Here is a 60,948-nt window from a genome sequence, read left to right as displayed (position 1 = left end):
ACATTACTGCAAACCCTCGCGAGACTACAACTCGTCCACTAGGGGCAACCTAGGGGTTTAAAGGCTTGTTGCATACGCTAAATGCAATCGAGAGAACCTACGAAAGTGGTATAGGTAGGATTTTATTTTTATTATTTTATTTTACTTCTGTTGATTTTTCTTTTGTGCTGACCCGCTCTTACGTAGATATCTTTGGAAAGCCTCTTGATTCTTTTCGTCCAGGTACTATCTTTCCATCACTCCTCCTATATTTCCGTTGTCTCATGTGTATTGCATGTTTATTTCTTTTACATTGAGGACAATGTAGATTTTTGGTTGGGGGTGGGAGATTAGGTTTCCTAATCAGTGTTTTCTTGGTCTTGAGCAAAAGTTGTGAAATTTTTTTAATTTTTCAGGATTTCTGATGAATTCGAAGTGATTTTGACGGCCATCTAAGGGCACTTAGAATTTCAAGATGCGTGATGTTGGTACTTTATAACTCTTGGATTCAGTTATCTATTGAATTTCACAGCTAAGTTTGAATTGTTAATCCATTATTAAAAGTTGTAAACATTGATTGAGTCATGGATTCACAGGTCACATCTCGCTTGCACATTAAAGTTTCAGTTCGATATGGAATTATAACTTGGTGATCATTAAGCATAGAAGGAACCAACCTGGGGAATTGTCCATCTTGTTCAATACAAAGAATTTAAAAAAAAAAAAAAAAAAAAAACCGGATGCCTTTGGAAAGGGTTGGGCAAATAATCTTCACCATAGGTTTGCTCCCTTTAGGTGTAGATTTAATTCCCTATGAATGATATGTGAAAAAAATTTTGTATACAGTCTTCATCATAGGTTTGCTCCCTTTAGGTGAGGATTTGATTCCCCTTCTTGGCATTACTTTTAATGAAAAAATCAAAAGCTGAAGGAATGAAAAGGTGATCTGTGAGGCAAGTTTTGGTTATCATGAATCTTCTTATTGGTTACCAGTGATATCCTGAAATAGAGAAGTGAATTTTAATGATGCATGATAAGCTAAGATTACACTGTACGCTCATAGATCTCAATGATTAGAATTTTTCTAATTAATGGAATAATACTTTGAACTTGACTATGAAGTTTACCGTGCGCTTGAGTCTAGGAGGAAGTAATATCCAACATTCATGAATCTGGGAATTCTCACATCTGGATTATCCTACAAAAATCACGCGAGTTTATAGAAATTGTTCTGTAATTCTCAACTTACTTTTCGCATATTTTGCTCGGGACTAGCAAAATGCTGGTTGGGGGTTGTGTTGAGGGTCAAATATTGCATATCAGACCCCGATTACTGCCTGATTTTACGTACACGATAATGCCTAATATTATAATTTAATCGTGTTTTTGTTGCAGGATGTAATAAGGAGCTTTGATTGAAAAAGAGTATTAAAAGCATGGATTTAATGCTCCGAAGTCACCAGAGCAAGGGACGGACTCCAGGGGACCAAGATCAACGGAATTACACGCCAGGGATTCGCGAAAATTGAGAAACTGAAGCTCAAGCGGCCTGAAAGTCAGCCAGAATGCAAGATCACTGAGTTTCCATCATCTGTTTGGCTCGAAACTTTATACATGGTTCGAGGACCAAAAACTAACCGTACACGTCAAATTTCATCCATTGGATCCTCGTGAAAGTGGCCGAACTAATAGATCAGCCCATAAAATCCTGATTTGGGGCCCACCCGCTGTCCAGATACGCTTTAACTTCGGCCCCCACGGCTCAAATGAAATGGGGAACAAGATGGATGGTGTGGATTTCTCATAATCATCATACAGTGTATATAGTACACTTTTTGCACTAAACTTGCATGGCAAACCGTCCTCTGGACGTCTCCTCTTCAAAAACAAAAACAGAAGTTCTGTTTCTGTTATGAAACAGAGATTGCGGTCCGGTCTTGTGGGCCACCACGGTCGATGATCCAGATAATCGGGACCATCCATCAGGCCTAAAAGGGCCCCGTAAACATAGTCTAGGTGGCGAAATGGCGAGATACATCGGAGGTCAGTTTTTGATCGTCAAAACTGAAGGCAGACGGTGGAATGAGTTGATTTGATAGACCGCACTGAACCCGAGTAAAAGCACCCCTTCCTTGCTGAAATTCCGAGAGGAATTCAATGGGCGGGTCGGATTTATCAAGCGACAAGGTAAGTGGGCCCCACCGAGAGTCCAGCGCCGACAAGATCGGGGGCTGTTTACGCAGCCCGCGCACATCCGGAAAAGACGGCACTTGTGGGACGTAACGTGATCAAGATCACATTCTGATGCATGATCCAGACCATCCACATGCTTCAACAGATGGCCATAGCCCTAGCCAAGGTGTCAGAATCAACAAATGTGTTGATTTCATGCTGCAAAATCAAATCAAATAGAGGGTGTTTTGCTGCGAAAAACAGATTGCGCGTCCGGTTTCTGCTGCGAAAAATTTCCGCATGGAGTGCGGAAACTCCAGCCACCGCCTCTAACACTCCAGCAGGGTCTTTGCTGCCTATAAAGAGAGAGAAAAGCATTCGTTTAAAGGAGGAAAAGAAAAACGGAAGAAAGGAGAAGACAGGGAGCCTTGGCTTTCTGCTATCCACGGCTGGAGAGAGAGAGTACGGGAGCTCGTCTTCGGTTGCCGCTGCAGTTAAAGGAAGAGAAACGGAGAGGAAAAGGTGGGTTTCTGCTAGGAAAAGGAGGAGTTTTCTTGGGCAGGAAAATGTGGAGAAGAGAGGCTGTGCGGCTGCTTGGCTTTGAAGGAAGGAAGAAACGTGAAGCAGGGAGGGATTCGGCTGGACGTTCCGGGTTTTTCTTTGTTTCTTGTTTTCTTTTTCTTTTAATCCTTTGATTATTTTTTTTGTGGTGCTAGCATGATCATGCTAGGCTAAACCTCTCAGCTAGGGCTAAGAGAGTGAAGCCGTAGCGAGATGGGAGATTCTACTTTGTGCCTTTAAATTTCATAAACTGAATTTGATTTAGTGATTATTATAAAGAATATTTTTCTTAGTCTTTAATGGTCTGTTGTGACTGAAATTACAATGGGTTTGCAATGGCTTTGAATATTTTTTTCCCCTTTTTATGTTTATGAAGTCAGGAAGCCCTGTTGTTCATCATTGCTCCATGGGCATGATAGGATGACAGTACCCTTCCTGATCCTCATGCATTGTTGATTGGTTGGTAATTAGTTTAATCCTGTTGTTTGCTTTGTCTCCTGGGCATGGTTAGATGATGGAATCCATTCTAATTCATATACCCTTCACCTCTTGAAAACTATATCAAAGGAAGTCTAGTTAAATTCCATGATTTCTGAAGCAGGCATAATTTCTCCCTGATCTCTACAAGTGGATCCTCTGAATCCCTAGTTTCCTTCCTCTGAATTACTTAAAGTTTTAGATAATCATTCCACAATTATTCCTTAAACTCTATTTGGTTTAGATCACATCTTAGTCTAGTTCTAGTTCTACTTGGTTTCAGATAACGTACAGGTATCAGTCCCTGTGGATTCGACCTCGGTCTTACCGAGTTTATTACTACATCACAACCCTATACTTGGGGAGTGAACAACCATGAGATTTCTCCTCCATTGACTTGGTCAAATTGAAATCTCCTGCGAAACAAGAAGGCCCTGTAAATCAAGATCGAATCGCACTAAGCTCTGCTAAAAAATCTTTTCTTTTGGCATCGATGTTGGGGCCGTATACCGAAGCAACAAGAAACTGACGATCCGCAAAGACGTCTTGAAGAATGACCGCGACAGAGAAAGATCCCACCTAGCTATCAGATAGAGACCACTTATCGGAATTCTAAGCCACTAGAACTCCACCTGCACTTCCATTCGCTTCAAGCGCTACCCACTTCGCGTTTCTGACGTTCCATATAGAACCCATGAGGGAGTCAGAGAAGAGACCAACTTTTGTTTCCTGCAAGTAAAGGACATCAGGGTGTTTGTAACTGCATGTAAGTTTAATGAGCCTCCTCTTCTGCTTGGACCCCACTCCTCGCACATTCCAGGATATAATCTTCATCTGGAAACCGATCTGCCCCGTCGTCCCTGGAGACTATCCACGGAAGTGGGAGTCTTTCTCATGCAATAGTGCCACTGATTGCACTGGATTTCTCTATTGCTTTCTGATCTAACTAACCTCTTGGAGGGGGATTTCTGGACATCAAGGGGATGCCCACGGGCTTCAACACACTGAAATAGAGCAATGAAATCCTCCGGAGTGTCACCGAAGGATAGACCCACCTTTCTGCCGATGTGTCCGAGTGCATCTCGGATCCATTTTTTCTGTGAATGGATTTGATCAGATTCGAACGCGCTGGATCTTCTGTCAGCTCAGGGGTGACGCCTTCCTCCTGGGATATAGGATGGGCCATACACATCTGTAAGGGTTCTGCTTCGATGATCCCACCATCTAAACCTTCGTGAAATAAAGGCATCAAAGCCGAGTTAGTCCAGTCCTGGAAAGAGCGGGGGGAGGAGTGGGATGAAATAGGGGTAGGTGGATTTTCAGAGGCCCATGATTGCAGATCCATATCATCACTATCCACCAGCGGCACCGGGAGACTCGGCGTGCGAGTAGAAGCCTCCTGTTCTTGCTTGTTTCTGATGATGGGTGAGTGTTGTGGGTAGATGAAGGATCGAGGGATGGAGGTCGATACTGCTTTTCCTGTAGGCAGAGAGTTTGGGCTTGGGCCTTTGCATGGTTGCTTCGATCGATTTGCAGGAGGGTCGACGGGATGGATGGGTAGAGGGGAACAGTGTTGCTGACGTGGTTCAGGGTCGTCGGGATGGATGGAGAGAGGAAAACCGTGCTGCTGACGTGGTTCCATTTCCGCTGGCCACGACTCGAAGCCATGATCGTCTTTGTCATGAAAGTCGAAAAGGGCAGGCGAGGTAACGGGCAAGCCAACACGTGTTGGTCTGGGCGGCGTAGTTTCCTAACGTATCTCACTCCCAGCAGCGCACGACATATAGCCATTTAAGCTACTATCGCGGTATTCAATGTAACCTGACGGAATCGCTGGATGAGCGACACGTGACCCATGGGATGGTTTGGATCGAACCGATGACCTACTCTTCTCAGTAGCATCACTAGCGAGACTCCAAATTCTGGCGCAGTTGTCAAGCGAGTCAGGCCAGGCGCTGGGAATAACGACATGCGTCTCCTCAATAGGTAGATTGGCAACAGCTAGGTGACCGTACTCTGTGGACTGGCATTGGGCATTACTATGAGCTCCGCGGGAGCACCGGATCGGTGCTCCTTCCATGGATCGGCAAGAGGGCGGCTCCTGCATAGTAGCCAATTGGTCCTTTGCCCTCCAGTAGTCACCCCATCGGGGGTACGGTTCGCCATCTGGTTCCTGATACACTGGGAAGCAATGTATTCGATCGTCAACAAAGACGGAAATCTTGGGGGGGGGGGGGGGGAAACACCTTTGTTTCTTCTCACCCGCGCTCGAATCACACCCAGCTCTGTACCCGACTTTGTCTTGGAATCTACCTCTAGCAACGATCCGAGAGCAGATGCAGCGTCAATGAAGAATTCATCGAACCACAGGTCAAGTGGTATTCCCCAAATTTGGATCCAAATATTATGCTTGCCGAACATGGAATAGTCCTCCCATCTCTGGACTTGGAGAATAGGACCGTCTAAATGCAAAACTCCCGCAATAAGAAGTCTGTGAGAACCCCCGGGTCTAGCTTAATCCACAGATCATTGTACCCTATCGGGTTGATGACATATTTCCCAAGACTGATCCCACAACATTCCTGAATCCACTGTCGGACTTGTGCAATGGAGGATCCTTCCCTGGTTGACACCACCACCGAATCATGCAGGGCTTTCTGGGAACGGTCCAGGAGGTCGTTTCGCACTCTAACAATACCATCTTGTTTGCACTCCGTTGGGGTTATCATCCGTTCGGGCTCATGAGACGAGATTGTGGGTCTGTTGGGCGAGGAAGAAGGTTCCTACAGGGACTGATGCCTTTTCGATGTTACCTTTGGCTTTAAAAGGACTTCTTTGATCGACTAATCCTTATGATTTGCGGGCCGAGCTCCCGATGTTGGGACACTTCTCGTCGGAGGGTTGTTATGCTTTTGTGTCAACCCGAATCTTGCCCTTTGAACTAGCATCTTCATACCTCCAAAAGCTTTCACCGTGTAACATGTTGACCGCTCTAGCTAATTCCTCCTTAGAGCTCATCCGAACGAGTGCGAAACCCTTGTAGCAACCCGAGAGGCGGTCTCGTGGCATAATCACTTCCATGACTGCTCCCGCTCTGCTGAAGACTCTTTCCAGATTGATGGGATACCAGCCCAAGGGATATCCTCTAACGAACAGTGTCGGAAGAGACGCATAGACGTTTCTTTTTCTTTCACCACTAGCTTTTCCTTTCCGAGGACGAACAGGGATCCAGTTCCCCTCTCGAACCGAGTAGTCTGAAGCCTGTCTTCTCGACTCCTCCCCAGCTATATCGTCATCGCCGTCGCCTGTAGCTCCATCACCTTGATTTTCTCCATTCATATCTGCTGGCAGATTCTTCATGCCCTTCTCTCATAGGTATACATCATGTATCAGTAGTTGAGTTTTTGGCAGATTCTTCATGCCCTTCTCTCACAGGTATACCTCATATTTCCAATAGTGAATGAGCCATGGTTGAAAATCACAATGTTTGGAGGATCCTTAGCTGGCAAATGAACACTAGAAACAAAAATTAGCAAGAACTTTTATAAGAGAGAAGTTCCACTTTTAGATGGTTAACTGGTCCATCCAAAGCAAATTTAGGTAGGAGCCAGTCGATGGCAAAACATAGGCTGCTCAGTTTGGATTGTTATAGACAAGTGCCTTGTTTGTGGTACACAACCTAGAGGCAAGAAATAGCCATGTCTCTCTATCTCCCTATATCTTATATGGATGTATGTACACATACATGCTTTTGCGGATGATGATGGCTAGCATATGCTTGAGGCTATTATGTATTTCCTGAACTATGATTTGAGTTTGGGACACTGTAAGGGATTGTTAGTAGGGGATCCAAGTACACAATGCATGCATTTATGTCAATCCAGACAATCTTTCTTGAACACTTCTATCTTTTTGTTTTGTGTGCGGGCACTTGAACACCCGTGGACTTGATATCTTTTTGTTTTGTGTGCAGGCACTTGAACACTCGTGGACTTGACACTGCAAGATCCGCATGGAGAAAGTCTCCCAGCTATGCCATCAAAAAGTGCTAGGCACACTTTAAGGTGTCCAAACATATACTTTGTGTATGTTTCCTTTCATCTTTTGTTGTTGTTTCTATGTATATTTCTTTTGTCAAGTTGATGACATCTTGCTCCTTGCCCTCAAGCTTGCCTCCATGATCTTAGTGTCAGAGAAACTATTCATAAGTCTTCAATCACACTTTTGGTTTTAGTCCATTTTGTTATAACAACCATGATCCACGTAACAATAGATAGAAAAAATATATATATATTTGATCTGCTTGTTGACGCAAATGACAATTTAAAAAGGAGTTGATTATTACCTCAAGGAAGATGGGAGAAAACTAAAAGATTTGAGATGTTAACATTCATGTAGAACATTCGTGGAAATTGCATGATTCTAGAATTAATAGAAAAAACATTGGAGAAAGATATGCCAAGGAAAAAAGTATAGATGATTTGGAATCTCTCACAACTGTGATTGTGAGTAGGGTCTTACCACAATTTAGAAGAGTTGCACCTCTTGCAAAGGAGCATTGTACCCCTAGCAATTCATTAAATGTAGTCACATCTATTTTAATAAAATATTAGGCCATGTTTGGTTGCCGCCTGGAAATGATTTCATCTCATTTTAGCTAACTGTAATAGCACATTTGAGATTTTGGTAAGGATTATAAATAATCTTTCTAGGCGTAGTTTATGTAAACTCTCTAATGCATTATTACTGTTAATTAAAATTAGATGAACTTATTTTTAAGTGGCAACAAAGCAGGGCCTTAGAAAAGATTTAAAGATTACAAAGTCCCATTACAACCATATTTCCCTTTTAGAAATCACCTATAATTCACTCAAATGATATTAAAAGCGGACAATTTTAAGGTTCTATGATAGCTACATCACTAGGGTTACAAATGGGACTGATTTCAATTCATACATCATTTGGTACACAGAGAGGAAAATACTAATAGAAAAAAAATTCCCAACAAGTCACTAACTATGCTGCTGCAGTAAATATGGACTTGTGGACCCAGAGAGTGACCGGAGCACCCACAAGTGATCAAACTATCAAGAGTGCAAAAAACCATTTGGACAGATCACGGGGCCTACTTGGTTATATCAGCCACCTGAACTCGAATAGCGTTGTTTCTATTTGGCCAGTTTTGGTTCAATGTATTGGGTCCCGAAAGTATTAGTGGGATTGTGACCCTGTTTTACCAAGGTTTCTTAGAAGAAATGGCATTGTGGCTTTTGTTCCTTTCTTTCCTTTTTGCTTCGCCCCATCAAATAAGAGTGAAAAGATATTATTAAGGGAAAGCAAGTTCCCAAAGAGCATCGAAGGGCCCATAGACCTGGCTTCAGCAAGAGGGCCGACAGAGAGGGAGGATAGTGCATCTGCCAGGTAAAATGCAATATTTAACCTGACGGATATGATTCTGATCTTTTGACGATCTCTGCGAAGGTGAGAGGAGTGCTGGACTCTGCATTGACACAAGCCATTACAGAAAAATTGTCCCCAGCACCAGGACTGAGGCATCCAAGGAGCTTTCCACCACCACTGGGCCTGAGAAGGCAGCAACTATGGACCCCTTGAGAATTGACAAGCATATCCCCAATTACTGATTTAACCTTTTCACTGATCCACTCTCCATGGAATCTGAATACCCATTTTTTTAGGCCTGGAACAAGGCAGTGGAAAACCTGTCTACTAGGACAGGATGAGACCATAGCAGCTTATGCCATTGAAGATACAAGTCCTCCACAGAAACAAACTCTTCATATTACATGTTGACGAATGGCTATACCAGTCGAGAGAAACAAAAAATGTGTATTGTTAGCTCACCGGTTAATCCGTATTTCAGATACATTGGATCCTGTTGTCCTCTTCGATTGCCATTCGTGAGTACTAATGTGAGGAGAGACTGAAGAAGGTCCAACGTTGCACAGGTGTGATGATGGGGACATCACGCGCACACGCACGCCCCCCTACGCACGTACGCAAGGAGGAGGGCTCCACCATCGATCTGGATTGATGACGACGTCTAGGGAGAGCCTGCTAGTTAGAAGACTACGTTTTGGTTCGTTAGAGTGGACCCGATAATCATGTGAATCCCACCATGGGTTCTCATGATCGTGGCCCACTATTTTAATTAATCTAGTACTTTGGGTTTTGCTTATTATTGTTATTAGGAGTATCATGAACGGTTTAAATTGCTTTAATTAGTTGTTATTTTTTATTACTTCATCGCCAAGTAATAGGTTGCGCACATGGCGCGAGTTTTGGATATAGGGTTTTATTATAAATAGGCACCCCTCGTAGTCTTTTTTATTCAATGAAGATTAATAAAATTGCTGCGTTTCAATGGTGGTGATCTCCACCATAAAGCCAGGCGAAAGCTCATGGGGAGAAGATCAGCACGAAGAGGCAGCCCGAAGGCCCCAAGCCTGGCTTTATGGTAGAGGTCACCACCATTGAAATTGTCACTCCCATTCAGTACAATGTCATTAACGACCTTAAGGGCAGTTACTGATTCTCTCCTTGTTTTTTCCCTCTCATTCTTTTTCTTATTAGACACTTTATTTTGCTATAGAACATCTTTTTATGCACCATAAGCTTCTCTGTAGGATTTCTAGTGTTGTATTTGTGATACATTACATACACAGTCCTTGGATTGTTTTGGAAGGGTCAGCAAATCTTCTATTTTCGTAGATTTTATTGTGGATTTGTTTGCTATTTGAAAATCTGAAAGAAAAGCTATTTGGATTGTGGCCATCCTGCCAAATTAATCTCAGGTCTGAGCAGTGTCTTGTGCCAAAGCTGCCCATGTTTTGTTTATCCAGCCTGTTGATCTGAGGGGCCCTTTTGTGGATAGGGGACCTGTTGATTGTAACATCTCAGGATCTGATGTCTAGCTTTTCTCCCCTTACATGTGGGTATTTATTTATTTTTCTCTCTGGACACACCAATGTGATGTAGATTTTATGGGGCATCCATTATCCAGTGGAGATCAATGGCCTGGATTAAAATCACCTTAACCCTATGTTTTACAGTAAATCTCAGTTCATAGGGTCATCCACTATGCACTATGGCCCATTAAATTAATCTTGTGGATCAGAAAGCAGATGATGTATTTGAATTCTATTACAAATCAACTTGGATATACCCAACATAGGAGCCCAAGGTTCATCTGCATTTAAAAAATTTCCCCTGCTTGGATTCTCCATTGAGAGCACAAAATGAGGAAAAAAGCTTTGATACTCTGGCAGTGTGATGGATGATAAGCAGGCACTTAGAAATTACACGCCTGTCAGTGCAGATGTATCAAAAATTATATTGGATTATCTGACCATTGGTTTGGTAGATGTTTTTGTAAAGTGAAACTAATATATATATATTTATAGAAATCGGTAGACATTGGATGGCTAATAGTTGAAAATATCCACCGATCCTATTTTCAAAAGTGGCTGTGAATCGATGGTGAGGATTCTTCAACTCTTGGGATTCTATGTCAGGATGTGATGTGGTATCATTTTATGGCCTGGCGAGAGCTTTGTTAGAGAAAGGACCAACTTTCAAGAGTCGGGATCCTCTGTTATTCGGTAAACAGGGACTCCCTGATTGCCTAATCTTCATTGGTCCAGGTCACCAGTCACTTAAAAAAAAAATTGACTCCAAACTATCATGAAAAAAAAAAAAAACGAGAAGAAAAAACCCAAGGAAATGAAAGAAAATCCTCGGAGAGAGAAATCAAACGGCATCTGCTTCCTTCTCCCATTTCTCTACTTTCAGAGGTCCCGAAAAAATCCCCAAATCCAAAACTCTAATTTCCAGCTCCAGATCTCATTCATTCCAACTCTAATTTTCTTGATTGTTTTCGTCTTTTAATCTCTGCTTGTTTTTTGCATTGATTTTCTGCGTCGGATTCGATGTTTCTCTGTTTCGAATGATATTAGTTACCGCCATTTTCTCAGATTTCTCAATTGTAGAAGTTCTACCAAATTTCCCTTTTGTGCTTTTTCTTTTGTATTGATTCTGATGGTAGGATTGAGTATTCGGTTTATAGATCAGAACAAAAGAAAACTACAGTGTTTTTTATTTTATTTTTTTGAGAAAATGTAGTTTGTGCTGATATATAAATTGAAATGTATCTGTGAAAGTCGAGCTGAATAGATTGATGCATACAGTTAGATGCATGTATTATGAGCCCAAATTTCTGGTTCGAATTTATGGTGATAATGATACCTAATTCATAGTTGGAATTTTATGAAATTTTTATGTCAAGAATTAGGAGCAGAAATGTTTAGAAATTTTCTGATTGACGGACTGAATTTGGAAAAAGGCTCCAATTGGGAGCAAACACAAGCATTTTGATTGGGGCCCATTGCTTAGTGATCAACTGTGTTGATCTGATGGGACCCACCATAGATTGGCCATACCTAGATTTCTCCCTGATCTGATCCTAGCCATTTGATAGCCATGAGTAGGGACCCCAAATCCAGCCTTATTTACCTAAACCATATATCTCATTCCATTCCAGACTATAACAATAACCTTTCCACACTAATAACAACCCAACGGCAGTGGGTTGACCAAGATCTCTAAGCTTTGTGGCAAGTTTTCTTCAATTTCTTCAATATGAATTAAATATGTTTGTCAACCTAATTCATCACTAATTACTTTTTTTCCAGATAAAATTATTGCCTTAGATGTGCTAGTCTTTCATTGAGTTTGGATTGCCTAGCTTTAGTTCTAGGCCAGTCTTTCATTGAGTTTGGGTTGCCTAGCCTTAGTTCTTTAGTCATGAAACTATGTATGTTTCCTTTTCTGTTGCAGATCTATTGTAGAAAACCAACATGCCACTACAAGAAAGCAGGGCAAAGCCGATGGTCGGGTGAACCCTTTGCCGGCGCTAACTTAAACCAGGTGCCGGCAAAGGATCGCTATAAAAACGAAAAAAAAAACTATCTCATATCATTCGGACTTTTCCTCTCCCTGCCGCCAACTCTCTCTCTCTCTCTCTCTCTCTCTCTCTCTCTCTCTCTCTCTCTCTACGCCTCTCTCTCCCCTCTTTCTCTCTCATAGCTACTTTGGGATCTCTCTATCCGCAACAACCTGTTAACCCATCAGGTATCTCTGTTTTTCCTTTTCATCCCTCTTTTTTATTACTTTTTGTTTTACTTTGATTGTATTATTATTATTATTATTTTATTTTCTTTTATTTTATTTTATTTTGCATAAAAGAGCAATACTTGTTATAGTGCTATAATATTGAAATAAATTTACAAGAAAGTTATGATAAATTGAAGCAGGTTCGCCTTCGCCTTTGATCAACCAAATCTGCCCACACTGCAAACAGGGCTCATTTGTACAAATCCTCTGCAAGATCTTTCGCATGCACTATTCAACCAAACCCACTTCCCACCATAATGGACTTTTCACAATTATTGCCATCAGCCTCAGCATAAAGAGTGCATTCATAATGGACAATATTATAAATATTACTCAGAGAAATATTATTTAACTTCCACAAGCCATACATTCTTAATTTTCCAAGGAGCAAACCACCAGGGCCCTTTTGGCTTCAAGATCATCATCCATTGCCTTAGCCTTTTCCTTGAGAATAGAGGTATCCACATTGAATTTAATTGCATCTGCCGCAGCCCATGTTCACAGATAATACATCCCACTTTGTTAATGGTCTCACTTAACATCAATAAGATTTCATACTTATGGCCCGCCCATTGTTTTATCATCATACCTTACATAACAATGTGCATTTCCTACTATCACAACATTGTTTTAAGGAGATTAGATACTATGTGTTTGGCTCGTGGTCTGTTTAACCTACATTCTTTTTTGTTCTTCACAATATGAAATAGCCTAAATGGGTTAATTAGTTTTGCAAATTAAGCATTTCTTGGAAGATGTACAAATAGATGGTTAAGATTAAAAAAAATGCAAGGGTCCAAATTTTAACGTATTGTGATCTTCCACACTTTGTGAGCATTTTAAGCATCTCCTTTCCATTCTGGGTCCCACTATATGAGCTTTCATTGGTACATTTTGGGTAGTCTTTGCTATTTTTTCCATGTGAAATATTGGTTCATCTCTGTTTAATCCTATTGCATCAGTACATAATTGTTTTCCATGTGTGTGTGTGTGTGTGTGTGTGTGTGTGTGGCTTTGTTTTCATCCAAAGAAAGTAACCTGTCATGATAATTTCTAGTTGTTTTGGTTGTAAGATGGATAAATTTGCAAATGTCCCAGGAGTGCTTAAATTCTGTTAGTTAAGGCTGCATTTGGATACACCATTGAATTTATTGCAATAATTAGCCAAATAAAGGAGGCATGATCAGATTGCAATTGCTTCCCTCACTATTTACACAAAGTAACCATTGAGTATTAAATATTAATTGATGAGCTCTTCTCAAAAAAGTACTAGTTTATGAGTCTTAACAAATCTACAGTTTGCTGAGGCTCCCAACTTTATACATGTGGTGCCTGTGGTTTGGTGATCCAGACTGTTGATCTGATGTGGCCCCTGTGGATTGGATATGTCCAAAAACCCCATATGATTGGGTGCATAAAAATAGGCGGTTAAGATAAAATAGTGTCAACAGTCCAAATCCAACTGAAAGAAAACCAAATTAAATGACGAGGATCTTCCAATCTAGGAGAATTGGGGGTGTCATAAATGATGGGACCTGTCAAGTCAACAACTCGATCACCAAGCAATGGCTTCTGCTGCTGCTGCTTCTGAAGACGTGAGCGACATTGATAAGCTCTTCGAGTATGGACAACACCTTAGCTATGATTTGAAATTACACCAAATATTGTGAAGTTTCATGATATTTTGTGCAACCAAACACACCCTTATGGGCATGCCTTTGTCAGTATAATGTGCTGTTGTCTCCATATTCTTGAATGAGAAATTGGAAGGTCCATGCGATGCATTATGTGGATTCCTAGTGTGAGTTTGGATGCCCAAGAGAATTGAATAGTGGATCGGTTCAATCGACAGGAAATGATATTTAGGTACTGGTAAGTTGTGAAACTTGTGATGACCCATAAACTTCGATGTGGATGCTTATTTTGGTTCAAATGTCAAACTAGTTTGAGCAGTTGTTGATTTATTAATAGATAACTTATTTTGGTCCAAATGTCAAACTCCAATTTTGTTGATTTCTCCTTTTTATTTCTTCTATTCTCAGGTTTGTTGATTTGCTGCATTGGGAATTGTGGTTCATCGGATACAGTGGCGACAATTGACAGTACCACTTGATGGTAAGCATATACTCTTGCATGCTATTAACTTTTCGCGGGCATGGTCATGTAACTCTACATGTGATCGAAATGCCAAGGGCTCCAAAAGAGCTGTCATAAAAATGTTCATGGCACATGTGACAAACACAGCCATGGAGATCCACTTCTTTTGGGCTGGAAAAGGGACCTGCTGCATTCCATTTCAATCAACTTTCGGGCCGCTAGTGTCAGCCATACACGTTTCTCTAAGTTCTCAACCATCCTATTTCTATGTTTTCCTTGCATTTAGTTTTCATCATTCTTTGACTAATTCTTTGTTTTTATGTTGCAGAGTCCTCTAGTGGTGGTTCGCCCTCGAATAATTATAGAAGACGCACAGGAGAAGTTATCGGTATAGCTGTCGGATGTGCAAGTGGACTATTGATACCCGCATCCATTTTCTATCTATAGTGGATGAAGGATGCACCTGGCCATATGCGAGTGCGCACAGACTCACCAAGAAAATGATGATGACTTTTCTTTATATTTTCAGCATTATTGTAATTGTAATTGTAATTGATTGAATGAAGGATTGTAATTGATTCATTATTGAATGAATAATTGTAATTGATTCATTATTGAATGAATAATTGTAATTGAATAAATGAATAATTATGTAGGTGGTAATTAAATGAATGAATGATTGATTTTAGGTTCTTTTAAATGTAGGCAATAGCTACGGATATTGACCGTAGCTGATGATCTGAAAACCGTAGCTATTAATCATATTCAGCATATTGCTACGGATACAGCACTACTTATAGCCACAAACATTATTCGAAGCTTATAAATATATAGCTATGGTTTTTATCCATAGCACTTCCCCCTTTTTGGTAGTGTCATCACACGGTCCATGAAGTGTTTTATATTTTCAAGCAGAACGACATCACACTATCACACAACCATATCATATGCATCCTTAAGTGCAACTTCATCATATAGTCTATCAACTGTATCATATTCTCAAGTGGAATCACATCACACTATCGTTTCAACCATGTCATGCGCTCAAGTGCAACCTAATCACATAATCCATCAACCATATCATATTCTCAAGTGTAACCATATCACATTATCATACAATCATATCATATCCTCAGGTTCAAACTCATCACGTTGTCCATCAATTGTATCACATTCTCAAGTGGATATATACCTCATCACACTATCACACTATTATACCACATACTTAAGTACAACTTCATCACGTTGTCCATCAACTGTATTACATTCTCAAGTGGACACATCACACTCATACAACCACATGTCATATCCTTTAGTGTAACCTCATCACATGGTCCTTCAATTTATTTCATTCTCAAGTATAACCACATCACACTGTTGCACTACAATATCACATCCTTAAGTATAACCTCATCACATAGTTCATCAACTGTATCATATTTTCAAGTGCAACATGATCACACTGTCACACAACCTTGGATTATTTAACGTCATGACATAATCCATCAACCGTATCACATTTTCAAGGTTAGGAATGATCTTTTAATGGATATGGATGAAGTGATCAAAGATGAGGAAGAGGCATGTATATTGGATTGCTATCCTAGATGAAAACATGTTTATAAGGGAGTGCTTGATTATATGCACTCTGATGTATGGGGGACATCGCCAGAAGTTTCCATTGGGTGGTCATCATGGTTTGTTTCATTCATTAACGACTACTCCAGGAAAGTTTGGGTTTACTTCATGAAACGTAAATCCGAAGTTTTCACCATATTTAAACAATGGAAGGCAATGGTGGAAAAACAGTCATGGCGAAAAATAAAGGTTTTAAGGATTGACAATGGTGGAGAATTTACTTCCACTGATTTTAATGATTATTGCAAGGATAAAGGAATCATCGACACAACACAGTGCGCCACACGCCCGAGCAAAACAGTGTGGCTCAACGAATGAATCGGACTCTCCTAGAGAGAGCCAGATGCATGTTAAGAAATGCTACGTTGGGCAAGGACCTATAAATTGAGGTCATTAACACGGCTTGTTATTTGGTGAACCGGTCTTTTTCAACGACAATTGAATGTAAAATCCCAGAGGAAGTATGGAGTGGTTAGAAAATCGATTACTCAGATCTATGCATATTTGGTTATGAGGCTTACTTTCATATACCGTCAGTTGAGAGAGATAAGTTAGATCATAGAGCCAAAAAGTACACCTTTGTTGACTATGGCATTGGTGTGAAAGGTTACAAGTTATTCAACAAGGTCACACGCAAAGTCATCACTAGCCGTGACGTTAGATTCGATGAAAACTCTTTATTCCGTAAGAATGATCAAGAGGAGCAAGAGGGACAAGAAAGGTCGATCGTAGACGTTCAGATTGACTCAAATGATACTCAGACAGAGACAGATGCATAGACAGAGATACAGGATCAGGTGGAGCAGTCACCAGTGAGAAAGAACCCACCATGTGATCACAGGTTACCGACAAGATACAAAGAAGACTCTAATATTACATATGCCCTCATTACAGATGAGGGGGACCCGTCTACTATTTAGGAGGCTCTTGATGAGCCTGATGCAGAAAAGTGGAAGGCGGCTATGGACGATGAGATGGACTCGTTGCATAAAAATCACACATGGGAGCTTGTGGAGCTTCCAGTGGGCCGAAAAGTGATCGGATGTAAGTGGTTATTCAAAAGAAAACATGATGGATACAAAGCAAGGTTGGTAGCGAAGGGTTATGCTCAAAAAGAATGAATCAACTTCACAGAGATATTCACGCCGGTGGTTAAGCAGGTGTCTATCAGATTCGTGTTAGCGCCGATTGCCCAATACAATCTCGAGCTGGAACAGATGAATGTCAAGACTGCATTCCTGCACGGGAAGTTGGAAGAGCAGATCTACATGAAGCAACCAGAGGGCTAAAAAGTTAAAGAGGTAGAGAAAAAGGTTTGTTGGTTAATGAGGTTGTTGTACGACCTGAAACAGTCGCCTAGACAGTGGTATAAAAAATTTGATTCTTTCATAGTGAGTCAGAAATTTACTCGAAGTGAATACGATCATTGTGCCTATTACAAGACACTGAGTTATGGAAAATTTATCATTTTAGTATTGTATGTTGATGATATGTTGATCGCCCGCCATGATATGTTTGAAATCAACGTACTGGAGACTCAGTTATCAGGGACATTTGAGATGAAAGATTTGGGGGCTACAAAAAGAGTTCTCAGCATAGATATTTATAGAGACAGGAAGAAGAGCAGGCTTTGACTATCACAGGCATAATACCTTGAAAAGGTGTTGATCAAGTATGGGATGGACTAAGCAAAGCCCATAAGCGTTCCCCACGCGGCTTACTTTAAGCTTTCCTTAGAATAATGTCTTAAATCAGATGAGGAAAAGCAGGTTATGTCTCATGTGCCTTACTCGAATGCGGTTGGCAGTTTAATGTATGTCATGGTCTGTACAAGACCACATATTTCTTAGATGGTGTTGTGAGCAAATACATGTCAAACCCCAGCAAGCAACATTGGGAAGCAGTAAAATGGCTACTTCGATACATTCGAGGTACTAAAGACTACGTCTTAACTTTTGAGAAAACATGAACAAAATTGGTAGGGTATGTGGACTCCGACTACACAGGCAGTATATATTCCAGGAAGTCTACTTCAGGATACTCGTTTGTACTATCGAGTGGAGCAATCAGTTGGATGTCGAAGATTCAGTCCGTGGTGGCGCTTTCTACAACCGAAGCAGAATATATGGTAGTGGCGGAAGCATTTAAAAAAGGTACATGGCTTAGAGGCATGATAAATCAGTTGAGACTTCAACAGGATGCCGTGCCGGTTAACTGTGATAGCGAGAGCGCTATTAATTTGGCTAAAAATTCTGTTTATTACTCACGTACTAAACACATTGATGTTTGTTACCACTTTATCCGACAGGTGCTTGAAGAAGGAGACGTAACACTGGAAAAGATTCACACTAGCATGAATCCAGCAGACATGCTCACCAAGGTCATTCCTACAAAGAAGTTCAGGTTTTGTGCAACTTCTCTGAGCTTGGCAATGGCGTAAAAAAAGGACGGAGTGTGCACAAGAAGCGGTGATTGAAACTATGATGTGATGCAGAGATAACAAAAGAGGTCAAGCAGCTACACGGTTGAAGATTGAAGACATGGTAGAGATTGTTGTGAGACAGATGTCTTAAATCTGTCAACGTGCTGTTTGACCGGTCGAGCGGGCCGCTTGACCAGTCGAGGGTCCACTCAACCAATCGAGGTCCGCTCGACTCAAAGTCCAGTAAGCGGTATTTTTTGGTCTCGACCAGTCGAGGGTCAGGCTCGACCGGTCGAGGGGGTCCTTCGACCAGTCGAGGACCTGGCTCGACTAGTCGAGGGTTACGTAGACTGCGCACGGACTGCATAAATTTGAGGCAGTTTCTGAACTGTTCTAAGGTCGGTGCGAAATAGGTGTTTCCTAAACTATAAATAGGGGTCCCTAGAGCTTTTCTAAAGTATTTTAAAGCTTTTTAAAAGTTTTCCAAGAGTTCTTAAAAGGGTTCTAGGGTTATCAAAGGGTGTAGCAAGGGTGAGATTCAAGATTGTTCGAATCGGGTAAGTCCTCTCTCTTTGTAATTTCTTTTCATAGTGGATTTCTATCGTTTCGTGCCATAGTTTTTTCCCGTAAGGAATTTCCACATTAAATCTTTGTGTTCTCTTGTGATTGCTTGACGTTATTGAATTGCTATCCTAGATTTAGATTTGTGTGATTCTGCGGCACAAATCTCCAACAATCACCACTCTTTCCAGTGGCATGGTACACATGCAATATTGATGTGATTTATTTTTTTCCCTGTGTCGTAAAATGGAATGTTAAAACGGATGAATGTGCCGGTCGAGTTTGGTGGATCCTGGATACACGAGGTTGGATACTTGACCATGGAGCCGACTTTAATGTATGTTTTTTATATCCACGCCGTCCATCCATTTTTCCATCTCATTTTAGTGCACCAGCCAAAAAACGAAGCAGATGCAAATCTCAGGTGGATCACACCACATGAAACAGTGGTGACTGATTGTCCACCATTAAGAACCTCTAAGGGCTGACCGTGATGTTTATTTGCTATCCAGCCTGTTGGAAAGATCATACAAACTCTGGTGCAGTAAAAAATAAAAAAGTAAAAAATAAAAAATCAACTTGATTCAAAAATTGTGTGGCCGGAAGCTGTTAGTTGTCAATCACCACTGTCACCTGAGATTTGGATAAGTTTCATTTTTTGTCTCCTGCCTAAAATTAAATGAAAAAAATGGATGGACTGCGTAGATATACTACACATACATCAAGGTGGGCCCATGGTTAGGGCCCACTGTCTTTTGTGAAGACGGGCCCGCCTAATCCGTTCTGTGCACCGGTCACTGGATTAGGTATTAACCCGCTGTCTCCAGCTTGGCACAGGTTGCAGCTCTGAGAGCCCACCGTGATATATGGGTTTATCCACACCATCAATCCATGTTGACATGTCATTTTAGTATATAAGCCCAAAAACTGAGGTACATTAGGGAGGCGGATTGGCTGGTGTACCACACATCAGCTATATAGCAGGTACGTGTCGTGCGAAGACGAGCACTAACGCTCCTCGAGCTCCGAGTTGTACGAATGGTTCAAAGGAGATCAAGGTTACATGGGCCCCACAATGATGCATTTATCATATCTACACCGTTGATATATTTTTAGAGATCATTTTAGAGCATTATCCAAAAAATGAATCTTATCCAAAGATCATTTGGACCACACCACAAATAGCAGCAGACATAATGATTTTCACTGTTAAGCAATTCGTAGGGCCCACCGTGACGTTTATTTTCCATCCAATCTGTTCATAAGATCACAAAGACACGAAAGAAGCGGAAAAACGAATTTCATATTGATTCAAAACTTTTATGACCCTAAAAAGGGTTTCAATGATAGACGTTCAATCCCCTACCGCTTTTTGCAGTGTGGTCCACTTGATAGTTATATATGTCTTATTTTTCATCTCAAGCCTTAAGGGGAGCTCGCCAAATGAATGTACCGTTCGGGTATGTGCATACCTCATGATCAGACCAATAGAACTTACTGACATCAATACAGCAGCTATATAGCTGATGTGAGGTACACCAGCCAATCCGCTTTCGTACATTAGATGCTCAACTGGACCACACCACTGGAAGTGGCAGTGATAATGATACCTACCATTGAAACCTTCTTAGGGCTCACTGTGATGTTTATTTGCCATCCAACCCGTTCATAAGGTCACGTACACCTAGATGAAGGGAAAACAAGAATATCAGCTTGATCCAAAACTTCTGCATGCTGATCCCAAGAAGCTTTTAATGGTAGGAGTTCAATCCCCACTATGTGGTCACTTGAGCCTTGGACCTGCGTCAGTTTTTTGGGCTTGTATCCTAAATAACATGGAAAAATGGATGGACGGTGTGGATAAACCCATACATCACGGTCGGCCCCTCCGAGCCCAGCCTGCGCCAAGCTCAGGAAGGGTAGTACCGAATGCACTTCCCAGGTGCATTCCCTTGTTTGCCGTAGATTTTGAGTTCGAATCTTGGTGGTTTACTAGTTGTATATTTCTTTTAAGAAAAATCAAAAGTCATGCTCAGGAGCAAGCTTACCAGAGACTCAACTTGAAATCTGGTCAAGTTGATTCGGCCCAGTTTCGGGTCAACCAAGTTTTAGAACCATGGATGGTGATTCTTAGCAGTTGATGGGGGCTTCTTCAAAAGTCTTCAACACTGGAGGAACCTACTTTTCTCCCAGAAAAATAGTCAAGGAGAAGGTCCATTTTCAAAGATGGGAGGTTCTTTTTGAGTGCTATAGGGTCCATTGTGAGGTCCATCACATTAACAGTTCGGGTCATTGAAACATGTCCCTGAACATCATGAACTATGCACATTGGCGAACAGTACATTTGCATTGGTATTGTCATGGAGCAACTGATGTCTGGTTATACTTTCCTTGTTTTATACTTCAATATATTTTAAAAATGGCTTACCCAAACAAGTACTAAATAAATAATAAAAAGAGGATTAATTTATCCATTAATTACAATAGTAGAACTAGCATGTGCAATGCACGTAGAGAGAGTGAGGAAGCTGTTTGCAAAGCATAAGAGGGGAGCAGTCGTACAACATAGTTCTCTTTTAGCAGAGGGACCCTCTTTCTTTAGTATCTTTTATATTAGACAAATCAGTATCGTGTGTTTGGATGCTCGCTTGAACCATATGGCAATTCATCAATTCCCTGTATAGGAAGAGACCAAAGTGGGGGTGCTACCATCTTAATTCACATTGGAAACCAAAATCGATGTTATCTTTATAGAGACATAAAACAGTTCTTTTTTTCTTTCTTTTTTCTTTTTTTTCTTTTAAGAAAGTGGTTGTAAAGACAGTGTAGCTGCATGTAGGAGAAAAGATATGAAGTCACCGCAAAGAAATGAAGATATACGAGACTAGATCAGCTCAAGAATAGGTAATAAACAAACTAATCAGTACTATTCATTTGCCCAACAAAATAGCCTTGAACATCAGTACCATTCCATCCAAAAAGCATATGAAACCTATCTGTGTATGATTTTGCCAAAGGTCCAATGGAGAGAGGAAACGTCCTTGGTTTCTTTTGTGTGGGAGATGCATCATCTCATACACATGTTTTGAAAATTAGAACAAGATAGAACTTTTGAAAATCTTAACCATTTATCCTATGGTATGTTTTCACATGGTTTTGTTGTGTTGTGCCACCCATTTTCTCAAGAGGTACTGTGCAGTAATAGCGTTTTTACCTGTTCACAAAGGTCTGCTCACTTTAAACTCCAAATCTTTCAAGTCAGCCCGAACCTGGATGGACCAAGCCCAATAACTCTCCAATCCAACAAATCCCAACTGCCCAACTGTGGTCTTTAAATTGATGTCTAAATATGGTAACAATCCATGTCCAACAAGAAAAGTCCAAAGACTGGATGGTTCGGATTGCATGATTGAAGATTTGTTAGGCACAGCCTATCCATGGTGGGGCCTACCAGATGGCCACTCTGGATCAGTTTTCCATGGTGCACAGACCCCCTGCACTTTTATGATGGTTACAGGGATCAATCAAATTGAAGACGGTCCCAATAAGCTATACCATAGAACCCAATTAGACTCTAGTTAGCAACTGATTTCTCTATTGAATCATTCAACTAACCACAGGTCTATGTTCAACATCTACACGTCACAGCAACCTTTTCCTTGTAGCATCTGGTCCAAAGATACTCCAAATCCATGAAGAGAAGAACCAAAGAAAACCCAAAATCGTAGCTGAATAACAGAAGCTCTCTGCAGCATTGAAGTATGAATGGAACTTCTCAGAAGCTGCTACTTTGACCTTAAGATCAAGGTTCTCTTTCTTGAGCTGTAGCCACATTAATTAGAGAGAAAATAAGTCACAATCTTGAGCTTGCGCCATATACAACCACTTTCATATCGAATCAAACAAATACCGTTTCAATAGTTGTTAGAAGCTCTTCCACAGTTTGGTGTAATGCTGAAATTGTCCGACTAGTTACATCTTCATAAGCTGATTCAAAGTCTTCTACTGCCATGCAGGGATCGAAGATAATGCCTTCCACAACAAACAACTCCTCCAACAGCTTCACATCTTCAATGTTCAGGCTGGCTCTCAACTGTGGCAGGAAGAAGTTAAAGAAATGAGGACTTCAAAAGTAAACTTGCTCTCTCCAAGCATACACCACATTAGAGCCATTCATCAGGTAGGCCCCTCTGCATATGTTCTCATCAGGCAGGTTATCTGTGGACAAAGAATGGATGGCTAGAACAAAAAAAAATAAAAATGATCAACACTCCATCTAACATTACCATATGACCAACCTGATGACTGGACTGTGCCTGATTTTTAAGCCATGGCAATTACATAGTGGGGCCAACCTGGTGAACAGCATGAATCTCATGCACATAATTGCATGTGCAGGGAGTCACACCTCACAAGTAAAACGCTCTAAAGAAATATATATTCCTAACTGCATACGACAATGTGGGCAATATCATGCTATTTCTTTGCAGACCTGGTCCAACAGTCTGTCACGCGATTCACTTTTATTAGTTTGACAGTGGGTGACTAGCTTTACTTCCCCTTTATCCTCATTGCTACTAACTCGTGGTGACGTCCTTACATGCTTCGCTCTGCAAAATACATAAACAAAATGACAGTTAGTTTTATTTTTGTATTATAGAATTGCAATTTTTGACTGGTCTGTACACATGCCTAGCACCAAAACGAAGGGTAGACAGGCTTTCTGATGCATTTAAGGAGCTCGGAGAGCAGCAACACAGAACAGCAGTTCGAGAGTTCCCACCCTGTTACAGTAAAGGAGATAGTCCTCACATTGACTGATCATGCAGTGACAAATTAAGGGAGGACCTCACCAGAGCATCTTGTAGGATGCGCGTAAGCTTCGAATCACGATATGGAATGTGGTTCATTTTGCCTGCAGATACACCAATTCAATCTTTTCATTTGAAATAATCACAAGAATTGTACTGACTGTATCTGGAAAGAGACAGGGAATGCCAGTACCATTCGTCAGAGCATTAATTACGTTGCCAAGAGCTGAGAGGGACTTATTGATAGTCTTTGCTTCTTCCAGAACTCTTCCCTCAGCACAGGTTTTCTCGACTTTCTCAGAGCCAGCCAAGTCGACAAGAACAAGTTTTCCAGTTTTCACCCTGTCGACATCTCCAAAGGACTAGTGGCGTGACGGATTTTATTTTTTTTTCAAAAGCATAACAGTGATTATTGGGAACTCAAACAGGCATACATATTTTTTTTTAAAGATCATTTTAAGGTGAGCATTTTAGAGTTTATTTATTTATTTCACGTAACCTTCCCATCAGAAGCAATGTTGCACAAATATCAAATAAATAAGTTGCACGAGCAAGCTAAACTTGCAAGAAGACATCAGCAAACGAAGTTTATGCCTTTTCTTTCAATACTGCAATTGATAATTTACCAATTCATCCAACGGCCATGTAATCTATATGCTGTTTTCAAGAGTCTTTTACTGATAAGTTGCATCAACAATCTAACACATGATTGACATGTATACCAACAAGCCATTCCTTTGATGCTAAGAGATTGCTGATAGGCTATAATAGCTACAGAGGAAATGAAATTAGTAGATCAGATATATTACAAATGGCAACGCACAACATCCTAACAAAAATAGGGAAGTTACTAGGTATCTGACCAGTTGCTGACCAACCAAAGACAGTAAACACTATATAAAATACAAATATTCAAAAACAAGTTGGAAGAATACTGATCAGATTAATGAAGTGAGCTTCCAAAGAATAGTAAGTGACACTGCAAGATTTTACTAATAAAAGTATACCAGGGCCAAAAAAAAAGCGAAAGATCTAAGAAAAAATGTGATGAAGATTTTAAATGCCAAAACAGTCATTAAGGCAGCATTTGGATGTAAGTGTGAACTGAATGGTAGGCATTCAGTCTAATCAAAATGGAAATGAAAAAGAAGAAGAAGAAGAAGAAGAAGAATGTTACTTGTGCTTCCTTATATTTATAATGAGAAAGTAATCACATTAAGTCAAACTCAAAAGCAATATGATTGTGATTTGAAGCAAGTCCCTCAATACGTATGCGAGGGAAGAAAATTACAATTTGCTTCTTTCCACCATATTAGACTAGCAATTGCAATTTAGTTCGATAGTGAATACAGATGCACCCTAAGGGAAGTTGTCAGAACTAAGTCACAGGAAGAGCACCCACATTACCAGAAGAGCATGCAATAATAAGCTTACCTTCCATCGTTTGTAGATTCTTGAAGGACTGAAAATATATAAACACAGTGACTTCTGCTGCTGGCCATATTCATTTCTATCCATGTTAAGTCTCTGCAAAAGGGAAACAAAAAGAAAGACAAAACAGAAACCCTGCAGAAGAAAGGACTGCCAAACAAGGTTTTAAACCAAAGCATCGGGTTATCATATCATTCACCACGATACAGCACCATATCCCCCCATACCGCCTCTGGATTGGGCTGCTTCAGGCCAATACTGGCCGATACAGCCATATCGTTCATGGGCGAGTCATACTGGCAAATTGGGCGATATGCACTGGTTTCAGACGACTATCCCTGCTCCTAAATGACAGTAATCACAGTTACTAAGTTGCAAAAAAATAGCCAACAGAGCTAAAATTGAAGGATACGTGTCTCTCCAACTGCCCTATTAGCAACCCCAACCTGCATTTTCAAGTTTTAATTAGGGAAGCTGTAACCATCACCAAATTTTGCTGAATATTGAAACCCATTATATCTTACAAAAAGCTTTTGCAAAGCTTCTGCAGCATCCATGATACATATCTGAAAACCGAGAATCAATAGATGAGTAAAACTGAAATTTCAAATGATTAAATCAGTTGAAATCGAAAGAAGCACTATCTCGATTCTCGGAACATACAGTAACAGCCTCATTTATAGACTAACAATTAGAAGGATTCAAGTACACTAGATAATTTTCTTTGGTGGAAGAAGTGGCAAGCATCAAATTGCTTGCTTACCTCAGTTGCTCCCGAAAGGAATATTCCTCGTGTCTTGCCCTCCTTAATCTGTAGATTATCTTTTGATAAATCAAAAAGGTCTCTGAGAAAATAATGCAACAATAATTAGACCATTTTTATCCCTTCGAAAATGAGGATATGCAAAACTGTGGAAGAGAACACATTCTGTTTCAGGGTTGAAGAACTTCAAAGGTAATCCATCTGCTGGCTTCCAGTAAGTTACAAACCTTACTTTCTCCATATAGATCTCCACCTGTAAGTGCCACAAAAGAAAAGTTTTAGCAATGAAGTTGACAGTTCAAAGGGCAGGAAAATCATGGAATATCAGTACTTATAATACCATTGACAATTTGACTATGTACTTGGATCCATCATTGGCAGATGTTATGCAGTCAAAAAGCCCATTTACCACTCGCGGAAGTATTCCTTTTTTCTGTCCATCACACTCCGACATACTTGGGCCCTGCTTCAACATGAGGATGTTACTAGATATCATCTGAATTGAAAGCAAACCAGTTCAAAATACACCACTATTTTTTTTAGAATGACTCATTAAACATCCCATTCATGAATACAATTTAATCACTTCACCTCCATGCTGTATGTCTTCCCAGCTCCAGTCTGTTCCAAATGCAGTATTTGAAGGTTACAATTTGTTAGCATTATGACATGAAAGCTTTACATTACTTGCCGAAACAAACAAAACACAACATCTATCAGTTTCGCTTTTTTGTCAATATGATATGGAAGCTACATATTGCTCACTGGATGCATATTTTGTAGCCTGGCCTCAAACAGAACAGGCAATCCAAGGATACATCTTCGCAAGTGTACATGTGTACTACAGTGCATGCATTTTTGCATTCATGAATTCATGCATTTAACAATCTGAACAACTACAGTTAATGACAGAAACGTAAAAAGAAAATATTGACAACTAGAACAAGCATCATTTCAAGTAATTTTTGCCAAAGTGCAGCTTACCTGTCCATAAGTAATGATTGTTCCATTTATTGCATTAATGGCATCTGTTTAGAAATAAAAATTTCAAAATTACATACAAAGCAGCAGGGTCAGACTGCACAGAAATCAACTAACCAAATCGTTTACCAAGAATATAAAGCAGGAAAGTAATTACTGTAAGCACACACCCCGAACTATAGGCAGAGCTAGAAATTGATATACATCATCTTGAGAAGAGTGCTGATAGAATACCCTATCAAAGCAAAACGTCAAATCTCCTTCCTTCACATCCTACAAGACATTAATGCAAAAATCATATCAGACATTTTCCATAAACGGAGAAACTCTCTGAAAGTAAAAATTAGAAAGAAAAAAAAAAAAAAAAACCTTGAACACAAAAGACTCGGTATCTAGGCTCCGTATGCAAACACTGTCGCCATGATCTCTCTTTTCTCTTGAACTCAAAGGTCTGAAGCGAGCACAGACTGTTACACTTGCCATGTCTACTAACTTTGATACTTCGAACTCCCGAATTTCTTCAAGCCTGTCACCAAAATTAGCAGAAAAATCGTGACTTGATATGGAAGTTTCAGCTCTAAAGCATCAGTACTAGTTTAGAGCTAGAACTTTCTTTAGCACCTTTTCTTAATAATTTCAAGAAAAAGACATATAAAAATGGACCTCGATAAAATTCGTATAGAAAATCAGCTCTAATCAGATCTTGAAATCTGCAAGATTATTCAGATATTTCTAACGGATGTTCGCAAAATCAAACTGACATAAGGACAGCAACATTATATCGAAAGAAATTGCAACTAAAGATTGAATTCTTGGATTTCAAATGCCTTATAGAATTCCAGATCTAGATTTTTACACCGTAGTTTTCAAAATAAAATAACAGTAGAATTTGACAAACAGAGATGCTTCGGCTGAAATCGGGTGAAAACCACAACCTGATCCGAAATTTTAACTGTAAATTACCTCCAGCTAGCCTAGATCATAAATGTAGAAAACTTAATACTCTAATTTCGTGAAATTCCTAGTAATTTTCAAACAGAGCAGCAATAGCAGAATAATATCGAAAGGAAATGAGACGTTTGGATGTAAAGAAGCTATAACTGGTGAGGATCGGGGATTTAGAAATCTCCTGTAATTCAACGAGAAAAATCCTCGTTTTTTTTACGGTAGCAGAGAAACCGGAGGAGAAATCGAGATTTTACGGCAGAATTGCGAAATTCCGGCATGGAAGATATTTGATTTCGCAAGCTTCTTGAGAAATCTTTGAAGAAAAAGAAGAATCGAGCTCGGAAAGATGCATAGGATTGGGTTTAATGAGATAGTACCGAGGGAAGGATTTCTCGACCAGCTCCGGAATTTTGGATGTTGAAATGAGCAGAAATTGGAAATATATAGGGACTTATTTGCAGGCGGGAAGGCGCGAGTTATACGATACTCAGGCAGCGTATGACGCTTGATACGCAGGCACTCATTAATGAGTCCGGATCTTCTGTTATTTGGTAAACAGGGATTCCTAATTGCCTAATCCTCATTGGTCCACGTCACCACTCGCTAAAAAAAAAAAAACCAGAAAAAGAAACTCATCTCCTCTCTCTCTTTCTTCTGTTCAGTCGTTTTCCTTTTTCTTTCTTTTGTTGGGTAGTCTTCCTTTCTAAGCTAAAAGGTGAGAGTTATAGAAATTGTATATTTGAATTTTTATATATTTTAGTTGAGTTTCTTTTTAAATTTAGATTTCTGGGATCTTATTTCTGTGTTTTCATGAAATTACAAGATTCCCTTTTTTTTTTTTTTTTTTAATTTCCTTTTTGAATATTTGCCGAGGTTTTGTAATCTTTTACCTTTTTCCAATTGAATTTTTATACTAGGTTCTTTTAAATTTCTATTGTTTGTTGATTTTCTGTCTTTGCTTGAATTCTCCAAGAATTTATTACTTTGACCTGCCTCAAAGGTTACTGATTTTTTTTTTTTTTAAATGGGTCTTAATGAAATCGCGAGTTCCGTTCAATTCCAAGACATTTGCTATTCTTTCTCTTATTTTTCTCTTATCCATAAACCTTCTAAATTGCAGGTAATTGGTTTTTTCATAACTTTTGAGTTATTTTGGGAATTTCGATTTTTGGGAATTGAAGGGGATGTTAACATTGGACCAATACATATTAACATCTACATGCGGTTTAACAATAACATAAAATCCATAGGATCTTGACTTGATGCATTTGACAAAAATGAAAAACAAAGAGTTGTACAAATTAGAGAGTGTACCTTGCACCATTGAATTAGCCGATGAAGAAACTTGATGTTGATGAGCCATTGCTTTCAACGGTTTAAGTCTTCTCAACTTGGCACAATGACTAAGATCAACTAACTCTGATCTTCTCTCTCCACAACTCTCTTTGATGCGTGAAGGGAAATGGGAGATCAACTGCAAATGTTGAGTTGGAGAGAGGGACCAGGAGCCTTGAATTTATAGATGATTTGGTTCCAACCCATCAAAGGAACCAAGTAATTACATGACTCTTTATCTTCTCCAATTAATCAGAATATTCAATGCCATTACATAATTCCAAGAGATGGAATGGGAAAAGTCACTCCTTAGAATGTGAAAAGTCATTCTTGGAATGTGGAGAGACACCCCTAAAATATGAAAAGGTGTGGAATATGAAAAGTTATTTTTTAATACAAAGGTTGTGGTCATAAGTGGGCTACTCTCTTTATACATTCCAACATTCTCCCACTTGGCCTATACGACCACATCATGAGGACTTTTCCCTAAATTCAAATTTATATATATTGATTTTATAAAAATTGACTTCTCTTGAATTTAGACATTTGAAAAGATACTTCCAATAGCGCCATACTAGAAAAGACATAATACCTTGATTAAATGAAACTACTAATGTGAATCATGGCGGTTATACATCATTTAGCGACATACTCCCTTCCATGTATTACGCCACTAGCAATTCACATATAATCCGGTGCTAAATGAGAAGATTAACAGGCTAAGAATAAGGCCGGTTAAACGTAATGGTCCAGCGATTATATCTTACTTACATCCACCATCAATGTATATACGTAAGGATAAATAAGAATGCATAAAAATGTGATTTCATATAGATAGTGTCTATTACATCAAGTTAATGATCAAGGTACATGATATCCTAATTAGGCCCATTTCAGCTACATGACTCTTATAGGTATTTGGCGGTAATCTTTTAGTTATTGGATCCGCAATCATCTGGTTTGTCCTTACATGTTCAATAGACACTAAATGATTTTAAACATTTTCTTTGACAAAATTATATTTAATTACAATATGCTTTGCTCGACTAGAATGCTTATCATTTTTGGAGTAACATACTGCTGCGGTATTATCGCAATAAATTTTTAGTAGCTTCGAAATGGTGTCGACAACCCGAAGCCCTAAGATGAAGTTCCACAACCAAATTGCTTGGGTAGTGGCCTTAAAGCACGCCACAAACTCCGCTTCCATCGTAGAAGTAGAGACACAAGTCTGCTTAACACTTTTCCACGAAATAGCCCCGTTAGCAAGTAGAAAGACATAACCAAATGTGGACTTTCTGCTATCAATGCATCTGGCATAATCGGAGTTAGAATATCCAATCACTTCTAACTAATCGGATCCTTTATATGTGAGCATATAATCCTTGATTCCCTATAAGTAGCGCATGACTTTCTATGCAGCTTTCTAGTGATCCATTCTAGGGTCACTTTGATATCTGCCTAACATTCTAACAACAAAGCTAATATCAGGCCGAGTGCATGTTTGTGCATACATAAGGCTCCCTACAACAGAAGCATAGGATATATCTTTCATCTGTGTTCGCTCTACATCGTTCATTAGGTATTGGTCTTGACTGAATTTGTCTCCTTTAATAATAGGTGCATCACCAACTCTATAGTTCTTCATACTGTATCTTTCGAGAATCTTATCAATGTAGGCTCTCTAAGATAGTCCAAGCAGTTGACGTGATCTATCTCGATATATCTCAATGCCGATTACGAAAGTAGTCGCACTCATATCTTTCATTTCGAAATTCTCAGAGAGAAAATTTTTAGTTTCACATAACATGCTTAGATCATTACTAGTAAGCAAAATATCATCCACATATATATAGGACCAAAAAGATAAACTTACTCCCACTGACCCTCAGATATATGCACCGATGTGCAATGTTTTCTTCAAAACCGAAGGCAACTATTATGTGGTTAAACTTGAGATACCACTGTCTAGAAGCTTGTTTAAGTCCATATATGGATTTCTTTAATTTGCATACTAGTTGTTTATTACCTTGTTCAATAAAGCCCTCTGGTTGATTCATGTAGACTTCCTCATCTAGGTTCCCATTTAAAAATGTCGTTTTCACATCCATCTGATGTAACTCGAGATCATAATGAGCCACTAGTACCAAAATGATTCTGAGTGAATCTTTTTTAGATACTGGAGAGAAGGTTTCGTGATAATCGATGCCTTTTCTTTAAGTGAATCCCTTGGCTACTAATCTAGTTTTATATCATTCAACCTTATCCTTTGAGTCGCGCTTGGTTTTATATATCCATTTACAACCAATTGCCTTAAAACCACTAAGTAATTGAACGAGTGGATTTCAACTCATTTTTCATTGCATCAAGCCACTTATCAGAATCCTTATCATTCATGGCTTGTGAAAATGTTAGTGGATCATTTGTGACTCCTATATCAAATTCAGATTCCTAGAGGTAAACAATATAATCATCCGGAATTGCAGATCTCCTTACTCTATGAGATCTTCTTTGTACTTTTGGCTGGGACATTTCATTTGCCGGTTCTACGACATTTCTTCATGGAGTGGTTCATTCTTGAGATATTGTTCCTCATTGTTATGAACAACGTCCTGCGGAATAACAATATTGTCATAAGGTACGGATAATGTAATTGATACATGTTTTTCTTCTAATACCACATTGCGTGATTTATCACTCTCACTATCGTCACCATCTTCCAAGAATCTTGCAATTCAAGTCTCAACGATCCTGGTGTTATGGTTAGGACAGTAAAACCTGTAGCCCTTTGATCTCTCACAATATCCGATGAAAAAACAACTCATGGTTTTGAGATCAAGTTTCTTTTCTTGTGGATTGTACAATTTAGCATCTGCAGGACAACCCCAAATGTGTAGGTGTCTCAAACTAGGTTTCCTTCCTGTTCATAACTCGAAAGGAGTCTTAGGAACAGCCTTACTAGGAACCCGATTTAAGATATACACTGCTGTTTTTAGAGCTTCACTCCACATGGATTTAGGCAAAGAGGAATTACTAATCATACTACACACCATATCCATAAGTGTCCAATTACGCCTATCAGCAACACCATTTTGTTGAGGCGTACCCGGTGTCATATATTGAGGAACTATTCCTTTCGATTTGAGGAAACTGGCAAATGGGCCTTCACTTTGACCCAAGTCAGTATGTCTACCATAATACTCACCACCTCTATCTGACCTCACAACTTTAATGTTTCTGTCTAGTTGATTTGTCACTTCAACCCAGAAATTTGTGAAAGCGTTTATGGCCTCTGACTTTTGTTTTAGTAAATAGACATAACTGTATTGTGAATAGTCATTGATAAAGGTGATAAAATATTTTTCTTCAGTAATAGAAGGTGGAAATTGTCCACAAATATCAGTATGTATCAATTGAAGGAGTTCTTTGCTGCATGTGGCACATTTCTTGTTAATTTTAGGTTGCTTTCCTTTTATACAATTTATACAGACGCCGAAGTCCGTGAAGTCAAGAGTGGCCAGTACTCCTTCCCTCACTAACATCATAATTCTGTCTTTAGATATATGACCCAAACATCGATGCCATAACAATGAGGAAGTATCATTAGGTGGGCCACGTTTCGATTCAATATTCACGTGCAGAGTAAGGAGATATTTCTTAAATATGGAATCTAAGTTTAATTGATAAAGACCACCATTCAAAAATCCAGTTCTAACTAAAATATTATCCTTATATAAACAAAGATGATTGTTTGCAAAATGAAAGCTAAAACCTTCTTTGTCCAATCTAGATAAAGATATAAGATTTCTTGATATAGATGGTATGACTAAAATATTTTTTAGGTCCAATTGAAAGCTAGTTTTCAAAATGAGTCTATAGGTGCCGATTGCTCGTACTTCAAACTCCAACCGGTTTCCCATATAAACATTCTTCTCTCCATCACTTGGATTTCGGCTTGAAATGAATCCCTGCATTGAATTTGAAACCTGGACAGATGCACCTGAGTCAATCCACCAACTATTTAAAGGAACATCGACAAAATTGGTTTAAAAACATACGGAGGTTAAATTATTACCTCTTGATTCGAACCAATTCTTTCGCTTTTGACAATCTTTCTGGAGGTGTCCCTTCTTTTTATAGAAGAAACATCTCACTTTGTCAGGATCGTTGTTATCCTTGGCTGCATCAGGTGTGGGGTTATTCTTCTTCTTTGGTGGACCCCTCTTGCCCTTTTTAAATTTTCCTCTTTTTACTTTATTCTCCTGTGATACAAAGTAGACGATATGTCCTCCCTCTTGTCTAAGTCGCGATTCCTCTTGCACACACATGCTTTGCAGTTCATTAAGATTCCATTTATCTTTATTGGTGTTATAATGAATCTTAAACGGTCCAAACTGCTGAGGAAGCGAGCTTAGAATAAACTGTACGAGGAAAGGCTCGTTAACTTTCATATCTAAAACTTCAAGTTGCGCTGCTATGTGCGCCATTTCAAGAATGTGCTCTTGCACACCACTTAGCCCATCGTACTTCATAGTTGTTAGCTTTGTCATGTGTGTTCCAGCCAATGATTTGTCCATTGACACAAAATGTTTTTCCACAGATGTAAGATATTCTTGTGCCTTCATGGACGATGGTATGGATCCACGGATATGTTTGGCGATCGACATTTTTATGTACATAAGACTCAATCGGTTCGATCGCTCCCACTTTTCATATAAAATTTTAGCTTCAGGAGAACTTTTAGCTGTGGGTTGAGTTAGCTCATCAATGCCAAGGCCAAGTCCAAATCCATAGAGCCTAATGCATACAAACAAAATTTGCTCATGCCAATCCGACTAATTAGGTCCAATAAGCATAGGAACGTTATAAGGAATTGAAGTTGAGGTGAGATCTGTTTGAAAAGATTAACATGCTCACTTATTACTTAAAATGCTTTGAGATTCACGCTAATTTAGTAATTTAAAGTAATTCTAAAAAGCGTTTGTAGACTTCCTCTGAAGAGCGACTCATTGCATCGTTATAATCCCTCCTTTGGGTCGAGACTACAACTTGTTATTGGTCCACTCTAGGATGAGCAGCATCACCCATAAGGCTAACTAATCAATCATGCTACAATGGAGATGAGTTTATACCTTTGGATATTCCAACCCAAATCCAATCAGAATGATTTATTTTATTACCCTATACCAGTTTTGCAATTACTTAAAGATGATCGTACCTTTGGGCCACCGATACATGATATCCATATAGCAAAACCGCGATTGCGATGCTATTATTCTTGAAATTATGATTCCAAAATATCAATAATTTCAATTGGATATCCATAAATCTTTATAGTTGGATCACTTTGGTGACTACCAAATTATTCCAAGTTATGGATTTCTAATTAGAGTCAACAGTATCTACATAAGTGGCCTAAGAAAAACCTAAGTGATTGTTTGATTAGTTGTGCCATTAAAGGCCCACTTAATCTGTTTTGGCCAAATATCAATGATTTGAGCAAACTACTACATGTTAACTCGTGAGCCAAAAACATACATGATAGGCCTAATAAGATGACAATCATAATATGAATAAGGCCAAAAACATGATTCCATGTGATAATATGATGACTATCATATACATGCGTATGCATATCAAGAGTGCAAGATTAAGTCATTGAATGTGAGCCCATCGATTTTTTTAAACTGGTGAACCATCATATTTAAGTCATTCGAATATCTTGCGTTGTCGATTGGTGAATCCTAGATGGCATGATTCTACCAATAGACCACACAATTGCATTAATCTTGAAAATTGGCTATCTATCATTATGGTTCAAGAAAATATGCACTTGATATGCAAGAAGGCAATCTTATGTTAGATGACAATCAAATCATCACATGGATAGCTAATAAAGATTGTTTACCAAATACATCAGTCTGAACCTAATCTCTGATACCACATGTTAACATTGGACCAATACATGTTAACATCTACATACAGTTTAACAATAGCATAAAATCCATAAGATCTTGACTTGATGCATTTGACAAAAATGAAAAACAAAGAGTTGTACAAATTAGAGAGTGTACCTTGCACCATTGAATTAGACGATGAAGAAACTTGATGTTGATGAGCCATTGCTTTCAACGGTTTAGATCTTCTCAACTTGGCACAACGACTAAGATCAACTAACTCTGATCTTCTCTCTCCTCAACTCTCTTTGATGCGTGAATGGAGATGGGAGATCAACTGCAAATGTTGAGTTGGAGAGAGGGACCAGGAGCCTTGAATTTATAGATGATTTGATTCAAACCCATCAAAGGAACCAAGTAATTACATGACTCTTTATCTTCTCCAATTAATCAGAATATTCAATGCCATTACATAATTCCAAGAGATGGAATGGGAAAAGTCACTCTTTAGAATGTGAAAAGTCATTCTTGGACTGTGAAGAGACACTCCTAAAATATGAAAAGGTGTGGAATATGAAAAGTTATTTTTTAATACAAAGGTTGTGGTCATAAGTGGGCCACTCTCTTTATACATTCCAACAAGGAATTCCAGATTCTTTAGTGGGTGGAGGGTGGCGGTTGGAATTTCTTTATTTGCATTTGTAGAAAATTATGGAGATTTTATGATCTCTCTCTTCTTCTTTTTTCCACTGAATTCTGCTCTGGGTAGCCTTAAAATTCTTTTTTTTTTTTGAATAGCCGACTTTCTTCTTCTTTTTTTTTTTCAAATATATTTCTTTGGGTAGTTAGAATTTATAGTGAACTTGAAATGATTATTTAAATTTCAGAGATCCTTGATTATTCCGACAAGCTTTTCCTTGTCTGGGTTATGATGGAATTTGCAAGATTTTCTTTCATAATTTGCTGCTGGAATTTTGTTGGAATTTCAAATTTTTAGACTTCTTCTGTATTCTGATATTTATTCATTGAATTTTCTTCGTCTGTAATTTTAAGATAAGTAGATTGATATCAACGAATTGATATTGCAATTAAAAGAAATAAAAACTCGTTACGGATCTTACTCCTCTTGCGTTTTAATTTCTCAATTTTATTGCCGACCAATCCAAACAACTATAACTGTCAACATCACATGAAAACATCAATATATAATCCTAAACCTAACTCTCACGGCTGGTCTGGGCCCAAAATTTGAGCCCATTTAAAAATTGGGCCTGGTTTAATGTCATATTTTGTCAAGTCGGATGGCCCATCTATGATTTCAAGAGCCTTTTGGTCTAGATCATGCATGATTGGTACACTTGAGGGGTGTTTAGATTGTAAGTTATTTGGATAAGCAGGACTATTACAAAAAGTATAGTAGTAGAGAGAAAATAGATATAAAAACAAGTGTGAATTCACCTTCGGACAAAAGCTAGTTGTCTTTCAAACAACTTCTTTCTCAACACCAGTGTTCACATTCAACTGTATCTTTTCCCTTCTTAATTTCTTTCTAGGTGCAGTACTGTAATCAGGAAAATTAAAACGTACACTGAGGGAGAACTAATCATCAATAGCCCCTTAATTGTTGTAGCCAATTCAGCTTCATTAAAGGAACAAATCCCCCGTCAATATTGAATTTCGAGAAAAGATAAGTGTAGCTCTCTACTACTTATGTAGCTCTCAACCTTTTTAATATTGCATATTTAATCATTTAAGGATGGGATCAAGTAGTATTAAGAGCTACATAGGTTGCTGTGACATGAAAGGGCCCTGTCGATGCGGCTGATTGTGAATTGAATGGTGGGGCTCCAAACAATCAACTGTCAACAGTTTCGGTAAGTATGTTGTTCATTTGATTTTTTTCTGGAACAATTTTGGTATTGTTCATCTGATTTTCTTTCTGGAACAGTTTCGATAAGTATGTTGTTCATCTAATTTTTTTCTGGAACAATTTCGGCAAGTATGCTGTTCATCTGATTTTTTTTCATGGTAACCTTAATCGAGAAACTTATTCTGGCTTTTCTTGTGGACTGCAGAAACAAGCTTTGTAAGGCTTGTTCTTTGTTTAGTTTTAGCCCTGTTTGGTAGACTGTTTGCTTAGGGTTCGTCTCTTTTTGTCAGCATTTGAAAAAAGAAAAGGAAAATTAGAACACCTAATCATAATTTCCTTGGGGACTGTTTGACAAGCAGGAATCTATTGAAGAAGAAAGGAATGCTTTATCATTATTTCCCAATGTACTAATTGAGAAATGGATTCCAATGGATTCCATTTATAGTGGTATGCTTGATTTTCATGAAACCATCGTTTTCATGCAATGATTCAATTTTCTGTCCTTGCATTGCTACTATGCTACACTAGCGCATGTGTCTCTCAAATGCTGCGCATGAACTTGTGGTTGTGATCACTTAATCATTTTACCATAAACATCTCTTAAGAACTCATCATTACATTGTGATTGTTCTTTTTGTAGGTGTCTACCAAGCAATCTTGATTTCGAATGCATACAATCTTGACTTCAAATGATTATGTTTAGATGTAACCGGGAATGAGAATTGAGTGGAATGAGCATAGGAACAGTGAAGATGGTATCATCATGTTCTCATTCGAAGCAGCGGAAATATGGTATGAGCTTGCATTCATTCTTTAGGTGCACCTAGACTTGGATCGGAGACTTGTCATCCTCATTTTTTTTGTAAGGCTTGTTCTTTGTTTAGTTTTAGCCCTATTTGGTAGACACTAAAAATGAGTTGATCTCATTTCAGTATATGCTAAGCATACACTATATATTTTTTTCTATCTTTAATAGTTAAAACCAATTACTTCTCGTGCCAATAGAACTAATTTTGCTTTTGAAATCTCTTCAGGGCTCAGGAAGCTGCTTATGAAAATCAGTCTAAACCTGCTTTACGTTGTTACCTTTTTTTAAGATCTTGAATAAAACTAATGTCGTTGAGAGGTGAGATGTGCATTATGTGGAAGCTATAGGAAAACTACTTCTCATGATCTAGTTTCACTGCTGATGTGATGATTTTGTGCCAATGTTTACCCCTTAGTTGATATGATTATTTTGTGCATTCCTGACATGCTTGATGCCTCTTCTTGTGTTTTTAACAAATTCATGGTTTCCCAGAAAGGGTAAAATGTTCTTTGGCATTGTCATCCCAGCACTTCAATCAAATTGACCTTACTAATGCGGTTGAGTAAAGAGTGGAATTGTGGTATTTCAGTGTTGGGAAGGCATGAGAAAACATGTTAATGTAGGTAGTTTTCTATTTATGAGAGGCTGATAATAACAATTATGATTCAACTATCATTTCTTTTAGATTTTACTTTTGAACAGATGCCTGGGTTGTAAGATCTGGTGTTTGATCCATTACAAATGGTTATAAGAGGGGATCCACTACAGATGGCTATAAGAGAGGAATAGTCTATCTAAAAGAAAATGAAATTACAAGAAATTCTGAAAGAAATTACAGATGGCATATAGTCTATTTCTTGATTATATGGTTCATGCAATTGAATGGCTTCTCTATTTCTCTTTTTTTTGTTTGGGCAGGGTGTATTGGAGAGCAGAACCTGGAGATAGGAAGTTGAAACTGAATTTAGGTTACTTGCACTCATGCACACCTGTGTATATAGAAAGTGATATGGAAGGAAACTTCTCTATTAGTAATAGCCCTTGGTTCCTTGTCCCCATCATGGACAAACAATGTGCCAAAATTCTTCCCAGTGGGACAATCTAAACCTCTGTTGTTGCTTGCAAATGTGTCGTCGAGAAAAATGATACACCAATAGTCGTTATTCAAGGAGAAAAGGATAAATAATGGATGAATAGGATATTCCAATCTAGAAAACTTTTGTGGTGTTGTCCATACACATTCCACAATGAGCCAGTAAGATGAGTGGTTTAGATTGTTGAATAATGCTGTCGCATGTACATACTCATGCAAAATGGAAGTTATGATATTCACTACCACTAGAGAGATCATGCCTTATTTGCGTATCATCCAAAACATTTATCTGGATTGTCCGTACAGTCCAGCCCACTTTTCATGGACTACTGAAAAATCTGATTGACTAGCTTATCCTATACATCTAATTAATTGTCTTCTTGTTATAACCGTTCATTTTAAGGCCATAAATCAGATGTTTAGGATGTCAGAGAAATGTGATTCTTGACCGGAGCAATCCATGATTGGCTTCAACAGTTGGGTTGAGTACTTTTAACTATCCTACAATTTCTCTAACAACTTATCTGGACATTAGTTTTTGGGCCATTGATTGAGTGGTTATGATTTTGGCTTGGTGCCCCATAGAGTAGGTTGGATAGATCTTGGGTGAAGTATCATCATTCAATAAGTGTTTCTAAATATTTTGAACTGGCCTTAATCTATATCTAAAAGTGTAATTTTATGAAATAGCTGGCTTGTGTATTTGAAACAAAACTACTCTATTCCTCTTCAAGGTTTGGGATTTGAGATGTTGTCCTTCCATGCATCCATTTAATGGACTACAATAGATGGTCACTTTATGGGCAGTGTGCTTGTGATTGATTTTCTGTCATTACTATATGTTGTTTCATGCCTGAGAGTCTATTACTCCTGATATTTAACTACACTCTCTAGATGGGCTCAAGATGGCAAACCAAACAAAATGTATCACAATCTAGCCTTGACTTTTAAGAAATTCAACTCATGGCAGGTATGGTTTTGTACTTCATATTGTGCTTTTGCTAGTGCTGGAATGGATGACTTTGCTTCTCTTTAACGTAGCCTTGATAGTTGTACCCATCTCACTTGGGCGTACTTTGTTCAGTGCCATTCCTCGCTTCCCAATAACTCACGGCATAAAGTGTAGTGGTAGGTGGAGATGTAAACTAAAGACTTTTAAGTTGCATTTTCAAAGTTATGAGAAACTAATATGGTTCTTCATTTCTTTCCTAAGATCTATATGCCTTCAATATTGGATGCTACATCATCTGGACTGCCGTAGCCGGGGCCAGGTATTCAATTGAATATGTTAAAACTCGGAGAGCGGCGGATCTGGCAGCCTAAATCTGGAAGTGGTGTACAATTGTTCTTAAGAGTTTCATACCGTTGTCAATATAGGTAAGTAACTTCACTTTGGTTAAAATGTCTCTGTTATAGCAAATTTTCTTGTTACATGATGTTTAATTGCGATCATGTCCATATTTTAGATATTTATCATCCCAGTGCTGATTGGTTTGTTGTTCGAGTTGTTGGTGATTGTGCCAATGCCAGTGCCCATAGACGAAAGCCCAATTTTCCTCCTGTATCAGGATTGAGCACTGGGGCTCATATTTCTGAAGATCTAGACTAGACTGGTAAGCATGATGTCTTTAAAAATTTTAAAGAGAGAGAGAGAGAGAGAGAGAGAGAGAGAGAGAGAGAGAAGAAGCTTTCCTGTGAGGATTTACCTGATCAGTTAATGGGCTGCACAAAAAGCAAAAGAGTTTCAAACTCTAAAGGAATTATATGAGTTTTGTTGCAGATGGTTGTTTTCAACTTCTGGCTTTCTGCCTATGCACCAGGAGGGCCTAGCTTCTTCCTTCCCGTACTTTTCTGCAGTCCCAGCTGAGGGCATAGCTGTTGGAGCTTGGCAGAATGCTAATTCTATTGTCAGCAGGTATGAGTTGGACATCAAATTATTTGGATTCATTTGATTGCTACTGGTTTTTTGTTGAGGGGATGGGTTATGGTTTGTTTGGATAGCTGGTTTTGCTACAGTCCGATTTGATCAGAAGTTTCATTGTGGAGATGAGTTGTGGTTTGTTTTGTCAGCTGGAGCAGGGGATTTGTGAAAAAGGGGATTAGAGTTGCTGAGGATGTTCCCAGGCATTATGAAATGTATGGCTTAGTTCTTTTTTCTTCTTTCATCTTTTTGTGAATGAGTTTAGAAAATATGATAGGTGATGCCCATTGTTTTTGTGGTGCCCACCTATCATATACAGATTTAAAATTTAGATACGAGACCATTATTATAGTTTTTTTCAGGGAATGAATTGGCAAGAGACACCATGCATCATTATAATTTATTTTTTTAGAAAAAATGCAGTGGCTATGGCTAGTAATCGTAGCCAATTATCTACAAACCGTAGTCATTGGTAAGTTCAGCTTATGTTTAGCCACAAATATAATCCGTAGTTGTATATATATTTTAGGTATGGATAGTAAAGCTGCAGATTTAATCCGTAGCCATAGAAGATATTGATTTAAATTAAATATAAATAACAAAATAAAATAAATTTTTTAAACCGGCGACAAGCACATATATCGGTGTTTTGGTCAGGAGAATTTTATAGGTTGTTCATTGGGCCAAACGTGGTGATTTGGTAGGTCCATACAGCGCTTCAGAATACTTTAAAAGACATTTTTTAGGGATTTACCAGCTTTTTAAAAAAAAATTATGTGTTTTTTTAAGGATTTGCCGGGGACCAGTAGAAGCACTGGAAAAGGCCGCTAGCCATCGGTAAAACATTTAGCGATCCTCATTTTTTGACGTATGTCTAGCCATCACAATAACTTTTACTGGTGGTTTTTATTTTATTTACTTTTACCGGCATTTTTAACTACCGGTGAAGGTTATTTTTCCTGTAGTGCTATGTGATGAGATTGTACTTGAGCATGTGATATTGTAGTGTGTAATATGATGAGGTTACACTTGAGAATGTGAAACAGTTGATGGACTATGTGATGAGATTACATTTGAGAATATGATATGAGTGTGACAGTGTGATGTGGTTACACTTGAGAATGTGATACAGTTGATGGAGCATATGATGAAGTTACACTTGAGGATATGATTGGTTGTATAATAGTGTGAAGTAGTTTTGTTTGAGAATGTGATATGGTTGATGGACTACATGATGAGGTTGCACCTGAGGATGTGATATAATAGTGTGATAGTGCGATGAGGTTCCACTTGAGAATACGATATTATTAATAAACTATGTGATTAGGTTGCACTTGAGGATATGATATAGTTGTGTGACAGTGTGAAGTGGTTCCACTTGAGAATGTGATACGGTTAATGGACTATATGATAAGGTTGCACTTGATAATATAATATGGTTGTGTGATGTACGATGTGGTTACACTTAAGAATATGATACGGTTGATGAACTATATGATTAGCATGCACTTTAGGATACGATATGGTTGTGTAATAGTGTGAAGTGGTTCCAAATTGAATAATGTCATATGATTGAAGGACTATATGATGATGTTAAACTTGATGATATGATATGATTGTATGACAATGTGAAGTGGTTCCACTTGAGAATGTGATACGGTTGATAGACTATATGATGATATTGTACTTGAGGATTTATGATATAATTGTGTGAGAGTGTGATAAGGCTCCACTTGAGAATGTGATATCGTTAATGAACTATGTGAAGAGGTTACACTTGAGGATATAATATGGTTGGGTGATAGTGTGATGTGGTTACACTTGAGAATATGATATGGTTGATAGATTATGTGATGAGTTTGTACTTAAGGATATGATATGGTTGTGTGATGGTGTGAGTATATCCACTTAAAAATGTAATATAGTTTATGAATTATGTGATAAGATTACACTTGAGGATATGATATAATTGTGTAATGGTGTGATGAGGTTCTGATTGAGAATGTAATAGGGTTATTTATTTTGGTAAAAATTATAGTTTATTTTTATATATCCAATTTTCAATCTTCATTTATTTAAATCCCTCAAAAGAAATAATTAAAAAGAAAAAAAATAGAAATTCTTAGGTCCTAAAGAAAAAGTAGTAGTTATCTAAATAAATTCAAGTGATAAATTTTAATTAAATATAGGGTCATATCACTTGGTGAATAAAAGGCTATATTTGGATGTTCAATTGAATTATAACAATACAATGAAGACTGTAACCATAACTCTCCATCAATAATTCAAAATCAAACACTTCTTTATTTTTTATTCTTTACATGTCTTGGGACGTACTTAACAAACATAACAAACGGTATAAATCACCCTGCCTTTGGTGGGCCAACAAAAGTCCCTCCCATGCCCATCTGTTTTTCTCGAGTTTTTCTTATGATTATGATTTCTGTGTGCTTTTCAGATTAGTTCGCCACACTTTTTTTTTTTTTTTTGGCGCTCTTTTTTCTGCTGAAGGCATTTGATAGAGATCTCATAACATAAATAAATTAGATGGTCGGTATGGTTTATCAGTAGATCTGTTGATTCAGGGCTGTAGATATGTTCCTATGAGATCTATTGCAAACCTTGAATATTTTTGTTTGTGTGTGTATGCATTAGTTGTTTCTATTTGTCTTAGAAATGCCTAACTTTATCTTTAAACATGTGACACTAACACACTTCCTCCTCTCTGCCATTATCCTGTCAAGGTAAACTTGTAATAGGAGGCATATTTCAGTTCAGTTCTCAGTTCTCTGTGTCATTCTTATAGAAGGTGAGTTTTGTTTCTTACCTTTGTTTCTTTCTCAAGTTTTCTTAGAGAAACTCAATTTCATTTACCTTTTTATGTGTTTTTAATGTTAGATAATGAGGAGGAAGTGTCCTTTAATTAACATATTTTTTTCCTTTCACTATTTCAGGTTTCTAGTGGGACTAGTTTCTAAAATACATATGCCCTTCTAATGTAAGGCCCATATCATAGTCCGTACCATTCTATAGGCTTCCGCGGTCCTCCTGGTCGAATCTCAGTAACCCTCGACTCGTATTCGACGTTTGCGCGTGATCCCAATCAAGTTCCGCATATCAGAGTTAACTTGACTCGAAACTTGTACTCTAGCGACTGCGCCGTCACCGTGGTTCCAACGCCACGACTTGCACACCGATCCAATACCCAGGATAGAAGTTATGGGCCCGCATTCATTTTGAGGAAAACACCGCGGGTGCGAATTCCAAGAGAATCTCTACAACCTATCCCATCAATCAATCAATCAATCCCATCAATCAATTACACATCACACCTGAAGTCAAGTACAAGCAATCCATACTCTACCCTTACCTCTCTCTTACACAAGCTACTCCAAAGTCAACTCTAACATCACTTCATCTATCCCTCCACCCATCACCCATCACACCCATTCTATATCATCCCATCACTTCTCTCTCTCTCTCTCTCTCTCTCTCTCTCTCTCTCTCATTTCTCAAACCTCCCATGCAATAAAAAAATTTCCAACGTCTAAGCTTTCTCTCTCCCAAAGCCAAGTGTGGCCCACTTTCCCTCTCTCTCATCTCCCATCTCAACCATCCATTCATCATCTACCTCCATCAAAATCGAAGGCAAGGAGATCGGCGTTCCATCGAACCAAGAAGATCGAACGGTGGGTGTTTCTATAGGCCTAGATTGCATGATTTTGATGTTGGGGCAAATGGGGCCTACCGATTGATGGTATGGATCTCACTTTGGACCCTAGGTGTGGCCGATGGCCCACCTTGATTCTCATGATCATTCCATGATGGGGCCATTCTCCATGGACCCCATCATGATGTTTATTCTCCTTGCATGAATAGGGTCATCCAAACCTTACATTTTGGTGAAGAAAGGATCTCTACCGTTGATTTTCGATTTGATGGGCCCACGTGTAATGGGACCCACTTGATGTATGTGTTGTAATCATGAGGGGCCCATAGTGGCGGGGCCCCTCCATCATCATCTCTCTTGTCTTTCTCTCTCTCTCTTTTCTTGTTTTTCTTTTTTTATGATGTGGCCGTGTGGCCCACCTGGATGTACCCCACACGATGCATGTCTTATCCACACCATCTAGCCATGGGGTGGCCCACCTGAGTAGGGCCCACCTCAAGTATGCATTGTGCCCTAAACCGTCCAACGTCCAGGGACGCTGGACGTGAAATGAAGACAAAAATATCAGCTTGGTTCAAGCCTTGGGGTGGACTGCTCATGTAGGCCCCACCTTGATGTATGAATTCAATCCACGCCATCCATCTTATTTCCCAGCTCATTTTAGGCATTGAGCTGAAAAATGAAGCCAATCCGATTGTTTGGCGGGCCATTTCACTGAAAACAATGGCTTTACTGTTGAAATACACTCTAATATTTCTACACACCGAAACATGTCAAATATTGGGCTTGTTTGGCTTGTCTTGAGCCATAGAGACCAATGGGTGGGTCGGATTCTACTGATGTGGGCCCCACCTGGGAAAATCCATAAAAAAATCATATTTCAAAAAAAAATAAAGCATGCAACAGCGCCTGCTGCTGCTGTGGACGTGAATGAGGTAGGGAACAGGGGTCCCAGCCGTGGGCCCCACCATGATATGTGTTGGACATCAACACCGTGCATTGGTGGCCCCTTTAGGGCAGTGGGCCCCCCTCCAAAAATCAGTCGTATACAACACTCAAGTGGCCCACGTCACAGGAAACAGAGGTGATTGAACGTCTACCATTGAAACCCTTTTGGGTGTCCCAGAAGTTTTGGACCATTATGAAAATTGTTTTTCCTCTGCATTCAGCTCTGCGTGACCTTATTAATAGCTTGGATGGAAAGTTAACGTTATGATGGGCCTCACGTGGGACCCCCTGATGTATGTGTTTTACCCAGTGTTCGAAATATCGATACTATCGGCCGATATTATCGTTATCGCACCACTGCGAGACGATACACTCGCGATAACCCCCAGAAGATACCAAAAAATCTAAAATCCAGATATCGGCCGATACATCATTGATATCGCATCAAAAAACCCAAGCATCGGCCGATATATCATTGATATCGCACTAAAAAACCCAAAAATTTGAATTAGAAAAAAAAAAGAAAAAGAAATCGGAGAGTACCTGGCTATAGTGGTGATCGGAGGTAGGCCATTCGACAGGCAAGTACGATTTTCTTGCCATTTTCTTCTCTTTCTCGGAGATTCCGATGAGGAATCAGGCCGGATCGACGAACCGTTCCTTCCGGAACAAGATTTGAGGGGTTGCGTGCGTGAAAGACGGATCGGACTGCGTGGATGGGGGTAAAAATGGAGAGGGAAAGTAAAAGAGGGGCGTGGATGGGGAAATCAAAGAAACTGTTAGAGGAACGGACGAGTCCGTACGATGCCTTTTTTATTTTCGCTGGCCAAAGTGACTTATTAGGGTTCGGAAGCTGCTATTTTGACCAAAATACCCCTTGACTATTAGGGTAAGCAGCTATAGAAGGAGGGGTATTTTGGTCTCAGTAAACTCACTTGGGCCCACCTTTAATGTATGTGGTCCATCCACGCCGTCCATAGGTTTTTCCATCTTATTTTAACGGTTGAGCCTAAAATTTAATCATACCCAAAGATCGAGTGGACCATACCATAGGAAGTAGTTGGAATAATGATTTCCACCGTTGAAACTTTTTTAGGGCCCACAATCATGTTTACATGCCATCCATACCTTTAATAACGTCATTCTTATTGGGATGAACTGAAAACACAAATATTAGCATGATTCAAAACTTCTGTTGGCCCACGAATATTTCAACTATGGACGTTCAATTATCCCGTTTTCAGCCCACTTGAGTATTGGATACGGTTCATTTTTGGCCTCATATCCTAAAATGCACTCACAAAACGGATGGACGGATAGGATTTCTCACAAACATCATAGTGGACCCCACCTGGGCTCCCAGTGCATGAACTTCTTACGAAAGGCTTTCGCAGGAAATCCACGTCCGAAACAGGTTGGCTACTCCCACAGGCACCAGCTAATGGCTCGTGGTTGGTGCTCTGTGGGCCCCACCATGATGTATGTGTTTCATCCTTTCTGTCCACATATTTTTATAGATCATTTTATGTTATGAGACAAAAAAATGAGGTATATCCAAATATAATCTGGACCACATTACAGAAACAGTGTTGAATGAACGTTGACCATTAAAAATGTTTTGGGAGCCATAAAAGCTTTGGATTAAGCTGATATTTATTTTTTCTCTTCATCTGGGTCTTTATGATACAATCAACAGATTGGATGTCAAGTAAACAGTGTAGTGGGCTTTAGGAGGATTTAAATGGTAGATATCCAATCATTATATAGGATTTATATCCCTATAATTATTTTTATTAATTCCTAAAATGATCCATAAAAATGGATGAAACAGATACATTATGTTGGGGCCCACATAGCAACGACCGTGGCTGGTGTCGGGGGAGTTCTCCCATGTAGGACGTGGATTAGATACTGACATGTTGCGTAGCCAGACTGGCTACTGAATTGACGTCACCAAGTTCTGTGGCGCCCACCATGATGTATGTGTTATATCTACACCATCCATCCACTTGGCTAGATAATTTTAAGGCATGAGACAAGTAACGAGTCAGATCCATATCTGGAGTGGACCCCACCACAGAAAACAGTGGGGAGAGGGATGCCCACCGTCCATCCATTTCTTAAAATTTACTTCTTCAGTTCTTCTTTTGCTTTTCAATGAATTGATTGTATTTTTATACATGACTATGATATATTTATAAATATCATGCATCCAATTTAAATATAGTTGCATTAGTTCAGTTAAACATCGCATAGCTTAGGACCCTATACAAAGAAAACTTATTATGTGCATATTTTTTTTTTGAGATGTTATGATTTAAAAGTGTGTATTAAGAGCTTTTTTAACAATCCTCAAAGTTTCATTAAAAAATTCAACTATTTTCTCAATGTTTCCCCATGTTTCCCAAAAAGTGCGATAAACTATGCAATACAAACGATATATCCCGTGCGATAACCGATACGTATCTGTATCCCAAGGGTGCGATACATAGTGCGATATCGATATTTCGAACATTGGTTTTAACCACACCGTGGTGGGACGGCTGGGTTCCACCTGTCTTATCCACGCCATCCATTTATGGGGCCCATTAGGATGCATGTGTTGCATCCAAGCCGTCTAACCATTTTGAAAGCTCGTCTTAAGGCTTGAGACTAAAAATGAGAGAGATCTATAATTCAAGTAGACCCCACCATTTAAAAAAAGTGGGGACAGTGACATTCACCGTTCAAAACTTCTTAAGGGCCACTATAGTTCCGATCAAGCTGATGTTTTTGCTTTCACTTCATCTATCTCCATGAAAATTTGTGAATAGGTCGGATCCCAAAACAATACATAACGGTGGGCCCTGTAGGATTTTTAATAGTGGAAATCATTGTCACCACTGTTATTTGGAGTGTGATCCAGTTGATCTTTTGATATGATTCATATACATATAGGCCATATGATTATGCCCGTCTTGATGTATTTGTGGTCGTCCGTTGCGGCCCACCTTAGTATATATATAAGGTCCATGTGATTAGGCCCATCTTGGTGTATTTGTGGCCCGTTGTTGAGGCTCACTTTGATATATATGAGGCCCATGTGATGCGGCCCATTTGATGTATTTGGAGCCCTTGGGTCGAGGCCCAACGGGATGTACATAAGGCCCATTGCAATATGTGATTCCACCATGGTTATGTAATGATGTTCATGGCAGACCGTGCCTTGGGAGCAATGATGGTTTGACGTCCACATTATAAGAATAATGTTGGTTAAATATCCATATTATAACTCTCCTTAAGGCCCATTGTTAGGCCCATACTTGTACTGTGTAGGTCGTCTAGGCCCATCTTCGTTATGAACGGAGTCCACCACCACATAATATGTTTAGTATAGATCCATGATTCATGTTCATACGCATCATATATATGCTTGATATAAGGAGTCACTGATCATAGCATATGCCTTCGGGCAGATTGTTTATGGGCTCCCTAATAGGCGGAGTTGCCCTACATGAGTGCGAGGTATGCGCAGGATTGCTGCATGACTGATAGTGTGATTCATGCACTTTGCATTTGTATGACATGATTACTGCACACCCTAGTGACACAGGGCTATGGCCTCCACAGGCACATCGTGGATGGTAGGATCGGACACCGGAAATATTGTTTCTAGCATCGGGGCGCCATAGATGTCCCTGGGTGAAAATCCTTAAACCCGATGATACTAGAGGATGACTCCAACGTTGAGACCGACTGGATACATGAGCGCACAAGGGCCGAATACCAGGAGGCCGCGTCTCTCACTGTGTCGTGGTCGGTTGGAAAGGGGTGTGGCCTTACTCGCCTGAGGGTAGGAGGCATTACTACGCTGAGTTTGACCAGCTCGTGAATGGGTCCGTTATCGACGTGCCGGATAGGTATTGACAAACTATTCGCCAAGCAGATAGTGAGGTTTCTTACACTCACTTGGACTGCGCGCTTGGGAAAGGGGCAGTGCCATTTGGAGGGTACTAAACCCTGGTGATTATCCAGAATGAGAACCGTACTGAGATTTGATGCTTTAGTGAGAAGCTCCATTGATATGTGGATAATGCTTGGCATGTATGAGTTGCATTTCGCATTGCATGGTTTTGATATGGCCGATAGCATTCATGTCTTGCATCACATAGCCTTGGTACGGCTAATTGCATTTACATACTCATCAGCATGATTTCGTATTACTCTGACATTACATTCTGAGCACGCTCATATTGTGCATACACTTACACCGCCCTCTAAGCTTTCTATAAGCTAATGCACGATTGATGCATGCAGGTGATGCCAGATCGCAGCCGTAGCTTCGCCGCAGTTGGAGCGTGTAGTCGAGCTTCAGGAATTTTCGTCATTATCACTATCTTGTATTTCCCTTCATACGTATTGTACTTAAAGTTTTTTATCATAGTGGATTTTGTGATGGTGTTCTTATGGTTATTGTTCGTGGGTTATGCTTATGGTCATGCTCATTACGAATCAAAATCATGTTAGAAATCCTCCTTTTAGAATCCCAGGATCGGAACCTGGTGTATGGGTGCCGGGAGCCGAGAATGGGGTACTACGGAGGCTGTCGGCGCCGAATTCGGCAATCAAAAATTTTGTGAGCCCAGTTTCCGAGTTTAGGGTGTGACATCTAAACTTGTCATATGATTAGGTGATTACTCATCTCTCTCTTCTCCTTAATTGTCCAACGAACCACTGATTAGATGAGACACTCGGTTGATTGTAGAAATTCTTAAGGAAAAAAGAAGAGTGGGATTAATTGAGGATAGTGCGAAGTGGTTCCACTTAAGAATATGATATGGTTGATAGACTATATGATGAGATTGTGCTTGAGGATATGCTATGGTTGTGTGACAGTGTGATATGGTTCAACTTGAGAATGTGATATAGTTATCATACTATGTGATGAGGTTGCATTGGAGGATATGATATGGTTGTGTGATAATATGATGTGGTTACATTTGAGAATATGATATAGTTGATAAACCATGTGATTAGGTTGCACATATGCATATGATATGATTATGTGACAGTGTGAACTGGTTCCAAATTGAAGAATGTGATACGGTTGATGGACTATTTACGCTTGAGAATATGATATGATTGTGTGAGAGTGTGATAAATGATCTCCACTTGGGAATGTGATATGGTTGATGGACTATGTCATGACGTTGAATAATCTAAGGTTGTGTGACAGTGTGATCATGTTACGCTTGAAAATATGATACAGTTGATGCACTATGTGATGAGGTTATACTTGAGGCTATATATATTGTAGTGTGACAGTGTGATGAGGTTACACTTGAGAATGAAAGAAATTGAAGGACCATGTAATGAGGTTACACTTGAGGATATGATATATGGTTGTGTGAGTGTGATGTGTCCACTTGAGAATGTGATACAGTTGATGGACAACGTGATAGAGTTGTACTTAAGGATGTGGTATGGTAGTGTAATAGTGTGATGAGGTATATATCCACTTGAGATTGTGATACGATTAATGGACAACGTGATGAGTTTGAACCTCAGGATATGATATGGTTGTATGATAATGTGATGTGGTTACACTTGAGGATATGATATGATTGATGGACTATGTGATTAGGTTGCACTTAAGCGCATAACATGGTTGAGACGATAGTGTGATGTGATTCCACTTAAGAATATGATACAGTTGATGAACTATATGATGAGGTTGCACTTGAGGATGCATATGATATGGTTGTGTGATAGTGTGATGTGATTCCGCTTGAGAACGTGAAACACTTTATAGATTGTCTGATGACACTACTAGAAAAAGGGGTAAAAGCTATGGATAAAAACTGTAGCTATAGAGTTATAATCTACAGATAGTATTTGTGGCTAAAAGTAGTGCTATATCCGTAGCAATATGCCGAATTTGATAACAGCTACAGTTGTCAGATCACCAACTATAGTCAATATCCATAGCTATTTTTTACATTTAAAAAAAAATTATAATCATTCATTCATTCATTTAATTACTACCTGCATAATCATTCATTCATTCAATTACAATCATTCATTCAATAATGAATCAATTACAATCTTTCATTTAATCAATTACAATTATAATTACAATAATGCTGAAAATATAAAGAAAAGGTCATCATCCTTTTCTTGATGTGCGCACTTGCATATGCCTAGGTGTATCCTTCATCCACTATAGATAGAAAATGGATACGGGTATCAGTAGTCCACTTGCACATCTGACAGCTATACCAATAACTTCTCCTATGCGTCTTTTGTAATTATTCGAGGGCGAACCACCACTAGAGAACTCTGCAACATAAAAACAAAGAATCAGTCAATTAAAGAATGATGAAAACTAAATGCAAGGAAAACATAGAAATAGAATGGTTGAGAACCTAGAGAAACATGTATGGCTGACACTAGTGGCCCGAAAGTTGCTTGGAATGGAATGCAGCAGGTCCCTTTTCCAGCCCAAAAGAAGTGGATCTCCATGGCCGTGTGTGTCACATTTGCCATGAACATTTTTATGGCAGCTCTTCCAGAGCCCTTTGCCATTTTGATCACATGTAGAGTTGCATGACCATGCCTGCGAAAAGTTAATAGCATGCAGAGTATATGCTTACCATCAAGTGTTTCCATTACTGTCAATTGTCGCCACTGTATCCGATGAGCCACAATCCCCATTGCAACAAATCAACAAACCTGAGAATAGAAGAAAAAAAGGAGAAATCAACAAAATTGGAGTTTGACATTTGAACCAAAATAAGCTATCTATTGATAAATCAACAATTGCTTAAACTAGTTTGACATTTGAACCAAAATAAGCATCCACATCGAAGTTTATGGGTAATCACAAGTTTCACAACTTACCAGTACCTAAATATCATTTCCTGTCGATTGAACCGATCTACTATTCAATTCAATTGGGCATCCAAACTCACACTAGGAGTCCACATAATGCATCGCATGGACCTTCCAATTTCTCATTCAAGAATATGGAGACAACGGCACATTATACTGACAAAGGCATGCCCATAAGGGTGTGTTTGGTTGTACAAAATATCATGAAACTACACAATATTTGGTGTAATTTCAAATCATAGCTGAGGCGTTGTCTATACTCGTAGAGCTTATCTCGTGTCTTCGGAAGCAGCAGCAGTAGAAGCCATTGCTTGGCGATCGAGTTGTTGACTTGACAGGTCCCATCATTTATGACATCCCCAATTCTCCTAGATTGGAAGATCTCGCCATTTAATTTGGTTTTCATGCAGTTGGATTTGGACTGTTGACACTATTCTATCTTAACCGCCTATTTTTATGCACCCAATCATATGGGGTTTTTGGACATATCCAATCCACGGGGGCCACATCAGATCAACAATCTGGATCACCATACCACAGGCACCGCATGTATAAAGTTGGGAGCCTCAGCAAACTGTAGATTTGTTGAGACTCATAAACTAGTACTTTTTTTAGAAGAGCTCATCAATTAACATTTAATACTCAATGGTTACTTTGTTTGAGTAGTGAGGGAAGCAATTGCAATCTGATCGTGCCTCCTTTATTTGGCTAATTATTGCAATTAATTCAATGGTATATCCAAATGCAACCTTAACAAACAGAATTTAAGCACTCTTGGGACATTTGCAAATTTATCCATCTTACAACCAAAACAACATGAAAGCCAAATAAACTTGAAATTATCATGACAGGTTACTTTCTTTGGATGAAAACGAAGCCACACACACACACATGGAAAACAATTATGTACTGATGCAATAGGATTAAACAGAGATGAACCAATATTTCACATGGAAAAAATAGCAAAGACTACCCAAAATGTACCAATGAAAGCTCATATAGTGGGACCCAGAATGGAAAGGAGATGCTTAAAATGCTCACAAAGTGTGGAAGATCACAATACTTTATAATTTGGACCCTTGCATTTTTTTTAATCTTAACCATCTATTTGTACATCTTCCAAGAAATGCTTAATTTGCAAAACTAATTAACCCATTTAGGCTATTTCATATTGTGAAGAACAAAAAAGAACGCAGGTTAAATAGACCACGAGCCAAATACATATTATCTAATCTCCTTAAAACAATGTTGTGATAGTAGGAAATGCACATCGTTATGTAAGGTTATATGATGATAAAACAATGGGTGGGCCATAACTATAAAATCTTATTGATGTTAAGTGAGACCATTAACAAAGTAGGATGTATTATCTGCGAACATGGGCTGTGGCAGATGCAATAAAATTCAATGTGGATACCTCTATTCTCAAGGAAAAGGCTAAGGCAATGGATGATGATCTTGAAGCCAAAAGGGCCCTGGTGGTTTGCTTGTGGGAAAATTGAGAAGAATGTATGGCATGTGGAAGTTAAATAATATTTCTCTAATTAATATTTATAATATTGTCCATTATGAATGCAATCTTTATGCTGAGGCTGATGGCAATAATTGTGAAAAGTCCATTATGGTGGGAAGTGGGTTTGGTTGATTAGTGCATGCGAAAGATCTTGCAGAGAATTTGTACAAATGAGCCCTGTTTGCAGTGTGGGCAGATTTGGTTGATCAAAGGCGAAGGTGAACCTGCTTCAATTTATCATAACTTTCTTGTAAATTTATTTCAATATTATAGCACTATAACAAGTATTGCTCTTTTATGAAAAAATACAAAAATACAAAAATACAAAAAATCAAAAAAGCAAAAACAAAAAACAAAATAATAATAATAAAATAATAATAATAGAATCAAAGTAAAAAAAAAAGTAATAAAAAAGAGGGATGAAAAGGAAAAACAGAGATACCTAATGGGTTAACAAGTTGTTGCGGATAGAGAGATCCCAAAGCATGTTGGAAATTATACTGATTAATGTATTTCCGTATAATGTGGAAACTGAAAAATTGCAAAATAATCTGAAATCAGGACAGGCTGAAGCACGTCTGAAACGCTGTCCTTAAAGCGTTATTTGCCCATACTCAAGTGAATTGAGTATGCTGATAGGTGACAGGCAAACCGCTTCTAGGATACGATGAGCCTGGTGTAGGTCTGCGTTTAGCAAATACGAAGGCTCACCAAATGGAACTCTTATACACTCTATCTGACAGAATTACAATATAGAAAAAATTCCAAGAGAGAAAAAAAAAAAAGAGAAGAAATTTCTTTTGATTTAGACCACCGCACTAGTCAGTTCTTCAGCCACTGGTTCAGATGAACTGTTCTAGATCACACCATTGGTCTGTTCTTCTAGCAAAGGTTCAACCTTTGCTGTCTTACTGAACCACTGGAGTATTGGAGAGAAGTAGTGAGCTGTGTCTCAATTCGTATGGGTCTGCTGGAGTGGGTTGAGAGATGGTTTGGAAACTCATCCAGACCCTCCTTTTATAGGCTATGGTGGCTAGGGGGTTATGGTCCAGAGACATAAATTCCATTAAGCCATTTCTGGCTGTTGAAAAACTAGCCGTTTTATGGCCATTTTTTACTGTTGTGCATGACCATTAATGCTCCATCGATTGTTGTGAGATGGCAGCTAGTCTTTTCTAGGTTTGGGCTAGCCATGCGAAGCGATTCTGGTGATCTCTGCACTAATGGCACAAGTTAAAGTTTCTGCTTCAATGACTCTTTTTAGTCCTCTATATATACCGAGGATATCTCTCCCGATCCTATAGTCTCTCTGTCAACCAATCACCCGTCTTAGCCACTAGCGCCTCTATAGTCACACTGCCTCACTGCCCAAGCCCTCGCACCGAGCCCGTGATCGAGACCGAGACCGAGATCGAGCCCGAGACCGAGTTCGAGCCCGAGCCCCTGCCCGTGCTTGTGCCCAAGCCCAAACCCGAGCCCAAGTGCGCGCGTTTAAATATTATCATACTCCATTGTTTTCATTTAAACTATTTTTTCTTCTCTTCCCTTTCCCATGTGGGACTATTTATAAAAACCCACAAAACGGTGTTTTTTCAAAACAACTTTTTATATATCATATATTATTTTTTATTATTAAAATATATTTTATTAAAATCAATATTTTTTGCAACAAAATATACATATATTTTCTCGATTAAACATTTCTGCCAGAATAATCAGCTTATATGCATAAAGAAAGATATCTTTCGATTTTAATCTTTCCTTAGTGTAAGTATCTCAAAACTCTGTCGAAATGACTGGTAGCCGTAGCGTTGAACCAGTTATTCCTAGATAACAGAGTCGGAGAAACCACACACATATTCGCTATGTGTTTGTTAGAGTTCCCACAATCTTGCTCAGCACAATTAATGGCCATGTGCTTATCCTAATTCGTGAACGATCTCGAGAGAAAACTCCTAACTCTCATGAGAGACGGCACCATCTCTACGTTCATATAGGTGAAATCCTTCCAGTGTCTCCGTTACTATAAGACACTTGTCCTTATAGACTAGATTTCATTAAGAGTTCTAAGACTCAACCCTCTTTCGTAACGCTCAGCACTTATCTATTATGGATGAGGTTATATAATTTAGTGTTAAAAACTTTCCACATATCAGTGACTTGTTCTTACCCATTAAACCCAAAATTAGAGATTTTCTGACCTTAGGTTGGGTTACCATTACTGATGGAACTTTGGTTGAAGAGTTCAATCCCATCCCTTTAGATATAGCCTTTACTGCCTCTTTCGGTAAAGGTTTAGTGAAAGGATCTGTCAGGTTATTGCTTGATTTCACATAAGAAATAGCAATGATTCCATCTCGAATCAATTGTCTGACATAATCATGTCGAAGACTGATATGTCTAGACTTACCATTATAAGTGCCGCTATAGGCTCTAGCTAATGTGGCTTCACTATCACAATGTAGTGACACAGCCGATATAGGCTTTATACAGAAAGGAATTTCTAATAGAAGATCCCTTAGCCACTCAGCCTCTTTGCCTGTTGTAGCCAAGGCTATGAATTCAGACTCCATAGTCGAGTGCGTTATGCAAGTCTGTTTCTTGGATCTCCAAGATACAGCTGCACCTCCTAGGGTGAATACCCACCCTGTAGTAGACTTGTTGTCCCCTGCACTCGATATCCAGCTCGCATCGGTATATCCTTCCAATACGGCAGGAAATTCTTAATAAAATAGTCTTAAGTCTTTAGTTGCTTTTAAGTAATCGAGGACTCTACCAATTGCATTCCAGTGTTCAGTACTGAGGTTACTAGTAAACCTACTAAGTTTACTCATAGCATATGGGATATCAGGTCTAGTGCATTGCATATCATACATAAGACTCCCTATAGCACTCGCACTCGCATATTCTAATTGTGCAACTGTTCTTCTAGTATTTTCTTTTAGCTTGATATTTGGATCGAATGAGGTTTTTGCTTCCTTTATATTTAGATGGTTAAACTTGTTTAGTATCTTCTCAATATAATGAAATTGACACAAAGCATAACCCCCACAATGTTTTTTAACTTTGATACCTAAGATGGTATCAACTTGTCCAAGATCCTTCATTTTGAATATGGAAGATAGAAACCTCTTTGTTTCAGTCACACCTTCCATTTTATTACTTATTATTAACATGTCATCAACATACAGACAAATAATAACGATACAACTATCATCTACTTTTGAATATATGCATTTGTCAGCTATATTATGCATGAAACCATGAGAAAGTATTTTGGAATCAAACTTCTCATGCCATTGTTTTGGTGCTTGTTTTAATTCATACAAAGATTTGACTAATCTACATACTTTGTTTTCATTTCCTGGTAGAACGAAACCTTCAGGTTGTTCCATGTATACCTCCTCATTGAGGTCACCATTCAGGAATGCGGTCTTTACATCCATTTGGTGGATGTGAAGATGATGTATGGAAGCTAGCGCAAATAATATCCTAATGGATGTTATCCTAGCTACAGGAGAGTATGTGTCAAAGTAATCTATCCCTTCTTTTTGTCTAAAACTCTTAGCTACTAGTCGAGCTTTAAAGGTTTGGATAGTCCCATCAGTGTGATATTTCTTCCTAAATACCCACTTACAACCTATGGGTCTATAACCTGGAGGTAAGTTTACTAGTCCCATGTTTGATTTGACATTATAGAATCCATTTAATCATTTATAGCTTCTTTCCAGAAAGGCGAGACTCTATAGGATATAACCTTTTTCATCTTCTATAGTCATTACTATAGGTATTTTTCTTATAACATTTTCTCTATCTCCTTCTACAAGATGGAAAAATATGCGCTAAGAGTCTATATAGTCATCTTCTAGACTCCTCTCAATTTTTATCCTTTAACTCCTACGAGGTTCAACAGGAGCTTCCACAACTTGAGGAGCTGTACTATCTGGTTTTCTATCAGGAGTTTGGACTTCATTATCATTTGACTCTAATGATAGTGAGTTCTCAAAGAACTCGACGTCTCGTGGTTCTATTATGTCATTAGACTCTATGTCTAGAAGTTTATAGGCTTTACTATTTTGTGCATACCCTACGAAGGTGCACTTAATAGCTCTAGGTCATAATTTAGTTCTTTTTGGATCAGGAGTTCTGCAGTATGTAAGACACCCCCACACTTTAAGATATCTTAAGTTAGGTTTTCTACCTTTACATGTTTTATATGAAGATATTTTATATTTTTTAGATATAATTCTGTTTAGAATATGACACGCTGCAAGTAGTGCCTCACCCCATAGACTTAGTGGCAACTTTGCTCTTATTAGCATTGAGTTGACCAGATCTACTAATGTTCTATTTTTTTCAGCTATTCCGTTTTGTTGAGGTGTGTATGGCGCAGTATATTGATGTATTAGTTTATGTTCTTCACAAAAGTTATCGAACTCATTAGAGAAGTATTCTCCTCTTTTATCGCTACAGAGAATTTTTATCTTCTTATTTAGTTGATTCTCTACTTCTGCTTTATATATTTTAAACATGATCAATGCTTCATTTTTACTCTTTAATAAGTACACATACACATATCTAAAACAATCATCAATAAAGGTTATGAAATACATTTTACCTCCACGAGTAAGAATACCGTTTGACTCACAGATATCACTGTGCACAAGATCCAAAACTTGAGACGATCTTTCAACACTTGGAAAAGGTTTCTTCGTCATTTTGAATCGTATGCACACTTCACATTTTTCGATTTCATTATCTGTGTATAAGATTAAACCATCATTATCCATGAACTTTAAGGTACTATACCCTATATGGGTTAGTCTATCATGCCACAATCCAGCGGATTCAACCATGTACGCAGAAGTGCTACTTTCATTCAGAGAAAACTTAACCATTCCGTTACAAGCATATCCCTTTCCGACAAAATTCTCATTCTTTGGACAGAATCAGTTTACCTGACTCATACACCACCCGTATGCCTGGTTTTCCCAGAAGATCCCCAGAAACTAAGTGTACATTTGTCAGAATCACTTTCTTTTCAGAGGTGAATATCAGTTCAACAGTTCCTTTGCCGACGACCTTCGATCGGACTTCATTACCCATTTGGACTTCTTGACCATCGGTCAATTCCTCATAGGTTTTGAAGGCTGATTTGTCGTAGCACACATGTACAGTAGCGGCAGTATCATACCACCAACCTGAAACTTTGCCTTGGATGGTATTCACCTCAGTGATCATAGCCACGATATCACCTTCTTCTACTGCACTTGCCTCTTTTTTAGATTTGCGATAGCGGCATACTCGAGCATAGTGCCCGGTTTTTCCACAGACATGGCATGAGCCCTTGAACTTTTCGTTCTTCTTTTGAGTGTTCTTCTTGAATTTTCCTTTATTAGGTTTCAGGGAATCGTCCTTCTCGAGATGTTTGTTATTAGTGTTTTTTACAGCATGTACCTTGGACGAGGTATTCCCGTTATCATTCTTTCTGTCGCAGTTACGGGATTCTTCCTCAATCTTGAGGTGTTTCTGGATTTGTTCCAGTGTGTAGTCCTCAGTTTTATGCAGCAACTTCTTTCTATAGTCTTTCCACATCGGTGACAATTTGGCGATTATAGCCCCGACTTGGAATGATTCAGGAAGATCGATTTTTATCGCTTTGATTTTGTTTACTATTAGCTGCAGTTCTTGGATTTGGGGCAGCAGCGGTTTATTATCTACCATGCTGAAGTCAAAATACCTAGCGATGAGAAACTTGTTGGTACCTTCTTCTTCAGCCTTGTATTTGAATTCCAGTGGTCTAGATCTCCTTTGCGATGACGTGCTTGGTACAGGATCATACGGACGTCGGAGAGAGCGTTCAGAATGTGTCCTCGACACAAGAGTTCGTCTTCGGCTCTTTTGATGCGGGCAGCTACTTGTTCAGGTGTGTCGTTGTCAGATGCTTCAGGTAGTGCTTGCAAATTTGGATCTAATATGTAATAGATCTTCAGCGCCGTCAGGAGAAATTTCAGCTTGTCTTGCCATCTTGTAAAATTGGTTCCATCGAACCGATCAAGACGTATCAAGTCCTGATTCATCAACTTGATGGATGAAACACTGTCGGCTTCCATCAAATAACGCTTTAAGATTGTTGAAAATTATACAGATTAATATAATTTCTGTATAATATGGAAACCGAAAAATAAAATTAGCTTGAATAAGGACAGGCTGAAGCACGTCTGAAACGCTGTCCTTAAAGCGTTATTTGCCCCTACTCAAGTGAATTAAGTATGTTGATAGGTTACAGGCAAACCGCTTCTAGGATACGACGAGCTTGATGTGAGTCCGCGTTCGGCAAACACGAAAGCCCACCAAATGGAACTCTTATGCACTCTATCTGGCAGAATTATAATATAGAAAAAATTTCAAAAGAGAAAGAAAGAGAAGAAATTTCTTTTGATTTAAAACACTGCACTGGTCAGTACTTCAACAACTGGTTCAGATGAACCGTTCTAGACCACACCGTTGGTCTGTTCTTCTAGAGCACGTCTGAAACGCTGTCCTTAAAGCGTTATTTCTACAACTACACTGCCTCACTTGCCCACACCCTTGCACCGAGCCCGAGACTGATCGCGGAATATGCAAGGTCCATAGTCCTTGGACTATGTGAGTAAATAATATAATACTCCATTGTTTTCATTTAAACCATTTTTTCTTCTCTTCTCTATCCCATGTAGGACTATTCCTAAAAGCCCACAAAACGGTGTTTATTTTTAAAAACAATTTTTTTATATATCATATATTATTTTTATTATTAAAATATATTTTATAAAAATCAATATTTTTGCAACAAAATATACATATAAGTGCCGTTTTGGCACCTCTCAGGATCCCCCTTTTCTCGTGACCGAACATTGGGCAATCATACGTACTTTCAATGCGTTAACTTTAGTTAGATGAGCACGTTTCATTAGCGTCGGCAAAGGGTTCACCCGACCATCGACTTTGCCC

General features: G+C 38.9%; 2 protein-coding genes and 2 long non-coding RNA genes across 9 annotated transcripts; 2 read left to right on the top strand and 2 right to left on the bottom strand.

Moving 5' to 3' along the window:
- Window positions 1-14,535: 14,535 nt before the first annotated feature.
- Window positions 14,536-15,116, top strand: LOC131247415 (uncharacterized). Its single transcript, XR_009171719.1, has 2 exons — window positions 14,536-14,721; window positions 14,804-15,116. It is a non-coding gene; the product is annotated as an uncharacterized LOC131247415 (long non-coding RNA).
- A 7,547-nt stretch (window positions 15,117-22,663) lies between these two features.
- Window positions 22,664-28,558, bottom strand: LOC131246490 (kinesin-like protein KIN-1). Of its 6 annotated transcripts, none has more exons than XM_058246676.1 (17): window positions 28,408-28,554; window positions 27,452-27,608; window positions 27,253-27,355; window positions 27,086-27,129; window positions 26,693-26,722; window positions 26,442-26,564; window positions 26,329-26,354; window positions 26,102-26,183; window positions 25,863-25,904; window positions 25,751-25,784; window positions 25,342-25,417; window positions 24,101-24,249; window positions 23,950-24,011; window positions 23,789-23,880; window positions 23,589-23,706; window positions 23,007-23,189; window positions 22,664-22,918 (listed from the first exon to the last, which is right to left on the bottom strand). In XM_058246676.1, exons 2-17 carry the CDS (start codon window positions 27,563-27,565, stop codon window positions 22,739-22,741), a joined length of 1,458 nt encoding a protein of 485 aa, XP_058102659.1. In that variant the 5' UTR covers window positions 27,566-27,608; window positions 28,408-28,554; the 3' UTR covers window positions 22,664-22,738. The 6 variants fall into 6 exon arrangements, with proteins under 6 accessions (XP_058102659.1, XP_058102655.1, XP_058102658.1 ...); XM_058246672.1 differs by having other exon boundaries at window positions 28,285-28,552; XM_058246675.1 differs by having other exon boundaries at window positions 28,184-28,550.
- Window positions 28,559-40,007: 11,449 nt separating this feature from the next.
- LOC131247414 (uncharacterized) lies at window positions 40,008-40,567 on the top strand. Its single transcript, XR_009171718.1, has 3 exons — window positions 40,008-40,161; window positions 40,247-40,410; window positions 40,500-40,567. It is a non-coding gene; the product is annotated as an uncharacterized LOC131247414 (long non-coding RNA).
- An 11,204-nt stretch (window positions 40,568-51,771) lies between these two features.
- Window positions 51,772-52,271, bottom strand: LOC131247122 (probable LRR receptor-like serine/threonine-protein kinase At1g56130). Its single transcript, XM_058247560.1, has 2 exons — window positions 51,977-52,271; window positions 51,772-51,890 (listed from the first exon to the last, which is right to left on the bottom strand). Exons 1-2 carry the CDS (start codon window positions 52,263-52,265, stop codon window positions 51,772-51,774), a joined length of 408 nt encoding a protein of 135 aa, XP_058103543.1. The 5' UTR covers window positions 52,266-52,271.
- Window positions 52,272-60,948: the final 8,677 nt, after the last annotated feature.

This window comes from Magnolia sinica, chromosome 5, assembly GCF_029962835.1.
Source record: "Magnolia sinica isolate HGM2019 chromosome 5, MsV1, whole genome shotgun sequence".
Taxonomy (NCBI): Eukaryota; Viridiplantae; Streptophyta; class Magnoliopsida; order Magnoliales; family Magnoliaceae; genus Magnolia; species Magnolia sinica.
The sequence above is the reverse complement of the archived record's forward strand: the minus strand, read 5'-3'. Positions and strand labels throughout refer to the sequence as shown.

Excerpts from the sequence above, each read along its gene's own strand:
- LOC131247122 (XM_058247560.1), bottom strand. The coding sequence starts at position 52,265 with ATGGGGATTGTGGCTCATCGGATACAGTGGCGACAATTGACAGTAATG. Across the intron at positions 51,891-51,976 it reads AGCCATACATGTTTCTCTAG|AGTTCTCTAGTGGTGGTTCG; the intron begins GTTCTCAACCAT and ends TTTATGTTGCAG.
- LOC131246490 (XM_058246672.1), bottom strand. The coding sequence starts at position 28,382 with ATGCATCTTTCCGAGCTCGATTCTTCTTTTTCTTCAAAGATTTCTCAA. Across the intron at positions 27,356-27,451 it reads CCGAGTCTTTTGTGTTCAAG|GATGTGAAGGAAGGAGATTT; the intron begins GTTTTTTTTTTT and ends AATGTCTTGTAG. Across the intron at positions 23,190-23,588 it reads GTGACAGACTGTTGGACCAG|TTGAGAGCCAGCCTGAACAT; the intron begins GTCTGCAAAGAA and ends TTCCTGCCACAG.